The sequence below is a fragment of the Tasmannia lanceolata genome, unplaced genomic scaffold, assembly GCF_043159265.1.
Source record: "Tasmannia lanceolata isolate RefF3 unplaced genomic scaffold, GAP_Taslan_0.1 ptg000006l, whole genome shotgun sequence".
Lineage (NCBI taxonomy): Eukaryota > Viridiplantae > Streptophyta > Magnoliopsida > Canellales > Winteraceae > Tasmannia > Tasmannia lanceolata.
The window spans coordinates 7,877,988-7,948,057 of record NW_027518683.1 but is presented as its reverse complement, the minus strand read 5'-3'; the positions used below and the strand labels follow the sequence as shown (position 1 = coordinate 7,948,057).

At 38.5% G+C, this 70,070-nt stretch overlaps 6 protein-coding genes across 9 annotated transcripts; 4 read left to right on the top strand and 2 right to left on the bottom strand.

Moving 5' to 3' along the window:
* The first annotated feature begins 16 nt into the window (after window positions 1-16).
* Window positions 17-6,995, top strand: LOC143879521 (Calcineurin-like metallo-phosphoesterase superfamily protein). 3 transcript variants are annotated; one of them, XM_077381952.1, is made up of 8 exons: window positions 17-544; window positions 1,468-1,551; window positions 1,700-1,734; window positions 1,914-2,025; window positions 3,738-3,826; window positions 6,177-6,283; window positions 6,394-6,528; window positions 6,668-6,995. In XM_077381952.1, exons 1-7 carry the CDS (start codon window positions 341-343, stop codon window positions 6,480-6,482), a joined length of 720 nt encoding a protein of 239 aa, XP_077238067.1. In that variant the 5' UTR covers window positions 17-340; the 3' UTR covers window positions 6,483-6,528; window positions 6,668-6,995. The 3 variants fall into 3 exon arrangements, with proteins under 3 accessions (XP_077238067.1, XP_077238066.1, XP_077238065.1); XM_077381950.1 differs by having other exon boundaries at window positions 23-544; window positions 6,177-6,288; XM_077381951.1 differs by lacking the exon at window positions 1,468-1,551 and having other exon boundaries at window positions 18-544; window positions 6,177-6,288.
* A 4,179-nt stretch (window positions 6,996-11,174) lies between these two features.
* LOC143879518 (temperature-induced lipocalin-1-like) lies at window positions 11,175-12,924 on the bottom strand. The gene is made up of 2 exons (XM_077381949.1): window positions 12,487-12,924; window positions 11,175-11,599 (listed from the first exon to the last, which is right to left on the bottom strand). The coding sequence occupies exons 1-2, from the start codon at window positions 12,856-12,858 to the stop codon at window positions 11,417-11,419; spliced, it is 555 nt and encodes a 184-aa protein (XP_077238064.1). The 5' UTR covers window positions 12,859-12,924; the 3' UTR covers window positions 11,175-11,416.
* Window positions 12,925-20,862: 7,938 nt separating this feature from the next.
* On the top strand, window positions 20,863-27,366 carry LOC143879517 (alpha/beta-Hydrolases superfamily protein). Its single transcript, XM_077381948.1, has 10 exons — window positions 20,863-21,297; window positions 21,450-21,630; window positions 22,578-22,711; window positions 22,866-22,978; window positions 24,862-24,985; window positions 25,628-25,783; window positions 26,025-26,177; window positions 26,619-26,698; window positions 26,837-26,886; window positions 27,014-27,366. The coding sequence occupies exons 1-10, from the start codon at window positions 20,923-20,925 to the stop codon at window positions 27,136-27,138; spliced, it is 1,491 nt and encodes a 496-aa protein (XP_077238063.1). The 5' UTR covers window positions 20,863-20,922; the 3' UTR covers window positions 27,139-27,366.
* A 1,782-nt stretch (window positions 27,367-29,148) lies between these two features.
* LOC143879516 (uncharacterized) lies at window positions 29,149-34,894 on the top strand. 2 transcript variants are annotated; one of them, XM_077381946.1, is made up of 3 exons: window positions 29,159-29,658; window positions 31,507-31,530; window positions 34,290-34,894. In XM_077381946.1, exons 1-3 carry the CDS (start codon window positions 29,463-29,465, stop codon window positions 34,589-34,591), a joined length of 522 nt encoding a protein of 173 aa, XP_077238061.1. In that variant the 5' UTR covers window positions 29,159-29,462; the 3' UTR covers window positions 34,592-34,894. The 2 variants fall into 2 exon arrangements, with proteins under 2 accessions (XP_077238062.1, XP_077238061.1); XM_077381947.1 differs by lacking the exon at window positions 31,507-31,530 and having other exon boundaries at window positions 29,149-29,658.
* Window positions 34,895-37,057: 2,163 nt separating this feature from the next.
* On the top strand, window positions 37,058-46,752 carry LOC143879515 (calmodulin-binding protein 60 E-like). Its single transcript, XM_077381945.1, has 7 exons — window positions 37,058-37,461; window positions 40,369-40,444; window positions 42,366-42,424; window positions 44,085-44,578; window positions 44,792-44,952; window positions 45,074-45,277; window positions 45,682-46,752. The coding sequence occupies exons 1-7, from the start codon at window positions 37,346-37,348 to the stop codon at window positions 46,405-46,407; spliced, it is 1,836 nt and encodes a 611-aa protein (XP_077238060.1). The 5' UTR covers window positions 37,058-37,345; the 3' UTR covers window positions 46,408-46,752.
* A 1,995-nt stretch (window positions 46,753-48,747) lies between these two features.
* LOC143879514 (two-component response regulator ARR12-like) lies at window positions 48,748-54,360 on the bottom strand. The gene is made up of 6 exons (XM_077381944.1): window positions 53,736-54,360; window positions 53,256-53,408; window positions 51,870-52,259; window positions 51,649-51,725; window positions 50,243-51,541; window positions 48,748-49,061 (listed from the first exon to the last, which is right to left on the bottom strand). The coding sequence occupies exons 1-5, from the start codon at window positions 53,839-53,841 to the stop codon at window positions 50,246-50,248; spliced, it is 2,022 nt and encodes a 673-aa protein (XP_077238059.1). The 5' UTR covers window positions 53,842-54,360; the 3' UTR covers window positions 48,748-49,061; window positions 50,243-50,245.
* Between the last annotated feature and the right edge of the window lie 15,710 nt (window positions 54,361-70,070).

The window sequence follows — 70,070 nt, the reverse complement described above, 5'->3', positions numbered from 1 at the left end:
CCAAAAAATTCTTAAAAAATACAGTAAAAAAGTACATCACCTACCCCCAACCAAACAACGTCCGGGAGATTTGCTGACAATCTCTCTTGACTGATTTCCTTTTGATTTCCTTTTGATTTCACTTTGACTTCTTCTTCTCAAAATCATCCACCCCACCCCACCCCCGCCCCGGCAACATCTACCAGCATCCAAACAGATAGAGTTTTCTTCTCTCTCTCTCTCTCTCTCTCTCTCTCTCTCTCTGACTTTAAGCTCACTAGGTTATGTTCCCACCTTCCCCCACGAATTTTCTGTTGACATGTAGAATGTAGGAAGGAACAAAGAAAGCAATACAAATCTGATGATGGGTAATGGGCGTGATCGCCCTTCATGGGCTTTTACGTTGTTAATCCAAGTTTCTCTTTGTATTGCTCTCTACATAGCCTTCTACTTAGGCAGTCCTCAGAGATCAGGCAACGGCACACGTAGAGCCCTTGATTTGTACTTTCTCAGCGTTAGAGTAGGGCATAGACCTTCTAACCAACAGACCCAACTTCTCAAACAGGTAACATTTCCTCTTCTTTAAATTACCTTTTGCTCTTTTTTATGCCTTGCAGTTTGTGTTTCTGATTTGTGCTCATTCTGTCCTCTCTTTTTTTCTGTTGGTTTTCTCGTATGAGAATTGTAATTCGTTTCTAGGTTGGGTCCTTTATCTTTATGTGTTACTTCATACAAGGAATTTGTTTTGTTTTTTGTTTGTTTGTGGATTTGGTTCTCGTTTTCTGCATCAATCACCCTACCCAGGTGTAATTATTTCATGTTTTATTTCTTGCTTCCATGATTCCATTTCCTTTTTCTTATTCTATCCTTTTGTGGGTTAGGTTTATTGGAGCCTTTTCTGTTATGTTTTACAAGAATTTCTTTTTTCCTGTTTGGGGACATATACCAACAACCAAAATGCTCACGGAGCCTTTGAATTAAGCACTAACCTAATAGCAAGAGAGCTTTTTGTTTCAATCTGTATCTTCCTAACGTAACAGCATTAATATTTATATCAGTTGTGAGGTAGAAGCCTCTGTCTAGTTACCCTCTTGAATAACACAAAGTAAAATAATCTTGTGATTTAAGAAACCACCTTCTTTATCTCGTGGAATGAAGGGAACCTTGAGTACTAAAAAAAGGAGAGATTGTTAATTCCATCTCATTCACATAATTCAGGTTTTCAGTATTTTTTGTTTTGTTTTGTTTTGTAGGTATGGTATTCCAAATTACATTGTACTTCAAGTGTTTTTTTTGTAGGTTTGGTGTTTTTTCCGAATTGCATTGTTCTTCTGTTTTCTGTTTGTGGGTTTGGTTTTGATTATGTAAATCATTATCTCCAACGTTATGATGGAATAAGGAATTTGATTCCTAATTACCCTCATTTCTTGGTTTTGTTTTTCTTGCGTTCTGAGTTCATGGGTAATGAAATTCTTATTCTTGATGAAGATGGAGAAGGTAGCAAAGATTCACAAGGTGAAGTTTGTGGTGAACGTCAGTGAATTTGGCAAGGATGATCCACTTTTGCTCAATGTAAGGTCGAGAATAAGAAAACTGGAAAATATATCATATCTCTGATGTTTATTCAAACTTCTCACCTTGAGGTCAATGCTGTATTTGGTCAGTTAAATGATATAGATTGCATCAATTAAGTGTAAGAGACTAACATATCTCTTTGCAGGGTACGTTGCATTTCCCATCATTGAAGATTCCCTGGTACTTCACCATTTCATAGAAAATTTCATGATTTGGGTATATTTGCATTGCATGGGTTCTTTTTTGTTTACTGAAATTTCTTGTTACAAGCTATTCATCATGCTTATATTGAGGAACTCATCCAAAATGCCCGATTTCTTCTGAAATACAATTAAGTATGAGTATTAATTCTTGTGTAGGTATACTACTAGAGCCTCAGAAGGACAAGAAATAGGATACTTCCTGAAGCAGATTACACTTCCACATGAGCAAATGTTGGACATCATTGGTATAGATACAGGATCACTTCATGTATGATTTTTCCCCTCATTCAGGCCCTTTAATTTTGTTACATCTTTATATCTGAATATTTCTTCGATTTTCTGAAAGCAAAATCCTTCTAACTTGGTGTCAGATGAAATAATTGAGTTTGTGGAATTTCCTTTTAATTGGTTTAAGAACCTCAACCATCTTTTAAAGGGATTTGAAAACTTCACTAAAGTCAGATTTCTGTCACAAGGAAAAAAAAATTCAAGTAAACTGAGTAAATTCATTAACAAAAATGATATAGATTAACCTTTAAGAAACAAAAACAGATCAAAGTATATCAGGAAAAAGGTAGGCAAAATTTTATATTTACATGAACAACAAAAACAGTACATGAAGAATAAAAACAGCAAAGTGTGTTGCCAACTTGCAGCTCGAACAACAGCATTTGCAGAATCCTTACTTGGTAACATGCTTGCAAGATTACTGAAATTAATCATATCAAGAAGCCTATCAAATGTCATTACCTATTGATGCAAAATCCTCCAAAGAGAGTTTATTCCATCTAAGAAATAAGGAAAGATGTAGTAGATGTCGGATCTCCTTCAAAATTCAAATAAAAATATTTTAGATATTTAACTTCAACTTTTAGGCCTGTCCTATTAACTTTTAGATCAATATATCAAACATCCTTCTTTAGAAGAGAGTTTGAGACATTTAACTTCAAATGATTTCAAAACATTTCATAGCTAGAGTACTGACATGAAAGCATTTCAAAACAATTTCTTTGTGAATGAATACAAGCTTTTCAAGGTATTTTTTTGTGAAAGAAACTCTCAAAGTTTCTCCTGTTATTGTATTATATTTGTATATTCTATATCATTCTGAATATAATGTGTTTGTTTGCATTTTCCTCTTTTGAAATCTTTCTGTCAGTCTACTAGATACCAGAACTATGTATGTCATATTCATTTTCTGCCAAATGTAATACTGGTGGAACTCTGTTTGGAAACAAGAACTTATAGAGAAAGACGGATTTCACAACACCGGAAAATCCTCTTCTCAAATAGTGAAACCAAAGTTTACACTAGCCCAAGATCAACAACCAAAGTAGAAGAAGAACAATGCCCAAAAGAGATGTGCTTTAATATATGAAAGAAAAAACAACACTACAAGACAAAGAACAGTAAAAAGAAGAAGGCTTCAAGAAGAAAGCTTCAATACATAGAGAAAATAAGGGCAAGTTAGCCTTTCCTTCAAATCTCAAGCTTGCACACAAGAGAGCTTCAATGGAGCTTCAATGGAGGTCTACAATGGAGGTCTTCAAAAGAGAGCTTAAATGGAGGTTTTGCTAGTGGAGGAGCTCTACAAAAATGAAGTAAATGAGAATAGCCTTAGTCAAAAGGAAAGTACAGAAGTAATGACTTTGGTAAGTGGTAGTGGGTATGTGAAAGTGGAGACTTTAATGCTTAGGATAGTGGTGGGTTTAGAGTTTCAAGTAGGGTTTGAATTTGAAATAGGAGGTAGTGGGAAAAGATGGAGCAAACATGTGTGGCTCACACATGTGCAAGCTAGGCAAAATGACCAACATGCCCATGGACACAAAAGTACAATTTTGTCCTCACTACATCTCTCAAAATAAAAATAAAATAAAAAGTAACCCAAAAAATACACTTTAAAATTTAACAGAACTCTGTTTGAAATATAACAAGACTCATTAGTAATTCTTATCAAATGATTTAAATTTCACTTTGCAGGGCTCCTTACATATGAAACAACCAAGTGACACTGGTAGTGATCAGTTGCATTGGCTGATGAAGACATTAGCAGCGACTGACAGTAAATGGTTTGTTATATGTTATGCCTTCCACTATCCGTTTTACTTGTGAATCAGTTCCTAGAAAAGGAAACTACTATCTAATTGGATGCTTTATTCATTACTAATCTGCACACCAATCAGACTTGATTTTCTTGATTCTTTAGTTGCATTTGAAATTTATCTGCATTGAAAGTTTTTCCTTGTCATTGACCTTATTTATTACGCACATCTGATCTTCGTTATTTTCAGTTACTTTTGTCTACTCGACTTATGCTATCCAAACTTTTATTGCAAAAGCTCACAATTACAAGTGATATAACCAGTCATCATTAACCTTGACATCATTGCTGTCATGATTTGATGTAGGAAACGTTCTAATTTTATGTAGAGTTCTTAGCAAGTTAGAATTTCTAATTCTAGATAAGCTAGAATCCTTGTTAGATTAGGATAGTTGCTATTTTAGTTTAGAGAAATTAGGAAACATGAAGTCTTTAAATATTGGACATTTGTGTATGTAAAAGATCAGATCTGGATGGAATAAAATTTCAGTTTCTTTTTATCTTTGCCTTGTGGGTTCAAGGATTCTTATCTTCTTCCTTGTAGATTCAAGGAATTTTCTCAAAGAAGACGGTGTTCTTCTTCTACCGGGTTGAAGACGGTGTTCTTCGCCTTTTCCGCACACTTCCGCCCGCGTCATGATTAAACCAGGATTTATAGTAATGAGTTTTATATGTTCCCTCATAGTGATGCCAGGTCATATGATCCCCATGCATACTATTTTTTATTTTCGGTTCAACTTTTTTGAATTACGATTTACTTTTATTTTACTTTTTTGTTAGGGATAATTACATTTACACCCCCTCTAGTTCCTTACACATCCACTTCCACCCCTATAGTTTAAAACATGACAAATACACCCCTGTAGTTTCAATCTGTTTAAGGTTTGCCCCCTCAGCTGAAGGTTCGTCCATAGATTGAAGGGTTAGGATGATCCGATGGAGCTGATTTTTTGGGCACACCCTATCTATGTCAGGACCCATCAAATGAACGCTTTGGATCATCCAAATAATGTGGGCCCATACCCGAATCCAAACACTACCAAAAAATCATCCAAATAAGGTGGGCCCACATTGTTTGGATGATCCAAAGCGTTCATTTGATGGGTCCTGACATAGATAGGGTGTGCCCAAAAAATCAGCTCCATCGGATCATCCTAACCCTTCAATCTATGGACGAACCTTCAGCTGAGGGGGCCTACGTTAAACAAATTGAAACTACAAGGGTGTATTTGTCACGTTTTAAACTATGGGGGTGGAAGTGGATGTGTCAGAAACTAGAGGGGGTGTAAATGTAATTATCCCTTTTTGTTATTGCAAAGCAAAAGGATAGATAGAAAACAGCAGGCCAAACAAGGCACTCTCACTTTATCAGAGAAGGTGACCCCACGGTAATATTGTTCCCCACCCGTGAGGTTCCATGTGAATGGATGACATCTGGAAAAAGTTTCCAGTTACAAAGGCCAAACAAGGCACTCTCACTTTATCAGACAAGGTGACCCCACGGTAATATTGTTCCCCACCCATGAGGTTCCATGTGAATGAATGACATCTGGAAAAAGTTTCCAGTTACAAAGGGCATCAAAGATCATCAAGAAAATCTCCACGACCCTGATGAAACATGTTCTTATACATATATGGCTAGTGCTAGAAAGAAATTTCAAGATTTAGCCATATATTTGCAGCAATGTTGGTACATGCTATTAAATAGCTATGTTTACATGAATAATGTCATTAATAGGTGTAATCCACTGCATTTAGATCGCCTTAAGCTAAATATTGACAAATATGGGTTAGAGAACCATGGAGAAGTGTTGTTGAGGCATTACTAGAGACCAAATGGCTGAAGTTAGATTGGTGTTCTCCCGTCAAATTGGAGTCAAGGTTTCTAGTGAAGCAGAGGTCTTAGCATTGAGGCGAGGATCAAGGGCCTTTTTTAGTTGAAGGAGATCCTTAAATCTTACTAATTTGGTTTTGGAAAGTAATTGGTTGATGAGGGAGTTGGAAGGAGGGAGCTAGTCCTAGACATTCACTTTTCCATATTTTGTAGTTTTATTTTGCACTTCCTATTAACGTTTGGCCATCTCAGTCAATGTTTTGTTATGCTCTCTTTTTTTAATAAAACGAATGCTGTTACTGTTCAAAGAGAGAAAAGGTGATTAATCCCTTGACAGCTCATCCTAGACATATTCAGACCCCAGGGCCAACCATCATCAGCTACGGCCTTATGTTTTGCACATCGGGCAATTTTTTCTAATGGAAAATTTGGACTTAAGGTGTTGTGAAATTTTAGTCTTGAACCAAATTTCTCTTCAAACCAGGCGCATAGTTGTTGGATATCATCCTCTGGTAGTTTGTGAAGAGCGAAAGCATGCAATGGAAGCAACAAAGATTTACGATCCCCTACATCATATTTTCCTAAAATATGGTGTGGTAAGATGATTATTGCATTTAACTAGTCCAAGTGAAATTTTCTGGGAGTTCCTTAAAGATGCTAATCTTAAATAAATTTCTTATGTTCATGTATATTTTCTTCAGAATGCTTACTTGAGCAAGCAGGGTTGCACTGGTCATTATACTCTCAACGAAGGTATTGCATACATTGGAAATCCTGGCAATACAGATGAAAACCAAAATGGATTCCTTCTGCATAGAGTCACCCCCCTAGAGATTGTGGGTATCTGTTCTTTGACAAGCTAATGCTTTTTATATTGGAGATTTTTTTTTGCAAGGTCTTTTATCTTATATTGGAGATTTATCTTACAAATAATACTCTCTAATCTCTAACCGATACAATTTTCTTTCTTTGCAGGTATCATACTATATTAATTCAGCTAATGAAGTAGTGTTCAAATCTAAGCTTCATCAACGGGGAAGAGAAGCCATGTGAATTCTCTCTTAGATCAATCATATTTCACTTATTGTTTGCATCTTCTCTCGTTTATTCAGTATTTACATAATTCCTTCATTTTTTGTAAAAAATCAATTGCATCACTGGACTTCATTTTATGCGAGTATTGTATATTAAGTTGGTAGTATCATTTTTGAGATAATCTTTCAAGTCGATTACTTAAATCGCTTGCGAGTGACTGTAGGATTCAATACAGCATTATTCTAATAAATAGAAAATGTGTAACCAATTCTTCCTTCTTGAAGCAATTCTAAGACCCAAGGCTTGATTGCATTTTCATCTCAAATGCCGCAGATGTTCAATCCCCATTTGCCATCTTACCCATGGAAAACTTTGATTGGAACATAACAGTGACTTGGGATGAATTCTTTAAACCAGAAAGCATGTAAGAGTTGTGTTCTGTTCTACAGCATGCACACACTTAGGTTTCCAAAGACAACTCTTTTTCTCCACAGAAGTTCTGGAAAGCTGTTGATAGAAGCTATCCAACATATTCACTTTGTTTTAAGCTTTTCTGATTGGCTCCTGGGAGCTTTTTGGGAATTATGTAGCCTCTCTTACAGTTGGTTAAAAAAAGTAAAGAAATTAGTGCCATTATCAATTTAATGATGCACTGAAAATAGTCAGTACTCAATAATGGGGTTTTCTCAGCTGAAGAATACAAGTTTCGTTTTTGTTGGAATATTATCACTTCAATGGTGAATAAAATATATCAATGGGGAGTTCTTTTGAGGAAGTTTAAATGTTTAATTAAAATTTATGGGGTTCTTATTTTGGATTAGTAATACACATATTTTCTTATTCATGTCCTATATTAAATGACCAAAATATATTTTCATTCAGGGAAATGTTATCAGCACTACTGTATTTTGATGAGGGCACTCCTCACTTTATTAAAAGTGTGGTGTGGACTGCACCATAGGATGATCCAAACCGTCCATTAGATGGGCCACAGCCTAAATAGGTTCTGCCCCAAAAATTATTTCCATAGGTTGATCCTAACCCTCAGATCTGAATGTTAGAGGGTTGATCCTTACCCTCTATAGATCCGAGGGTTAGGATCAACCTATGGAAATGATCTTTGGGCCACAATCTATTTAGGCTGTGGCCCCATCTATTGGACGGTTTGGATCATCCTATGGTGAGGTGCATAATGTACTTTTAATAAAGTGAGGAGTGCCCTCATCAAAATACAGTAGTGCTGATAACATTTCCCTTTCATTTATTGCCCCTTCAATAATTGCTATTGACTATCTCATAAGTATTGCATGACAAGACATTTAACTCTTGGTTTATTGCATCTTCAATAATTGCTATTAAGTATCTTATTTGTATTACATGACAAGGGACTTAGGTGTTATAAAATCTTATGAGGATTAATGGATGAGAAAAGTGTACCTACACATACGTGTAGCTAACTTAGCTACACCAACGGCTTAAAATACAGTGGGCTCCACATTGTTTGGGTGATGCAAACCATTTATTTGATGGGCCATCATATAGATAGGGTGTGCCCAAAAAATCAGCTCTATATGATCATCCCAACCCTACGATTTGTGGAGGCAAAAATGGACGCGTAAAAACCTTCACAAATTTGTTCATTTTTGCCTCCACAGTTTGAAGGGTGGGGATGATCCAATGGAGCTGATTTTTTGGGCACACCCTATCAATGTGAGGGTCTATCAAATGAATGGTTTGGATCACCCAAACAATGTGGGCCTACTGTATTTTAAGCCGTTGGTGTAGCTAAGTTAGCTACACGTATGTGTAGCTTCACTTAACTCTTATTGGATATTAAATACATTAAAAAATTATTGAAAACCGGGTCTCTCTCTCTTCATTATATGTAATACAATGTGCCGCGTCTGCTGGGCACAGTGGGTCTCACCTTTGATTGATTCAAAGTGTTAATTTGATAGCTCTTGCATTGGATCTCCACTAGCCCAAAATTAATACCAACTATGCAATAATGTGTAGTTATTTTTGTTGAATATGGGTGGTTAGAAATTACATATAGGCATGGTTCACAATCAACCACACAATCTGCATTATTGGATGTTATAGTGGCATGATTGGACTGAATTTTCAGTCATGGGAGATCCAAAGCAAGGACTATCAAATTCAGTGGTTTGGATCAATCAAAGATTGGACCCACTATGCCGTAGTAGTGCTCACATTGTATGCTGTCGCACCTATTAAGGCCATATTTTGCAACTATAGATAGGGTTGTTAGGGACGTTCCTCACGTGGGTGTGCCGTGTGCCTCAATCAAGGTTGTAAATTTCGGTTTCGGTACCAATTTCGGACCCCACCGAAATCAGAAATTTCTGCAAAATCCAAAATTTCGTATTTTAGTTCGAAATTTCATACTGAATTGAATTTCTGAAATTTCGGACGAAATTTTGTAACAAAATTTTTTTTTAAAAAAAAAATGACATTAAATCGGCGGAATTTCGGACCGAAATTTGGTAAAGGGCGAAATCCAAAATTTCGCCAAATTTCGGTTTCAGTCCCCACCGAAATCCGGCCGAAATCTAAAACTATGGCCTCCATAGAAGCTCTCTAAACAAATAATGAGAATAGAATATATATATATATATATATATATATATATATATATATATATATATATATATATATATATATATATATAATCATTTTCTAAATTCATGTAATTAAAATGATTTACCTTGTAATTTATGGGATTTGCTAGGCAATTTCGCGGAAAGCCATTTCGCGATGCCTTTTGCATGATAGAAACAGCCACCTCACTTGAATTAATTCAATAAGACAAAATATGCCAAAAAGTTAACGTGTGTGGCAGTTCTCATATACAAAAGCCAGCTGCGAAATGGCTTTTCGCAAAATTGCCTAGTAAATCCCTTTATAAAAAATATATAAATTTAGGGAATTGATATCAGCGCTCCATTGCTTTGATATTGATGCTCAAGTTTCTTGTCGTTTAGCAATTAAAGGGCTTGTGAGAGCTTTTTTGGAACTGTAATAACCTTTTCACAGTCCTTTAAATAATAAAAGACAAGAAACTTGAGCGTGAATATAAAAACATTGGAGTGCTGATATCATTTCCTTATATTTATGGTTTTTTCTTGAAATGAAATATTTATACAAGTTCTTGGGTACTTCATGAATAACTATACAGAATTACCAACTACCAAAGCACGACACCGTAAAAACTAGTTCGGAACTAAACTTTTCTCAAGCTACAAATGTGTTTAAGTCATCTAAATTACTCCCGGGATTAAGGATTTGTATTCTTTGCATGCATCATATTTCAATACATCTCTCCCAGGGTAGTTCTTGCTTTCTTATTCACGGATGGAGGTGAATGATACTATTGTAAGTAGGGCCAGCCTGTATGGACTAGGTGGGACCCGGCCTACTATGGGACAGGTTTAAAGGGCTTAATGTAACACGTTCTATTACTACCTAACCAATAAGCTAAAAGCTCCGAAGCCTAGATTAATCCCTTTAAAACTGTCCCTACCAAGTTAGTTCATACCTAATCTCATACCTACACATGAGCCACTTAGGATCGTAACAGTAAAATGAAACTTATCGATGGATAGTCAATAAAACAATTTCCTTTCTTTTGCCCAAAAACCCTAATAAATAGGCCGATAAATATCATCTTAGGATTCAGTAATTGAGATTAAAACAGCTCAATTTATGTGCAATAGTGGGTTCCACCCTTGATTGATCCGGTTCTCAATGGCGATATCTTTGATATCCGTTTACCCAATAACCATGAAATTCAATCTTAGAACGCGAACGGCCCCACATTCAAATATCAAAAATGCATTTATCCAAAACTTTTGGGCCATTGGGCATACTACATACGCCTATCAAGTGATTCTGATCAATCAAAGGTGGGACCCATTTCGTAATAGTGGGCTCCATTTTATAATGGCAATAATGCCCCCTAGAAATCCACACTTTCCAGTTCTTAGGAAATTAAAAAAAGTGTTCGAAACCCTAAGAAGAAAATGGAGACTATAAATAAGGTTTAAGGGGAGTCTTTTGAGCCTCACTCATTAGTTTAAGTATGAGGCTCTCACAGAGCGGAGGTTCCTAAGGGTGGTTGCCCCTCTCTGTAACAGAGCCGATGATTTCCATTTTATAAATCAACAACCCTTTTCTCTTTCTCTTTCTCTTTCTCTTTCTCTATGTATAGAGGCTATGATGATCACATTTGGTTTTTTGCTTTTGATTCTCAGACATGCTTCTTCATCTCATGGCTAGGCAACTTGGAAGGCCTCAGGCAACCGTTGCAGCCATGCTGAGAAGCACCAAATGTCTGAAAAAAGGCGAATCTGAGCCTCATAGTATTATTATTTTTATCCTTTTTTTTTCGATTTCCATGGATACTGAATATGTTTATTGAAACAACTTTAGAAACAGAACAATCCATTAACATAACTAGAGGTAAAATACAAATATGCAAGCAGATAAGAAAAATACAATCCGAGATTTTGATTTTTACATGCACACGCTTCTCTAAAACAGAACCCACTAAGTAAGGTTTTCAGACTAGGGTTTTGTGAGGGTCTCTACCAAGACAAGACTCTTGTACAGCGGAAATGGAGAAGATGGGGAAGTGGGTTTTCCTTTATTTTAGGTTTGGGTATGTATTTATTTGCCTAGGATGGATTTGAACCACCAGATGCCTGTGGTGTCTTGGGGTCCTTCTCCCTCAGGAGGAGGGTCTGTCAGTTCTGTTTTGTGGAGTTTCTTCACATCATATCCTTCTTCTTTGGCCTTCTCAAGGAGTTCATTGTAGATCTCTTCATCTAGAAGGGTCTGCCTACATAAGATCTGCACAAAACATAAAAAAATCATTCAATTTTAGCAAGATTTGATCATTGAATAGGAAGCTCAGCAATAATGGATATGGACATAGAGAAATGAGCTATCTAAACCAGCGTATAAATCATACAGCTAAGGTCCAGTGTATTATTTGTGGCCCAATTGAATGCCTTAGGCCCCAAAAATCGGATAACATCAAATGAGCCCAATCCGATCAAGATAGGATATGTTATCTTATGACTTGACAGCTTGTTGATTATCTTGTTTGGATGTTAAAAAAGAGTTATACAAAGAGAGGCTGTCAATATCAAACCAAGGGAGTGCGGCTACCATCTCCCTACAAAAATATGACGAGAAATAACTAGAAATATAAAGTGTACACCATTTCAGCAGATGCACAAACAGAACACTATCTCAGAGATATCTTTAGAACTGGATGGTGGATGGGACAGTTTATTCAAAATAAAAAGGGGTGAATTATACCAAAACAATGGAGTGTAAATAACAGCTACCAGAACTTATTATTTCCTTAAATAAACGGATATGATATCAGCACAACCATGTTTTGATATTTGCACCAAGTCATCTTGACTTTTATTATTAAAGAGCTGTCAAAGGTTATTATAGTTCCCAAAAAGTTCTCACAAGCCAATTAATAAAGAAAAGACAAGCTGTGTTTGTGCAATTATTAAAACATGGTCATGCGGATATCATTTCCCAAATCAAAATGCAAAGAAAGGGAAAGAAAGCTGCAGTCTTACACAGGGCAAAACCCCGTTGCTAAAATCAAATCTACATAAAAAAAATCATTTAAAACACATCAAATCATATCCAAATCAATCAAAACCAATCCAAAAAATGGAAAAACAAAGAGTCTGAAAAAACCCACAACATACCCAAAGATATTTCCTGCTGGGCTCGCCGATCAATGCATACTGATAATCTTCGTCTATAAACAAAACCCAGTAATCTCCAACCACAGGGATTATAGGTAAGAAAGGAGGAACATAGAATTTCACTTTGAGCTTGGCTTCATCGCTTGAAGGATCTGCCTTATAAGCAGACCCTTCTATGTAACCCCTTTTTCCATTTGTCCACGTCTCATTGAGAACATTAACAGTTCCATCCTCTTTAAGAGTATAAGTAGCTCTAGTGTTAATACCATTTTTGGGCTGAAACCTTGAGGGAAATGAAGCTATCTCATACCAACGACCCATATACTTTTGCAAATCCAATCCCTTTACAACTTCCATCTCTTTCCCAGGCATTTTCTTTCAAGGCAAAAGAGCTTTGTTTGAGAGATTAGATAGATGAGATATTTATAGAATTGAAGTGGGTTTTTGTTTTTTTTATATCTAGTTCATTGCTTTGGGGAGAAGATAAGTTGTGAGGCTGGCAGAGAACGCTGATTTGCTGCCGTTGATTTTATCAGGATACGTGTAGGATTTGACAATTTGTAGCGAATGAAAGAGAGAGTTGGGTCATATTGATGTAGGGGGTTCTAGAGCTTTCTATCCAACGGTGTTATCTGTACAAGGAAAATTGGCAAATAAGGATAGTGGGGACCACCTTTTCATGGATCCATCTACAACAATACAAATATCTCTACAAATTGGACGGATAAAACTGTATGATGAACACCAAATGGAGGACCCTACTCGTACTTTTGTCGAGATTTTTCCATCCAAGATTACACGCGGTTTCCTTTGGACTGTCGGCAGAAATTAGGAATTGAAATTGGCATCCTATTCTGAATTTCTTGTAGAAGGAATGGGATTTTTTTTTAAACAAAATTAATTAAAAACTAGTAAAAGTTTCATTCCAACCGAGGTGGAATCAGAACACCACATCTTGGGGTGGGAATCAAATAGGATGCCGACTTCAGTCATTACACCGAGGATTGCCATCCTCTGCAATCCTCTAGGACAGCTTATCAAAGTCAGAAAAAAGAATAGAGGCCCATCAGAGTGCAACTAATTCTGAGGATCCTACTCAACCCGAGGTGGGACCTGTTCTTGATCATCAAAGTGTAATTCCAAGTGTGAATCCTTCCCAGGCTATCCCCAATAGAAACAAATTCTCGATTCTGGATCAGATTGATTCTTCCCAAAAGTAGCAGATATCCAGCTCTTGATAGCGTCTAGACCTGGCAAACGGGTGGGTCGGGTCGGGTCGGGTTGTGGGTAGGGGTGGTTATTCGGTTTAAACCGAACCGAAATAATTTCGGTTACCAAATTTCGGTAACCGAAACCGAACTGAAACTGAACCGAATAAAAATTCAGTTATTCGGATATAACCGAATAACCGAATTGTGGGAGAAAAAGAGGGAAAAATCAAAATCTCGGTTTGGATCGGAGGGCTAGGATCATCCGATCGAAACGATTTTTTGAGCACAACCTAATTAAGTTGTGATCAATCAAATGGACGGTTTTGATCATCCTACGGAGTGCACATATAGCACTTTTTTTTGGAAAAAAAAAGGTTTTCAACCATAATTTCAGTTTTTTTTTTTTAGAACCAATTTTGTTCGGTTCGGTTATTCGGTTTTAACCGAATAATGCTCAGCCCAAGTTGCAGGTCAAAATGACCCGCATTCCTACGGGTCAGCAACCAGGTGACCCGTACGCAGTGCGGGTGGGTCGGGTCGACCCGCAGGTTACCCGCATGTTTTTCCTAAACATAGTTTTTATTGGGCGGTGATAAATTCACCCCCTTCTATATATGAATTCACCCCCTAATTTTCAAAATGGATGGTACAGCTTACACCATAGGATGATCCAAACCGTCCATTTGATGGGCCACAACGTAAATAGATCGTGCCCCAAAAATCGTTGCCATAGGATGATCTCAACCGTTCGATCTATAGAAGTTTCCATATTGTCAGTCCCTCTAGATCGGAGGGTTAGAATCATCCTATGCTAATGATTTTTTGGGCACAACCTATTTACATTATGGCCCATCAAATGCACGGTTTGGATCATCCTATGGTGTGGGGTGTACCTTCCAATCATCCATTTTGAAAAATTGGGAGTGTATTCATGCATAGTAAATTAGTAATGCTTATGAGCTGCTAAATTAGTAATGCTCATGAGCTGTTGAAAGTTGGGAGTCCTCAAAAAGTGAGATGTTGTTAGAAGGGCTGATTTTCAAACACAAGTGCACTATTCCAGCTCAAAAAGTGAGATGCTCTTAGCCTTTGATCTCATTTTCTATTTTAAAATAAAGAATGTTAAAAACAATCCAAAAAATCGCGGGTGCCCGCCGGTTGACCCGACCCGACCCGACCCTTTTTTGCTGGTTGGGTCACCCACGGATCGGTTTTAGAGGTCACTAAAACCCCGACCCGTGCCCGCAAGTTTGCGGGTGGGTTGGGTCGACCCACGGGCACGGGTCGCGTTTGCCAGGTCTAATCGCGTCAATCGAGTTCCGAATCAGACGCCTGTGAAGCATCAAGAGAAATCCAAGGAATCCGCCTGTTCGCCAGTCACTCATGTGGAAGACTCATCGCAAACAGTCCAAAGGAAGAAAGGAAAGCACCCATCTCTGCTTCGGCCATCCCCTTCCTATGTGCTCTCTTCTCTCTCAGAGTCTTCACTTGAGAGGATAGGATAATTCTTGGGGGTTCAGTGTCTTTTGTTTCCTTTTGTGTTCTTTATTTTGGTGTTTGGCTGTTGGCTTTTAGTTTCCTTTGTTGTTAGCTCTTGTCTCCTTGAGCCACTTTGTTTTGTTGTTTCCCCTCCCTGTTTGGGTGGGGTTGTTTCCTTCTCTTCATGCTGTACCCGTTTTCTTTATTAATGCATCTGGTAGGGGGCCTAACCTCAGCTTACCCATAGAAAAAAAATAAAAAAATTAGTAATCCAAGCAGATCCTATGACAATAATAAAAAATTTAGGGTGATTGTGTTCTTACCGTTGGGTGCGTACTTAAGTAATCGAACCTCCACCTCTACCCTATCAAGTAAAATATACAAGAAGCCATTCGGACATCCTCCTCCTTACTCAAGTGTTTGGTTGCCTACATTATGTCTACCCATACTGAATCTCCTCATAAATTTTCTCCTTGTATCGAACAATGTATTTTAATGGACATTTCTATGGTTAGACAAGTTACAATGTATATGATTTAGAATCACACACTACCCAGGGATTTTGTTTTTAATGAAACAATATCCCCATGGCATGCGGTCTCCGACCTTTCTTCATCCATTGTCTTACCACTACCCATCCAAGACTCACGTGAGACGTCACCTCCCCTCCACATCAACACCTACTACCCAACCCTAATCACCACCACAACCTACTTGTTCAATGTACATCCACCACAATACCTTCAATCATATCATAGTGGGATGTCCATCCAACCTATTTCCAATTAGATCCCTCAAAATCTTGCTCAACATCGAGAGAAATGAGTTTTCAAGCTTACTAAATCATTGTATGAATTAAAACAGGCTCCACGCTAATGGTTTGCTATGTTTCGGCTTCTCTTGTTGATGTTGGTTATCTCCGATCTATGGCCGACTTGTCATTGTTTGCTCGGATTTCAGGTTCGACAATGTTTTAGATCTTGAGTTAAATTGCCCGTTCTAAGAAAAGCATATTCCCCACCCCCATCCTGCCTTAATGTTTTCAGACAACAAGGATGGCTTTCACATTGTTGCAAACCTAGTCTTTCACGAATGCTGCAAACATATTGAAATTGACTATCATGTCATTTGTGAAAAGATAAAAAAAGGGTTACGCTGGGATGATGGCCACATGGCCTCATCCGGAGATCAAAGGACCAACCCACGTCGGGTTGTCCAACTCCAACCGAAACAGCTGCGGAGGTGGTGCAGCTGAACCTAAATTGAAGGAATTTGGGTTGTCCAACTCCAACCGAAACAGCATAAAAAGGGAGACCCGGTGCATGAGGCTCATGCCATTGCGGAGTCTGGGGAGGGCTAGATGTACACAGCCTTATCCCTGCTTTGTAAGGAGGCTATTTCCGTGATTTGAACCCGAAACAACATATAAGATGGAAATCTAATTCGATACTTATGAGAAAGATCGGACAAATCTTGGCTCGCCTCCATATTACTATAGTTCGTTGTCTTCTTTATCCTCCCAAATCAATTCCATTACCTTGCACCGTTCACATCTCTACAACTAATCAGCCTGCTATCATATTTACCGGGCGCTTTGGTGCTTCTCCCTTCATTATCTCCTTTGTAAGTTGGGTGTTGTCGATGTTCACACTCCAACTTCGGGGGGTCTTAAGGAAGATTGCTAGTTGTTTTTCCGCTTGTTGTAGCAAACTAGGAATTACCTTCTCTTTTTTTTTTCCATTTATTTGGCAGATATTCCCTTCAATTAGAATCTAAGGTTGTGAGAGAGATCTTTTGGTAATTCTATATATACACACTTCATCGTAGAAAACGAGTAAAAACAATTTCCCACAATCTCAACTTTTATTACTATATGCTCTTGGTGGATACCACCAAAGACAGTGCAAGAGCATACAAAACTAGCAAATATTAGTTAACCAAAGAAATCCACCAAAGATAAATCGGGTTACCAACAATGACAGTGCAGGAGCATACAAAAATAGTAAATAGAAGTGAAGCAAAGAACTCCACCAGAATTGTGCAACCAAGTAACACAGTGAAAGAGCAGAGGAGGCGTTACAGAATTTTCACTGGAGAAATGATATTTCCACTCTCGAGTCTTTACCTCTATTTGTTGTGAAAATTCTAAGAAAAGGGGTGGAAATATCACTTTCCTTCCATTATTAGAAAGATTCCCAGTCTGTGAATCAGCCAACGTTATATTTTCTTAATATGGGATTCGTTTGACAGATAAAAAGCGAATTGCCCGGGGAATCTCGCTGTGTGTTTGTCTAGTTGTGGGGAGAGAGAGAGAGAGTGGGTCTGTTTATTTTAAATTTTAGAACCGATTGTAAGTCCAAAACTGATTATTGGACTCAAAATAAGACGAAAATTTGAGTCCAACAAAAATCAGTTATGGACTCAGAATCGGTTACCAAAATGCAAAACAAAGGAGGTGGCCGAGATAAGGACGTGACCTCCTCAGTCAGCCAGTCACCTTAGCTCAAGATTCTCATCCACCAAATAATATCTCAATTATTGAGTTCCACAGAATGTGAATATAAAATAAAGATCCCAATAAAGATGAGGGAGACTACTTTGTTTTTTCAGGAAAATTTAAGCAAATGGGAGCGGAAGTGAAGTCATTTTCTAGAATAGAAGTGATACTTTTGCCACTTTTTCTTCCTTGGCCACCCCCTTTTAGTAGAAGGGTATTCATAAATCATAAATACACTAGATGGAGCTGGCCAGGGGAAAAAAGGGGGCGAATATATAATTAGAACGGCAATTATGTCATTTCCTAAATTGGTCAATCGTTATAGTCATATCTACAAAACAGTGTGAATTTTATGGGTTATGGGACTCATTGTTCTTATTCCTGAGTACAAAAAGAGATAAATAAAAGAGGAACAATCAACAAGCAAGATGCGGGCCCCATTTTGACTGAAAATCACACTTTCTGTCACCGTCTGATCTTGATCCACTGCTCATTAGAACCACAATGCTAACTTTTCAGTACGGTGGGGCCCGCTTGACCCCATGTGGCACTTTTAATCATGTAGTTAAGTGTTGCCGGTGTTTACTTTTAGTAAAAGTGTTTATATCAGATCAATATACTAGACGATAAATTCACGCCATTTTAACGTTTTCCTTTGCCTTTAAAACTTAACGAATAAAGTTAAAAGTGGGGATTTTATCCAACCCCCTTACACTACACACCATACATACGAATCAAATGTGTGACAACACTATATGACTCTGTAACATCATTTTCTAACCACACTAAATCTCGCAGAAAATGTGAATCGCACCCTTTTAAGTTGATGTAGTAAAACATTCCTGCATTCAATTAAATGATCAAAATAAGAGAAATGAACAAGAAACAAAAAAGGGAAATGATAAACACCCCCCTTTGAAATTTGGGTGGTAGAAGAATTAATTTTAATCAATATAAAAGCTCAAAAGTACACAACTTGTATACACTCAAATGCACTCAAAAGTTTCTCACCTACAATCACTTTGCTCACGTCACACACTCAATTACTCATTTGCACTCTTCTTAATGTGAAGAGAAGCTTTGAACTCTACATATGCCCAAATGGAAGGGGATGCCTCCTTTTTATACTTGCTAGAGATGCTTCCCCATTATTCTAGAATGGTGGCTATACTCTTCTAGCATTAGATATTTCTAGAAAGAATCATCTAGAACAAAATTTTAAAAGAAGGAAAAAGGAAGAGTGGAGAAATCTCTAGAAAGAGGATTGTCTAGAAAGAGGAAGAAGAGAATTCTAGAGAGAGGATTCTAGAAATCTAGAGAGAAATCTAGAGAGAGAGAGTCAGTGCTCTCTTAACACTCCCCCTCAATGACAACTCTCTCTTATCGGATTGTCTTCTGAACTAGTGACCATGCCGAGTTGTCTTCTGAACTCCTCAAACTTTGTGCCACTTAGTCCTTTAGTAAATATGTCTGCAACTTGGCCTCCAATCTTGATGTGCTTCATTTTAACTTCACCTTGTAGCATCTTCTCTCGAATAAAGTGATAGTGCACTTCCACGTGTTTAGTCCTTGCGTGAAAGACTGGGTTCTCTGTCAGCCTTATGGCTGATTGATTGTCGCAATGGATCTCCACCGAGTAGTCAATTGGTTGATGTAGGTCTCTCGTCAGTTGCATTAGCCATGTGCTTTCCTGAGTTGCCATCACTGCTGCTCTATACTCAGCTTCTATAGTTGACAGACACTGTTGATTGTCTCTTGCTACACCATGACATTGCTCCTGATCCAAGGTGGAATACATATCCAGTAGTTGAACATCGTGTGTCATGGTCTCCAGCGTAGTCAGCATTGCAATATCCTTTGACTTCACAGTCTACTCCTTTCTTATAGAAAATTCCAAGGTCAAAGCTCCCTTTTACATACCTTAGTATGCGTCGAACTGCTTCTAAGTGAGGCTTTCTCTGTTGCTCCATGAATCGACTAGCCACTCCAATTACGAAAGCGATGTCAGGCCGTGTGAGCGTTAGGTAGATTAGACTACCCACCAATTGTCTATACATTGTTGAATCTTCCAATCTTTGGCCTTCTTCTGCACATAGCCTTGCATTGGGCTCAATTGGTGTAGATATTGGCTTGCAGTCAAGCATCCCGAATCGTTGTAAGAGGTCTTTTACGTATTTTTGTTGCCCTAGAAATACTCCTTCCTTGGTTCATTCAACCTCAAGGCCAAGGAAGTGTTTCAGTTCTCCAAGTTCCTTCATCTAGAAGTGCACTGAAAGATTAGCTCTAATTTGTTGGATCTCTTATTCTTCATCTCCTGCGATGATCAAATCGTCCACATAGATCAGCATAACTGTAAGCTTTTCTCCTCCGTCTTTCACGAACAAGCTAGAATCTGACGGTGCTAGAGAATAACCACTTTGTACTAGGAACTCTCCAATTTTACCATACCAAGCTCTTGGTGCCTGCTTCAATCCATATAACGCTTTCTTTAGCTTACATACGTAGCTTGGATATCTCTTGCTCTGATGCCACTTGTTGAAATTTGAGTGGTAGAAGAACTAATTTTATTCAATATAAAAGCTCAAAAGTACACAACTTATATACACTCAAATGCACTCAAAAGTTTCTCAACCACAATCACTTGCTCACGTCACACACTCAATTACTCATTTGCACTCTTCTTAATGTGAAGAGAAGCTTCGAACTCTACATATGCCCAAATGGAAGGGGATGCCTCCTTTTTATACTTGCTAGAGATGCTTCCCCATTATTCTAGAATGGTGGCTACACTCTTCTAGCATTAGATATTTCTAGAAAGAAACATCTAGAACAATGTTTTAAAATAAGGAAAAAAGAAGAGTGGAGAAATCTCTAGAAAGAGGATTGTCTAAAAAGAAAAAGAAGAGAATTCTAGAGAGAGGATTCTAGAAATCTAGAGAGAGAGAGAGTCGGTGCTCTCTTAACACTCCCCCCCCCGCCCTAAAACGTTATTCGTTAGATTTTAAAGGCAAAGAAAAACGTTAAAGGGAGTGAATTTATTCTCAAGCAGTGAACCCCTCTCACAGAAACCGTTAAAGGGGGGGATTTTATCCGTTTAGTGGGGGGAAATATCAGCGCCCAACAAAAATTCAATTAATGGGTATATATTCAATTAGAAAAGGCATGCCAACTACTTGTTCTTTAGATCTTTCTTCCTCCTCCTTTTATCTTCAGAAAGAGAGAGAGAGAGAGAGAGAGAGAGAGAGAGAAATGGCTCTATCTCTTATCTTTCTCCTCTTCTTCATCTTCACAACTACAATACCAACAACACTATCCAACCCCATCTTCTTTACAACAAAAACCTATCAATCTCTCATTCAAACCAAAAGCCCAACCCCCAAAATCACATACAAGACCCAGTTCTTCCCTCAGCACCTAGATCACTTTACTTTCCAGCCTAAGAGCTCCAACATCTTCTACCAAAAATACCTCATAAACTCACAGTATTGGGATGAAGGCCCTCAACACAGAGCTCCCATCTTTGTCTACACCGGCAACGAAGGCGACATCGAGTGGTTCGCCAGTAATACTGGTTTCATGCTTGATGTTGCTCCCAAGTTTCAAGCCTTGCTTGTATTCATTGAGGTAATAAGAAAACAGAATACTAAAATGACAACTACATTGTAGAACTGGCTCTTTAAGTACTACTCACTCTAGATGAAGTGTAATAGATATTGCTGTTATTCATGGTGGGATTTGATTGCTGATTACTAGGTTGTTTCTGTTTTTTTTTTCAGCATAGGTTTTATGGAGAATCATTACCATTTGGGAAGGATTCTTCCAAGTCGGCAGAGACATTGGGGTATCTAAATTCTCAACAGGCATTGGCTGATTTTGCTGTTCTTATCAGAAGCTTGAAGCATAACTTATCTGCTGAAGCATCCCCTGTTGTGGTTCTTGGTGGATCTTACGGAGGAAGTAAGTTTTTTTTTATCATTTCTTATCTTTTTTAAGGAATCTTTGCAATTTAGGATGAACCTTTTGGTGGGTCTTCATTATTATAAAAATCGATGGTGAGTCTGACTGAGAAAGCAAAAGTTCAGTTACTTTTCTTTCTTTCTTTCTTTTTTCTCATTTTTTTTTATAGGTAAGCTGGGGTTAGGCAGGACCCCTACTAGTGTTTTAATATAAAAGAATTATTACAATCAAGATTCAAGAGCACAAAGCACCATCCCTATCCCTATCCCTAGAGACCATAACTAAAAGTAGCAGGCGATCCAAATTTTTCGAACTAACCTAGAGACAACAACTTGGGAAATAGGGAAAATAATGGGATCCCAATGATCCAATATAAGTTGCCGATGCAGCTCAACAATCATTGGATGAGTGAGTGCTGAGTTTACATAATGGGTTTTTTTTCTCCATATTTAAACCAATTGATGCGAGGTGTTGGATGAGTGCTGAGTTTACATAATGGGTTTTTTTTCTCCATATTTAAACCAATTGATGCGAGGTGTTGGATGAGTGCTGAGTTTACATAATGGGTTTTTTTTCTCCATATTTAAACCAATTGATGCGAGGTGGGACTGAATAATTTATGGGTCTTGCAGAGGAAGAAAACTAAAATTAGATCATGGGTTTTCTTCTTCACTTCTTATTTTGTACTAGAGAAGAACCTGTGAAATCCTCATACATGGCATCTCCTTTTGTTTTTTTTGTTTTGCCATGGACTATGGGAATCAGCTAGAAATAAATGCACTTCTTCAGTTCTACTTTGGTTGTTACAATTCACTAATGATTGCAATGTATAGTTAGCTATTAATGCTGACCTACCTTTTCCTTTTGCTTTCGTTGACATTTGAATAGTTTTCCCTAGTGAAATACCCCGTGTCTAAGTCTTTTTTTACTTCCTTTTTTTTTCTCAGTGCTCGCTGCCTGGTTTAGACTAAAATACCCCCATATTGCCGTTGGAGCCTTGGCATCTTCAGCACCTATTCTGCAGTTCGATGACATAACTCCATGGACAAGCTTCTATGATGCTGTATCTAAGGATTTCAAGGTCTGTGAAAAGTTTTTTAATCTAAGAATGCTATTGGGTTTTTAGTCCTTTTTGTGGGTCTGAATGGATTTTGTCTTTGAGGAGTTTGCTTTATTGTGTTGGGTGGAATTTGAAGGGGTTATGGGTTTTTTTTTTTTTTTTTTCTTGTTGGCAGGATGCAAGCTTGAATTGTTTCAATGTAATAAAAGGGAGTTGGGATGAGCTACAAGCAGTGCCTACTCAGAAAGAAGGCTTGTTGGAACTTGGCAGGACTTTTAGGGCTTGCAAGTAAGGATTTGAGGTTTGCCTAAATTTCATTCACATGGTATGTTCTTGTTTTATCTGCACAAAAAGAGTCAAAAGGCCAACTTTGCCCTTGTTCTTCAGCAAAGGTGGGGAATTGATATTTCTACGCCTGTTGTTTGATTTTCTTAAAGATAGCTGCATTTCCACCGCTTTTTGTTTGTCTTTTCTTCAATTGCTGAAAAAGACAAACAAAATGGGTTGGAAATATCATCTCCCATTAAAGATGGAGGGATGGTATGAGAAATTATATGGTGGACACGCTTGTATCTCCGAAGAAATTGACACACAGAAAAAGTTCAGTAGAGCCCACTTGTTTGGATGATCTAAATCATTCATTTGTCGAAGGGTTAGGATCATCCTATGGAAAAGATTTTCCAGGCATGACAATCTACAGCGAGGACCAACAAATGAATGTTTTAGACCGTCCAATAATGTGGGCCCACAGTATTAAGATTTCTTTCTATCAAAGAATTCCAACGAGTTGTGATTGGCCGATGAAGTCAGCATGATCTAGGCCATTCATCTTGTGGGATCCATCATGGAGATATCAAACCCTAATATTATCACTCTGATTTGATACTCCTAGCCATTCGATTGGGCGTTAAAAGAGGAATTGAGCAACGGTTCAGATTCAGTTAGCAAAAATCATAACCAAATGTCTACAATCGTCACATACATGGTAGTCATATTTGAGATCTTACAAAGTACTGACTTAAAATAATAATAATATTAAGAGGAATGATAAAATAAAGGACGCCGTTGGAAAAAACCCAGGTAGAAGGGCACCCAATTGGGTCCATGTCAGCCAATCGTATTTATAAGAGCAGCGATAAAAATCAAAGGAATCATAAATGCACTTGGGTGAAAGGCAAGTTCACAAATTAATGAAAGGCATTTAGTAGTGTTTATTAGAAATATAGAAGTTTACTTGTATAAGAAAATTATTAGCTTTGAAGAAATTTGCATTCATAAGCTATTTGGTAATTGAAATTTCACAATGAGGTTTCAAATAACTTTTGGGGGCTACACAAGTTGTCCCACTACGTATGGTATCCATAAGAAATTTAATAACAATTAAAGATATTTTAGGTTATAGTAATTTGATATTAGAAGTCCTTACTAAGAAGTAAGTTAGCATGAGTTATAGTTTAACCAGAGTTTATCCTAATCTTAGTTGAATTAGAGATATTGGAATTAAGTAAGTCAGCATGAGTTACAGTTCGAGTTTATCCTAATCTTTTAATATCAAATAATGATGAACTAAAATATCTACTAATTCTAGTGGGACCCAAAGCAAGGAAACCCTCCTACATCACCTTGCATCTGCTATGACCCCGGTAGTAGACTCATGTGAGAAGCAATCTCATTGGTTGCTTCAAAGGAGTAAGAGGAGCCCATTAGAAAATGGATTAGTAGACTCCTTTGAGTCCTTTGAACCAACCAATGCACTCTTGTGAATTCTTCATAGAAACCCATAAGATTGCCTCTCTCAGTGTTTCTTGTAGCATCACTTCCTTCAATTTAATAAGCTGAAAAACATCGAAATCATGTTCTGCATTTACACCCCCACCAAATTTGAAGTCCATACTATAAAAGTTAAACAAGATCCTATTCTTCTGGTTAATTAATTTAGTTTATGTGGTTGAAGTATTTCCCTGTGATGTCTGGTTCTTGTCACTTAATTGTTTAGTCCTTCTTAACCATATTTCTTTTCAATGCATTCCTAATAACAATATTTCAGTTGTAATTTTTTTGAATGGCGATATCTATTAATAGAAACAATGTTTCAGTTGTAATAGTATTACCCATTGAAAAATATTGATAATATTCTCGGTAGACATTGCTAAAATATTTCCTCATTGTAGGGATCTCCAATCTATCTATTCAGTGCGGGACTGGTTATGGTCAGCATTTGTTTATACTGCAATGGTTAATTACCCAACGCAAGCCAATTTCATGATGCCCTTGCCTGCCTATCCGGTTGAAGAGGTACATTCTATATATGAATACATACAAAAAGAAATACATATATACCGCCATAAGTTTTCTTGGTGAATCAATCTCAAGGCCTTTGTTGTTAGCACATGAGATGATGAGAATTACAACATCCAGGGGCATTAGTCCTGTATCAACTAATATATACTATCTATATCTGTGCAACAACCAATAACTCCAGAAGCTTAAGCTATTGGAGAAAGGCATTTTTAATCTTTTATACATTAACACTCCCCCTCAGGTGTGGCCCATCTTTCTTGGGTTGGCCTACACGTGGCACATATGGCCCCTTTATTTGGGTTTGGCCATTGCGTGTGGAATTCTGCTATCCGGGAGGTTTGAACTCAGGATCTTTGCTCTGATACCATGTGACTCCCAAAGCTTAAGATATTGGAGAACAGCATTTTTAATCTTTTATACTTTTAACAGTATCTAATCTTTTTCATTAAAAATTTGTGTTTACAATTATAATATCAAAGAGTTATTAAGTTGATTAGAGGTTTAGTCATCTTTTAACCATGTAATTCAAAAGTTCCCTTAACCTTGAATAGTTTTTCATATTTTATGTGGGAAAGGCGTACTGACTTTTTTGCATGTTGATGTATTTATGCCTTTCTTTGCACTTTTTGTTTGAAGATGTGCAAGATAATCGACGGATTCCCTCAAGAGGCTAACAAGCTTACAAAGGTGTTTTCAGCTGCGAGCTTGTATTACAACTATTCTAGTACAGAAAAATGCTTCGATATAGAGAATGGAACAAGTGCTCATGGCCTTAATGGTTGGGATTGGCAGGTAAAAATCTGATGAACTGAATAGGAGCTTTAATAAGAACATAAAATGGGTGTTTAACTTTTGAAATAATTTCTTCCACTTTTCTTTGGAAAATGATTTTGAGGACATTGCCCATAAATTCCATATTGGGTACTTAATATGGACCAAAACCATCCAAAACACTACATAAAATGTTTGTTTGTAGTTTGTTCCTATATATCATCTGATCGGTGTAGCTGGGTTGCCATGGATGTTTTGTTAGGCGTGTACAGAGATGGTTATGCCCATGAGTTGCTCTAATGAAGGCATGTTCCCCCCTTCAACCTTCAACTATAAAGACTTCAGTGATCAGTGCATAAAAAAGTATGGCGTGACACCTAGACCCCATTGGATCACAACTGAATTCGGCGGTGATGTGAGTTTTTTTTCCTTATTCTTGTACATAATCCCTGATAATATATGGTTAGACCTAGTGGTGGAAAGACACATTCAAGGAGAGAAGGATCCTAACAATGGATGGAATAGTGTGAGACTTTTTGCTCACATTATTCACCATGAACAGTGCAAGCTCTGAATGTAAAAGTACAGTAACACAGAGTGAAGGCCCGCAAGGCTTAATTCATCTGTCCAGTTAGTAAACAACAGTTCATTTAAGCTTTGTATTCTGTCTTACAAGTAATTTCAAACTGTAAGACTACTTTTTTCTTGCTTTGATAAGTTGCAATCTGACCAGGTTGGTGAGGGACTGTTGATGTCATTGGTTAAATAAGCCCCCAAAATTCATGTTAGATTTTCCATTTATTTAATCATTCATTCATTTGTTTGAGATGTTTCTTAATGGTTTTTGTGTTTATAGAGAATTGAGCAAGTGCTGGAGAGATTTGGGAGCAACATCATCTTCTCAAGTGGAATGAAAGACCCTTGGAGTAGAGGGAGGTCAGAAAGCAATGTTGGCTTATTTGAATTGTTATATAATGAGAATACATTTATGGATACATCTTAAGTTTTAAAATTGAAAGATGTCTCAAAGTTACTACTATTTCTAACTGCTACTAATAATGAATTAAAATGCAGCGTTCTAAAAAATATATCAGCTAGTGTCGTAGCGCTCGTCACCCAAAGAGGTTGGTTATGTATCAGGAATTATTGATTCATTTCTATTTTTTCAGTAGTAGTGATACTAATAAGAGGTTTCTATCATTCATCTACCAATTCATTTCTAACTAATCTTTTTTTTTTTGTCTCTCTCAGGAGCTCACCATCTAGATTTGAGGTTTGCTACAAAAGAAGACCCCGATTGGCTCATAGAGCAAAGGAGACAAGAGGTAGAGATCATTCAGAGGTGGATCGATGAGTACCATTCAGGTTATAAATAGAGATAATTAATGTGTGGAAGTATAATAATGTGTTCCCACATCTCATCAATTTAATGTCCTTCTGACGTGAAGTACATCAGCCCTTCTGTTCAATCTACAACCAGCCAGCTTAATGGGATCTCCTCTTCTCTGCAATTTTAATTACCCACAAATGTCTATACTTCTGTAAATATATGCCCATGTATTTAAACACCACCTTTGTTAATGATTTTGCAAGCATTTAAGGTTCCTGCTCTGTTAACACGAAGATCAAGCTCGACTCAAGATGCAACATCTTTCAACATAGGAGAAGATATGTGAGAAGCACTAGATTCAGTGTCTAATCATATTTATGCCTTCTTTTCTAGAAGATCTTCAACAATTTTTTTACTTTAGACCAAAGAATATATTCTACTATATGTTTTACACTGCTAAATGGCATTGAAATGGGGTGCATTTCACAAAAAAAATGGTATAAGTAGGGTGTCAAATCTTCAATCAAACAATTACGTGGTATAATAGTTAAAATTGTCAATTTTTTAAGTTAAAAATTATAGCAATGTTGTTACCTAATGATAGGAGTGTCAATAAGCCAGACTCAATCACAGATTTGGCCAGAAAAAAATATGAGTAGCTTGAATCTGGCTCTAGTCTGATTACAGGGTAAGTTTAGCCTATTAGCCAAGCTCATTGACGCCCCAACCTAATTTGAACATTTTAGTGACATGTGATAAGAATGGATTTGCTAGGCTATTTTGTGGAAAGCCATTTCGCGGCAGCTGACTTTTGCAGGAGAGAAACAGCCACATCAGATGAATTAAATGAATAAAGACTAAATCTCCTAAAATGTGAGCCTATGTGGCTGTTCTCTCGTGCAAAAGTCAGGAGCAAAATTGCCTAAAAAGTGAGCCTATGTGGCTGTTCTCTGGTGCAAAAGTCAGTAGCAAAATTGCCTAGCAAGTCCTGTGATATAAATACTTTTACAAAGGTTGTAAATTTTGAATTCAGGGCATGGGTATTGAAAAAATAGATGAGATAAATATTTAAATTGGGCTGAAACATTTGCAACTTAATGGCAAAGAACACATCACAATTGCTTAGTCGTTCATTAAGCAATTGGAACATATGGCCAAGAAACATTAGTTGTCCCAAGGTGGAGTTCTATTTTTATGTCTCCTTTGCCTATCTGTACTTATATAGCAAGTTTAGAAGCTGATAAAGAAAAGAGCATTTTGAAAATGTCTGATCTTAATGCTCAGTCATTTTCTTTATATGTCAGCTCAGTCAAATATTTTCCCACTAAATGGTGTAAAAATATGAGTGAATGTGCAATCTATGGAAGATGACAGTTTGGAAGGGTGTTGAAAAATATGCAAGACAAGGGATGAATACGTTGTGGGAATGAATGGTTCAAATCCAAAAATGAGGTGAATTAGACACCTAAATTGTCTAGACCAATGATCTAGACCATCCCTGCATTGGGTGTGACACTGGATATGCTAAAATCCAGAAATTTAATCAATTGGATTGTCATGACCCCTGTTCAACCAATGATGCCTTGCAAGCAACCAATTTGATTCTGGGCGCTATCTAATTAGAGTTATAATTGGGCCATAAAACCCAAGATGGGACCCTTCAGATGGATGGCCCAGATCACTTCCATTGATTAATTATAATGCTCCCTCATCTTATATTTTAAGATCAATTGATTCTCTTAGACTAAAATTGTTGATTATAATACTGTTGTGGGCAATTCAGAATCAAAATGAGCATCTTGCCACATGGGTGGGAGACATTTTCTAGTTTGAAAGAAGGACAAGGAACTAGGTGTTTTTTAACTTCTTCCATGGGATTTGCTAGGGACTTTCGCAGAAAGTCATTTCATAGCTAGCTGTTGCATGAGAGAACAACCACACAGGTTCACTTTTCAGCAGATCTTGTCTTATTCATTTAATTCATGTGAGGAATTTTGTATTAGATCCCCAGCAAATCCCATCTTACATGTTTTGCATTTGATATTCTTTGACAACTCACTTCAGTAACAAGTTGAGCTTCTATGAAACCACGCTAATAAAGTCAAGTTAAATAAATGAACTAAAACATACAGCCTATGAAACCAATTCTAACCCCCTTTTTAAATTCATGGAATGTTGTGCATCAAATGATAAAGAAATTGGGTCTTGGCTTGAATCTACCAGAATCAAATAAATTGCAATCCTTGACTAATATAGGGTTTGTTATGGCTGAAACAATGAGGGTATTAATGCTTCACAGAAGACAATATGTCTGAGTTGGATGGAGGGTTTGTGTTGTTAGAGGAATCGGATCTAGGGTTTGTCTGAGAGATGTCTTCTAGTCAGTTAGGGTTTTTTGTGAGGTGCTGTTTGGTAATTCTTGCTGTGGGTTCTGCTCTCTACGTATCAGGGCCTGCTTTGAGTTGGAGATTTAAGAAGGGAATTAGGTTGGGTGGAAATGCTCAAGCTTGTGGACCTTGTGTCTGTGATTGTCCTCCTCCTTTGTCTCTTCTTAATATAGCTCCAGGTATTTATTTTTTCCTATATTTTCCTCTGTTGGATTTGCTTCTTGTTGTTTTCTTTTCTTTTTATGTTTGTTTGATTATAAATCTGATTTTTGAGTTATTAAAGGGGAACCCGTTTCATTTTTTGGTTTAATTTGGTATTTATGTTCTTGCATTTGGTGCTTTTTTATTAGATCTTGTATTTTGTTTTGGGGTTTTCAGTTTTGATCTGTGTTTGTTTTTTTAGGGATTGAATGAGATTTGAAGGGGCCTAGTTAATTTTGGGGTTTTTTTTATTAGGGGCTTGTGTTCCTTTCTCTTATTTTTTTATATTTTGGTTGTCTGATTTATGTAAATCTTTTATGGTGATAGAATGAAATTTAGAGTTGTCCAATACATTTTGGGGTTTATTTGGTGCTTTTTCTTGGAAGCCCTTCCCTGTTTTACTTTGTGAACTAATAGGACAAATGTATATGTAAGTTTCTCAGTATGATCTTTCTTTTTTTATCTTCTCTATAGATAGGGAAACTTGACTTTTTCGTAATGGTTGTTTTATAATTTATATAATCTTCAAATGAGCAATTACAGTTAAGATGATGTTGTTAGAGATTTTGCAAAGTGATGTTGAGAAAATTAAAAGAATTTTTCTTAAGTTTTATTTAAATTATAAAAACAATTTTAAGACAAGGCCGGTCAACCGGGGTATCCCGGTCGACTGCGGATTTGTATCTGAAATTGTGAGCAATTCACAGAAAGGTGTGGGCGGGCGACCGTGGGAAGCCGGTCGACCGCGGTTCTTTGGATCGTAGAAAATAAAATGGACAGAAGTATGTCGGCGGGTGACCGCGATAGCCTAGTCGACCGCGACTGTTCGAAAAACTATCCGTTGGGAAGAAACGGACATGGCTTTTCACTTCCATTTTCCAACTTTTCTTCATGTCTTTTGGTTTACTCGAATGTGATTCTCTAGCCCCTATGAATGGCATTTTCTTAAACATATTTAAAAAAATAAAATAAAAAATGAGAGCCGGAGGTGGCCGGAGGCCGTGAAAAGCCGTGGGTTGCTGGATCCGGAGTCCTGGAAGGCCAGATTAGCAATAGGGTTGATGGGTTTGGCTGTAGGAGGCTGTGGTCTCCGGAATCAAGATCATGGGTGTTGGCCTGAGGACGGGCGTGGTGGCCAGTGGCAATGGTGGTTGCCGGATCTTGATGACAGTGGTGGTGGCTGAGACTCCCCGGCGGAGATGTTTTCTATGGAGGAAACAGATGTGGGACTGGAGGTGGTGACCACAGTGATTGGTGGTGGTTCGAGATGGAGGTTGTCGGAGATCCGATGTTGTTCGGTGGTTGGCTATCGTGCACGGAGACGGCATACGATAGCTCTGGGCTTTTGAGTGGAATTTTTGAAAATCGAATTCGGGATGTGGTGAAGTCGGTTTGACGTGGCAGGTCACGATTTTGACATGGGGGCCCCACAATATGGCATTTTTGTTGGATTCGATACAATTAAGGCTATTGGGTATTGTAAGGGGTAATGGGTTTTCTTTTGGGCCAAGGAGAATGCTCCTGGGCAATTCATACTATGTAAATCTGGTGGGACTACTGGTCCCCATTGTAAAATTTGCTGGTATGAATATATTTGTCAATTTAAAAAAAAAAAAAATGAGATCCTGAAACTACCTTTCATAGAAGGGTTTTTCTTTGTAATAAGTATGGGCTATAATGCTTGCAGATTGCAATTTTTATCTTGTTTCTGTTCTTATTTGCCTTCATCCCATAATGAATATACAACTTTAAGTATGAATTCTTTTGAACTGCATTTGGTTTCTCGATTAGTTCATTGATGTTTTCCTTTTGTTGGCCATTCTCAGGGTCGATCAACCTTTCCGTTACAGGTGAGAACTCATCTTAGAAATTTACTCTCTTACCTAGTGAAGAACTTCAGTTGTCGTGCTTAAGTTTCATTATAATCATTTTCTCTTTTGAAATAATGAGGAAATTTGATCCATATGAATAAAATTCTGGTACTCCATCCTTTCTTTTTCTTATCTTGTGGTCCTCATACACTCTTCAAGCCTAATCGCTGTATGATATGTATCAAATATCTGGCAAGAAAAGAAAGATATGAGCACGTCTGCTTCTGACAACCAACTATATTCTCGCTCTCCATCATTCGTCTGGCTCTAGAATGCACTGGTAACTTTGGAAGAGAATGAAAGCTCTGTTGAAGTATAAATGTGTTAAACTTACCAACTTTTCCAGAAGCTTAAGCTGTTGGAGAAAGGCGTTCTTTATCTTTTATACTTTAACACTCCCCCGCACGTGTGGCCCACTTGGCAAACACGTGGCACATGTGGTCCCACTTTGGGCCGACCATCACATTTGGATTTTTGCTATCTGGGAGGTTTGAACTCGAGACCTTTGGCTTTGATACCATGTTAAACTTACCAACTTCTCCAAAAGCTTAAGCTGTTGGAGATATCTATCTTTTATACTTAAATAAAATGATTAAATAACAACTCTAACAGCTTAAGCTTGTGGACAAATTGATTGTTTCACATGGTATCTTCACATGGTATCAGAGCCATTGCCTCACGGCAGGTCCTGGGTTCAAAACCCAACAACTCTTTGATATTAAAAATCCACGTGTACCACTAACCTCAAAAAAAGGGGCCACACGCGAAGGGGAGTGTTGAAGTATAAATGATTAAATAACACAACTCTAACAGCTTAAGCTTTTGGAGTAATTGGTTGTTTCACAGGCTCTTGTTCATGAGAGCCTTAAGTGGTGATCACCTGGCTTGCCTGATTTAGAAAGTTCGAATAAGTTGCCAAAAGATACTATGCCATTTTGAAAAATATTTACTAAAGAACTTTTGAGTGGACAGAGACTTACTAGCTGTATTTGATCGTTCCCCCTTGAGGGCTCTTCTGCTGCTTTGTTTCGTTCTCTTTTAGTTTTTTGCTTTCTCTTGTATATGGCCTTTGGCCAGCTTAGTCGAGGCCCTTGGATTTTGGTTCCTCAATAAATTTATTCATCACTCAGAAAAAAAGAACACAGAGTGGAATTCTGATTGATAATGTGATCTTTACTAGAAATGCTACACAAATGGGTTGTGGAATACACATTGTAGGCTTAGGATAGACTATATGCTGTATGCATACATATAGCTTTAACCATATATTTTTATACATCATGTATTATTGATGAACATTTATGGATATACATTTAATAGATAGGTAGATAGGTAATTTTGGACATGCACACATACATACATACATATTTGATATATGTGTGTCGTCAGACCGTCACACACAAGTATTGTAATGATTTTTTGAATAATTAAATAATGTAATTAATTATCGTAAAAGAGACATGTACTATTTCCTTATAACTTTTATAATATGCAATGTAATTTGTCATATTTGCACTCTGCCAAGTTGCATAGGGCATGTTTGGCAACCAGGAAATATTTTTTCCTGAAATTTTTTCCTTGTGAAATGATTTTTCCAACATTTAATAATGCCCTTCTTGGGTAAAAAAATATTTCAGGTAAAGCTTTTCCAGCTAAAAACTTAGAAATATTTAACTGAAATAAATTTTACTGAGGAAGGGGTCGACAAACCTTAGAAAAATCGCTTTTCATGGAGAAGAGTTTCAGGGAAAAAAATCATTATTGCCAAACATGTTCATAGCAGCATTTAGATTCCTTATTTATTACTGAGCCCCTTGACCTAACCACCCAAATCTGTTGAGTGCTGATGTGCTAATCTGGTAAGAACTAGATTTTAAGATTTAAAAACCCAAAAAAGCCGCTAAGACTAAGAGTCGTCTCAAGTCAGGGTAGTCATTGTTCGCAGTCCATATCTTGAGTAAGGCATGCATTAATTGTGAGTAAGATACACTTTACTCTCCTTGGCACACTCCTTGAAGATGCATCTTGATGAATATATTTGTGCTGAAGTCCTATTATTGATTTTTATTCTTTATTTGTGAGTTTGCATATTTCTTTCCCCTATTTTGTATTATTGTTTCTTCATTTTATAATGAGTTAATGCACATTAGCATCTAGACTGTTGTTATAGCCTTATATGGTTGCGTCAGGGTGGTCTCAAGCAACCAGAATCCACCATTGAAGATATGGCAATGGCACATGTGGTGGCAAACCCCACCAATCACCATGGATAATCCATGTTGAAAAATCTAACTGGTTGGATGCTAAAAACTGACAGGTGAAATAGAGACCTAATAACAATGGGTGTTTTGGGTGGCATTCTTTTGAAGAGTCACTTCTTGTGAGGAAGAATTTGTTTTATTCAAGAAAATTAGAACTATACTCGTAATTCTGAATTTGAGAAAGTATTTGACAAGCTGATTGACTTAAAATGACCCAAAGGGCTTCTGATGCGGGTATGTACTCATCTAGGAATTGTAATTTGTCCCTTCTTCTTCCCCTCTCCTGTTTGTGGAACGAACTGTTCCACCTTGGCAGCATCTAAGTGTCTCTAGTCATTTCAACTCATGGATCTTCAGAAAATGATGTATCCAATTTCATCATACCATTATGTGACACCTGTTTTTTCTGAGTTAATCACCATGCATCCTGAGTTCTTACATTGATTTCCATGTTTCATGGATCATGACATGACATAGATTGCGGGAAGCATGATCCAGACCTCAACAAGGAGATGGGGAAACAGTTTGTGGATCTCCTCACAGAGGAGTTGAAGTTACTGGAGAGTGTTGCAGAAGAACATACCCATCACATGAACCTCACATTCCTAGAAGCGAGGAGGCTCGCTTCTCAGTATCAGAAAGAGGCTGAGAAATGCAACACCGCGACCGAGACCTGCGAAGATGCCAGAGAACGATCAGAGGCGGCCTTAACAAAGGAGAAGAAGTTGACGGCTTTATGGGAGCGACAGGCCCGCCAGTTTGGGTGGGAAGGGGAGTGAATCTATCAATCACATGGCTGTGCTAAATCAGCATTTTCACCATCTGGGTACTATCCTCTATGTACTGAAATCAGCATTTTATTATTATGTGGAGCCTTTTTTCATCTTGTTGTAGAAGTAGATTATCTCTTTATGGGTAACCCCAAAATTTATTAAATTCAGTTATTTCAGTTATTAAAAACATTCAGTGAGTGTCCCAGACCTTAAACAAGGTGCTTGTGACAGAGAGGAATACGGTCCTAGAATGATTTGATTCAAAAACAATAATTGGCAATATTCATCTTTCCTTATTTTTGCTCTGTATGTTTGTGCACTGCATTCTTAGAGGGTTAGAAGAATATCTTGGTGATTATTTATGAGAATTAGGGGACAAGCAACACATGCCTCTGTCTCCTTCAAGAGCCTCCCCCCTTGTTCTGATATGTTATTTAATAACGTTCCATAGGAAATTTGTTTTCTTTTTTCTTTTTCCTTAGTTGTGTAGTTCCATGGGAAATTTGTTTTCTTTTTTATTTTTCCTTAGTTGTGTATCATTTTTTCCTTATATTATTGGGTGTAGAGTTGTTTTTATGACTTGCAGCTTTCTCTCAATTTTTAGGGAGAAGAAATGAATATCAAAGTCCAGACAACGATACAGATCATGAAAACTCTCATGAAACATGTTGTTTGAAATCCGAGATGGGTTTTTTTTATTTTCATCGAGAAAATGGATTGTTTTTATCACCTCTGAGTAAAATCTAAGATGTGATTTTATTTTTCTTGAAAAAGCATTCTAGTTTCTTTTTTACTTGCTAAAATCTCCTCCTAGTCGTGAAAAAGTAGGCATTTTTTTGAATCAAACTCTAGATCCCACAAACTCTACTTCCCACCTCTGCCCTCTTAATTCTCTCCCTCTCCTCGGCTCCCCTTTTATAATTGGCCCGACAATTTTTGGGCATGGACTCTATGGCGGGGGACCAAAAATTGGATGGCTTAGATCATCCTTTCATGTGGGCCCTGCTGTACTAGTTGGACTGCAAATGATCAGCAAGTTTTTATACAGGGAAATGTTATCAGCACTACTGTATTTTGATGATCACACTCCTCACTATATTAAAAGCACGGTATGGCCCGTACCATAGGATGATCCAAACCATCCATTAGATGGACCACACGCTAAATAGGCTGTACCCCAAAAATCATTTCCATAGGTTGATCCTAACCCTCCGATCTGTAGAGGACACTCTTAATAGAGTGAGGAGTGCGATCATGAAAACACAGTAGTGCTATTGACATTTCCCTTTATATAGTATGTATATTCGTTTATTCGTGAGAGAGAGAGAGAGAGAGAAAGAGAGAGAGACAAAACTTTGATGCATCAAGCTTGGACAATGTGGGTCCAACTGGCATAGGAGATTTCTTCAGAGATTATCAGTTGACCAAATGGAGCATTCTCCGACCCCATCGGGATTGCAAATTCTAATGAGGCGGAGCTGAGATCTGTTTTGCAAGTTATTAGGATTACCGGTGACATGGATTTAAGTAAGTTGATTGTAGAGGGTGATTCACTCAATGTCATCTAATAGATGGATGGTAGTCATCCTCACCCTCGTTGGAGATTAGTTGATAAGGTAAAGGTGATCTAGGAGAGAGTGGTAGACCACCATGTGCTACTGCAACTTGTGAAGAAGGCATCGAATAGTGATGGAGATAGATTGGCTTGGCTAAGTGTTGGCAGAGAGGATCTAGAGATCTTTGATTTCCTTCCCCCTAAGAACCTCAGTCTTTTTTTCAACTCTTTTTCCTGATCTCTGTGTTCAATTTTGTTCTTTTCCTCTTTCCTGGCCGTCTCAGCCGTGGCTCCATGTATCTTTTCATTCCCTTTTAACACAATTCTTTTATCACCGTCCTAAAATGGGGGCCACAAATCAAAGGGTTAAGATCATCCGACGATAAGGTCCATAAGGATTGCCATTATCAAAACAGAGTTTTTATATGGTGTAAGGCCTTACAACAATACGGTAGGGGTGCCACCCTTGATATTTGATCCAACAGCAGCTCACCATATAATTTCTCATAAAAACAAGGTAGGTGGATAACATTTCTCTACGAGTAATGTTTGTAATAAAATTATAAAATTAAAGAATGACTTTCAACGTTCTTCATGGGCAAACTTCATTTGGCTTCTACACAAATGACATTTTCAGTCAAACCCACTACTACTGTATACGCTATGACCAAAACGCGGTTCCGAAAGACCCTCCTTTTCAAGTAATGACCCCGTGATTTTTTTTTGGGAGATGATTTTTTCGCCCACCAATCTAGGATAATGCGCCCCAACTTGAACGTGAATTGCGGGCAGACTTTAACTCTTTTTTGACGTCAAATCACGTTACAAAAGGGCGCGCATTATCCTACAGGGGGTGAAAAATTATCGGTCCTTTTTGTGTCTATATATTATATAATAAAACAGACGGGTACGATCTCTTTACATGGCGGGCTCCCAACAAGATCAATACAGAATCCCTTCTTCTTTCTTCTTACATACTCTCCGTTATCTCTTCTTTATTTGGAGCCAAAAATCCGAATCAGATCTCTCTATTCTCCAAAACCTCAGACTAAGATCCGTTTCTCGTTTTCTGAAAAACCCTTACTTAGAAAAATAGGGATCCTCTGTTTCTGAGGAATCTTAATCTAATTGGGAAAAAAACGGATCTTTTTTTTTTTTGGGTGGTTAGGGTTTCTTTTTTTGGATAGGGATAACTGTTTATATTTATGGAAATGGAAATACCGAGGAACGGTAGAAAGGATAAGAGAGGATGGGAGCAGGACGGGGATGGAGAAGAGACCGTGACGCAGGCCAAGAAACCTAAGGTTCCGGCTCTCGCTAGGTTTGTTGTTGTTTTTTTTTCCTCTTCTTCTTCTTGTATTCTCTGTAGTGTAATTCATAGATCTAGGTTTCTTGGATTTTGTGTGTTATTTATAGTGGTTGTTGTTTTAATTGCTGTGAATTGCTTTTCTTTGATGAAATGTTAGGGTTATAAGACGAGTTGTTGTTTTTTTTTTTTTTTTTTTTTTTTATAGAGCTGATAAATCACACTCCCTACTTCGTGGATTTTTTAGAAATATTCTCTGTTGTGAAGTTTATAAATTGAAAAAGGGGTTTTGATATTAGGAAAAAACAAAGGATGTGCCTTGTGTCAATTCCCTGTGCTTAATTTGTTGTTTGTTTGTTTCCCTTGTTTTGGTTTAGACGTTGGGTGTGCTGAGGAGATCTTTGAGTGTGATTATTTGTTCAAGGAGATTTGACCTTATTATGCAAATTTTTAACTTAAAATTGAAGGAGAGAATGTGGGGGACTGACCCATTTTGTAAAAATTGTCTATTGATATCCTTATCCTGCAAATTTTAAACTTAATATGGAAGGAGAAGATGTGGGGGACTGACCCATTTTGTGAAAATTGTCTATTCATATCCTTATCCTGCAAATTTTTAACTTAATATGGAAGGAGAGGATGTGGGGAACTGACCCATTTTGTGGAAATTGTCTATTCATATCCATCACTATTTTTACCTTTCCAGAAAACAAGTTACCCTGTGAATTTTGAAAATTCAATTTTGCCACCTTTGTTCTCTTCTGCCGTAGTGCCATCTATGATGATTAATCAATAAATGTTAACACAGATATGACTTGGTGATAGTGAAAAGACGAGAAATTATATGGTGAATGCACATGTAGATCGGTGTAGGCGGTACCGCCCTTGATATTTGATCCAGCAGCAGCACATGTGTAGGTGGTACCACCCTTGATATTTGATCCAACAGCGGGGCAATTGGTAAGGTGCTGCTGCTGGATCAAATATCAAGGGCGGTACTTCTGTAGTACCGATCTACATGCGCATTCACCATGTAAATCTCGTTAAAAGACATGGTTGTTGTAAAGGTATTTATGATTTATAATTTCATAATCGTGGTAACTGTATTAATCTATTAGCTATTTGCATGTTATTTGGGTAGGATATACTCATAGTTTGGGAACAGGGTACTCCAAGCTTAGAGCATGAGCACGCTCTTGCACCACAATTATTAAAGGAATAGGAGATGCTAATTGTGTCGTGTCTCTTATTTAAAAACTTTATAAACCTTCAGCAACTTGAAGACAGATACATATGTCTGGGTCTGAGGGTTTCAGAACAAGAGTACCCACCCACCCAAAAGTCAGAACAAGGACCCTGTGTTTATATGTAAATAGTAGCCAGGGCAATTTGTTATACAATGTTTGAATTTTGGCAAGCATGTAATGCCAAAATTTGACATAAAAGTTTCTCTTAAATTGTGGCTATATAACTTAAGAAAAGGCCATGATTGTTGGTTTGAGACATGGACAAATGACATAGCGATTCTGGAGGGCCGGTGCCCTGCACATATATCTATCTATATATATAAAGCTGGATGTGGTACGCTGAGGGTGTGCCACGTGGCACCCCCTCTGCATACCACATTCAGCCTTTTTTTTAAAAATTAACTTCAGCCCTTTTTTTAACGCATTTCTAACCGTTTTATTCTCTCTCTCTCTCTCTCTCATCAAACCCTATGAAGGATCACAACCCTTCCATCCATAATTTCTAAATACCCACCCATACGTTATGTCTTTTCAGAAATGCCTCCTAAACTCCACCTATTTAAATATAGTTTCCTTGCCTCTACCCTTCATCCATCCCATTTATGCAATTTTCCCTATATCTTCTGCTCAAAATCCACCATTATATCAGACACCAGGTACTCTTTTTTATTGTGCTATGTCTTATTCCTTAAAGAAAAGGCATTTTTTTGCAATTAATTTATATATTGGTTTATGCTTCTACGACTTTATAAATGCATCTTTATTTAAAACAGTTTTAAAGCATTTTTTTTTCTCGCCCTGTGCATCGCACGGGTCTGCAATTGGTTTGTACAATTTCTGGATATGATTGGAAAACGTATCATGGTATAAGTAGTTCATAACTTTATATATGTATAAAATATAGAAATTAAGAAATGTGTCTAGGTTTTGGATAAAAAGAAATAAAGTTCTATCATGAGCAGTCAAGCCATGGTGCACAATGACTTGCAGTCTGCATCATCTCCAATGTACAAGTGGTACACGTTTACAGTCATCAAGATTGTTGGTCAGGTATGCCACAAAGTGTATGTGTTGTAGCCCAAATTTCATGGAGATCGGACGAAAGCTGGCCAGTTGGTGGCTTGCAAATGAATGGTTAGGATAAGAGAGCCAAAGATTTGTCACATTTGCGTTCAATGAGACAAAATTGCACAAACTGCACCATTTTTTAGCAATGAGATTTTCGGCTTCGATTCATCCATGTGGCGATCCACCGTAGCGGTGATGTAAATCACCATATATGTACACTGGGTATGAGTCATGGTGCACCCTGACTTTCTGAAGTAGAGTAGCATTTCACAGTAGAAATATCAAATAAGTTAAAAGCTAACGTTTCATCAACCATAGTGATAGTGGCAGTCACCATATTTGTTTAATGGGTATCAACCATGTTGCATTCTGACTTGCATGAATCTTAGTAGCTCCTCCCAATGGAAAGACACAATGTATCTAAAGATGAAATGTGAGGCTGGGCATTCACCAAGTCTTCTCAGACTCTAGACATTGAGGCATATGCTTCAAGTCACAAGCTTGGGTATATGGGCAGTCCATTGTGTCATTTAATCTGTTGCATGCAAGTGCTTGGCAAGGAATTGTTGCTATTACACATGTTTAATATGTGAAGTTTTATTTTCAGTGTCATTGTGGAAGCTTTGAAGTTGGATAGTTTGCAAAGGCTTTGCTCATCTTTGGAGCCTCTTCTTCGCAGGATTGTAAGTTATACTTTATTGTCTCATTAACGTTAGATTATCATGTGTAGGGAATCTTGATTTCAATTTGTTTCTATCATGTTTTAAGTAAAATGTTAAGGTTTTCAATATGCACGATTCTTGTAAGGGAATGGATGTTTCATTCTATGAAACTGAAGCTCGTCAAATAATATCTATCCTACAAATAAGTAATTTTCCATTTGAATATATTATGAAAATCATGGTACTCCATTTTATACGCAAAGAAGATAAATTTTTCTATGCTTTTAAGATTGTAGGTGACAAAAATAGTGCATCATGTTTACTTTTCTAACCTTTAGGTTTTCTTGATGAGCCAACCCAAGATTTGGTTGCATCTTCATGACTTAATTGGGACTTGAAGCAAATCACTTTGTGGAATTTTGTTCTATCTAATATATATTTTTCAATGGCAATGATATATATATATATTAATACAAAATAAAAAAGAAAAAACAGGTGAATGCCTTGGGACCGAGATATATCCCGCTTCACAGCCTAGATTGTTGGCAAAAAGAGTGTTCCACCTCGCTAAGATGGATTCCCATCAACATCAACTTATTGAAGTTGGTGCACGGACTAGTAATCACCTTCAAGTTTTTAATCTTGCTTTCCTCAGCAATACTGAAAACTGGTGTCATTTGCATACTGATTTGAAGCTTGAAAAGGCCTGTAATTTTGGTCGTTCTAAGTCTCTCCACTTTAGTTGTGATTTCCATTCCATTCCCATTGAAGCTTCCAGAACATTCTGTTTTGGAGTGGGTTTTGAACACAAATGCATTCGAAACATTCCGTCTGGAATTCAGAGTTTTCGAAACATTTCGTTCTACAATACATTCTCAATGCAAATGCATTCTGAACACCCCGTTCTGGTTGGATTTGATGAAAAAACATAGGGAGAAAACCATTTGCAACATTTTTTTTGTTTTTCTTTCATTTTTATTCCTCAATGAGAATTTTTTATAACTGTTGATGGGTTTTTTTTATGTAATATACACTTCCCAATTAAATGGTAGGGTTAAAAACATAAAAAACTCCCCCTTAATTCTGTATCTTTGCTTATGTGTCTTTTTTCTTCTTTGGTTTGGTCCTATGTATATTGACCATTTCGGTCGTCTATCAATACATTGGCTATCATTTAAAAATAAAAAAATAAAATAAAAAATAAAAAACTCCTCTTTTGCATACATTTTTTATTTTCTAAAATTTCTAAAATCCTAGCCAGAGGTTGAAGATGATGATTTCTCACCTAGTTTTCATGCAAACTCTCCTACATCTAGCTTTCCATATTACCCTTCCCAGCTGAATGGGGGCACCATTTTTTGTTTGAATATTTTTCAATTTTTCATAGAAGAATCAAATTAAAGAATTATTGTAAATCTTGTACCATCTACTCCGGGACAGAACACCGGAACATTCCAATCTATCTAGGACCTTGAAGAACATAACGGAGTTGACAACTAAGCTCTCCACTAATCAGTTTTGCTCTTTTCTCCTCCCAACTATCCTTTTTCCTATAGCCAGTTCTATCAAGAAACATCCAAACGATTGAGCAATTTGGCATGAGTGCTTACTGCTTAGTTAAGCTTAAGCACCAATATAAATAGATATTGTGAGACCATTAAAAATATAATTAAATAAATAGATATTGTTAGAAATTGTTTAAAATTTGCTTAGGTCTTGAATTGTGGTTATGTTAAGTATGAGAAATTTTCTTCATATATTCAGGGTTTCTACCCTTTATATGTAAGTATTATTTACCTTGTTAAAATACTTTAATTTTATGCTAATATATATGTATTCACAATGCTGGTTGTCAAACGTCCTATACACATATTTGCAAAGTATGTAGTTGGAAACTTTTTCTTATCTTTCCACTCTTCCAATTTTTTTTATGAATGAACAGGTTAGTGAAGAAGTGGAGCGTGCTTTAGCAAAGTTGGGACATGCTAAGCTGGGTGGAAGGTGTGGTGTTACTAATAGCATAAATATTTAGCCTTTGATGCACACAAATAGTATTCGAGGGTGGGAATTTGTTTCATGGATTTTATGATGTTGATTGTGTCTTAAGTCATTGGTTCATACCAGCTGTGAGACACATCAACCGATTTTCGAACAAGTTTGTGTAGGACTTTTTGGTACCCATTTCTGTGATTTATAAGGGAATTGGCAGAGTCCTGGCTTTGAAATGCTCTTTTGTTTCAAGAGAGGAAACCTGGGATGCATGCCACCTCTTTTAGGAAACTATAAAAGGAATGAGTTCTATTAACTCTTATGCATGTTTTATATTAATGCGAGGAAAACGCTTCCAAAATGGGATCGCGTTTGGAAAATAAAGACAAAACTGGAATTGACAGACGATTTGGTCAATTGCACAGATTTTTTTATTTTGCATTTCGTATGGATATGAGCTCACTTCCTTGTCTCTTGCGCATGTATCACAACCTGGGATTTTGTCTTTATCTTCCAAACGAAATCCCGTTTTGCTATCAGCCCTCTTAATGTAATGTGCAATCTTATTGCCAGACATATCTCACGATTCAAATCTTTCTTTTAATTCTTTAAAACACATTGAATTTTTTAATCGTGTTGTTTCATCTTGGTTTATGTTTTTATGTATCTTATGATTGAATACACTTATAATTTTTTCGGACTTGTTTAACCTTTCTTCAAATGTTTATGCTCATTTTCTATGCATATAATCTTCACAATACATCTTCACGGCATAATATATGATACTCGGATACTTCTCCCATGATCACGATGTGATGCCAAGATCAAACCCTTGGATAGAACGCCTCTGGGAGGGTACTGGTGTGATTCCCTATTGATATCTTAATTACTAGCTCTTAATCTTTGTCTACCGTAGATATTTGAATTTCGGACTGATCCAACGGTCAGTTTTGAAACCATGTGAAGATCATACCTGTAAATCCTTGGCTTTTGCAGATTTCTGTCCTTACCCAGATCAGAGATCGGACAATCAGTTCATGCTGACATTTGGATATCGTTTTTCCTCTTAACCTATCCTAATAATCGCCTAATATATGAGGAGATCCCACGGTTGGATTGGGACTTGCAGTTGATTTTAGATCTGAAATTTGAAATCATAGAAAACCCACCTAGATTGGAGTTTTTATAATGTAATTGATGTCAAAATTTTATATTGTCACCCAAAATTGTTTTCCTACGACATACTAACTTTTCATTTTGATCCAACGGGCAGATTGCAGCCGATCTGTTGGGCCAGTTTATAACCATTTTTTTTTTTTCATGTTTCTGAAATTTCCTAATGCCCAGCTGATTTTTCCTTATCTCATATAGATCACCCCTAGAAATCAGTTCATCTCTCTTTCCAACCCTCTGAGTTCAATCCTTTATAGAAACATCCTGCCTTAGTGGGCCTAATGGAAGATGATGCAACTATGCGACGGCGGTTCCAGATTACTTAAAATTTTACCTGCAATGCATTATCTGCCCGTAGACCTATAAATATTAAGATTGAGATGTTTTAATGATGAAAAAATGTAAATGGAAATAGGTCCTGCTAATGCTTTTGGGTTTCGACTGAAGCATCTTTTATACCATTTTGAACTAATTGATCACTTTGTTATCAACTCCTTAGGTCCCCTCCGCCAAAAATAGAAGGTCCTGAAGGAAGGAAGCTGCAACTTCATTTCAAGTCAAGGTTGCCTCCTCATCTATTTACAGGTGCAAAGGTAGAAGGAGAGCAGGGTGCGGCCATTCATGTTGTGTTGCTGGATGCAAACACCGACCTTGTCGTACTGTCAGGACCTGAGTCAGCGGCTAAACTAAATATTGTTGTGCTGGAAGGCGACTTTAATGATGAAAGTGACGATGATTGGTCCAAAGAACACTTTGAAAGCTATGAAGTGAAAGAGCGTGAGGGAAAGAGACCACTTCTGACTGGAGATTTACAGGTGACCCTCAAGGAAGGAGTTGCCACTCTGGGAGAACTTACCTTCACTGACAACTCTAGCTGGATTCGGAGCAGAAAATTTAGACTCGGTGTGAAATTTGCTGATGGTTTCTGTGAAGACATCCGTGTTCGTGAGGCTAAGACCGAGGCTTTTGCTGTTAAAGATCATAGGGGAGAATGTGTGTTTGCTTTTGCCCTTATTGTTTTACTTTGTTTTTTTATTTGCTTTGGTAGGTGAAAAGCAATGCTTGAAAAATGTTGCATTATTTGAAATTCGGGTATGCCCAGCCAAGTTTTCGTCCCCTGGTGCATAAATTTTCATATAATGTTATCAAATATTATATATTGTTTCTCGAGGCACTGAAAACAATACTTTTTCTGACATATTGCAGTGTACAAGAAACATTACCCACCTGCTTTACGTGATGAGGTATGGAGGTTGGATAGAATAGCGAAGGATGGAGCACTACACAAGAAGTTAATTAATGCTGAAATTCTAACTGTTGAAGATTTCCTCCGGCTTCTGGTCCGGGACTCCCAGAGATTACGACATGTGAGGACTACTTTCTTTCTTTTGTGTTGACTTGTCTGTCTTAATCCTTTTTTTTTTGCCCTGTAATATTGTTTCTTAAGGTACTCAATGTCATAGTGATGGTTCTTATGATGTTTACTAGATCCTTGGGAGCGGTATGTCGAATAGGATGTGGGAAAATACAGTTGAGCATGCCAAGACTTGTGTCTTGGGCGGGAAGCTTTATGTATACTACACCGATGAAACTCGGAGCACCGGTGTTGTTTTCAATCATATCTATGAGCTTAGAGGCCTTATTTCCAATGGGCAGTTTATCTCTGCGGAATCAATCTCCAGTGGTCAAAAGGTGAGGCTCTCTTTCTATCCATGGTAAATGATCAAAGTAATCCATAACTTTTTAAGTGGACAATAAGCAATTATTATTATTCATGTTGTTATTATTCTTTTTGTTATCATTATTTTGCAAATAAACATTGCACTAATTCTCTGTTTGCTGCTTACTCCTCCAATCTTCATTTGAAATCATTAAGTATGATTTTATGGCCCTTCGCTTTTTCTTCATATTTTTACCTGCTTAAGCTCAATTATAGTTTGCATTAGCTTTGGTCAGTTTTTAAATAAAATTGTGTTTTACCTAGTAAAATCCTGTATTTTCTCCCGTTTTTAAAAAATCATGCATTTTTTTACTCTCTTAGTTATCCCTAGAGCTACACCTAGAAGCTAATCCACAATACACAACAATGTAAACAGGGTTTAGTGGATTCATTGGTGAAGAGAGCATATGAGAATTGGGAATACGTTATAGAATATGATGGGAAAGCTTTGCTGAAATCCATAAACAGTAGGAAGGCACAAGCCCCTTCTATATCGACAACTGATTACAACTTAATCACGGATCAGTACATAATGCCCCCCACCTCACAACATAACTTCATTTCTGAGCCATCAACACATTACCAAACTGAGGCCACACACTTTTCAAGCCATGCCAATTTGCCTATTGAATCTCCATTTGCAAGAACCGACCCCATGGTTGGACTGGCCCTTGCAACCCCTCAACCACCCATCACTGGGACCATGGATTTCCGTTCTGTTGGCACATCAAATCTTGGTGGAAATTATCTTTCAAGTGATTGGTCTCGTTCACGTGATGGCCGAGGGTTTGATGATTTCTTTTCTGAGGAAGAACTCCGGATGAGGAGTTCGGAGATGCTAGAGAACGATGACATGCAGCGGTTATTGAGGACATTCACTGTGGGTGCAACCTTTAGCCAGTCAGATGAGCCTTCCTATTCCTATTCTATTGCTAATGAGCCGCAGGGCGAGTGTGTATTTGGGCAAGAGCGTGGCCGCAGTTCTGGGAAAGCCGTTGTTGGGTGGCTTAAGCTTAAAGCGGCTCTGAGGTGGGGGATCTTTGTAAGGAAAAAAGCGGCAGAGAGGAGAGAGAGGAGAGCTCAGCTTGTGGAGTTGGATTGAAAAGGGACCTGAGCTTCAGATATTTTCAGACTGCTGTGGGAAGATCCCTATCAATGCGCGCTGCTGTTATCTTGAATTCATGTTAGTAATATTTGAATGGAAGACTTATTGAGAGTTATCTTTCTGTTCTATATCTTTGGTTTGGAGGCCATCTCTGTCTATTCTTCTTGTTTGGAAGGATCAAGTTTTTCTACAGTCCATGCAGGAATTCAGTTATTTCACTGCGTTATTTTTTTGTAATGCTGGTAAATATAGTTGGAGAAGCTCTTTGTAAGGCATGAGAAGGTTTTAACTGGGTGTTCTACTTTTATAAACCTTTTTTGGGGAGCTAAGAAGCCCCGTGTAGATCTAGGTATTATAAAATTTTGTATTTGGCGTGAGAACGGATCTCGGCTGTACAGCTTGCGACTGGCCCCACCAAATCAATGGTTTTGATCACCTCACCCTTCAATTGGGTTTTCTGGTACTTTAGTTTCTACGAACAGCATGACTAAATTACCTATTTTTCTAGACTTTTGTTTTTATAAAGTTGGAAGTTTTCTAGATTTGTCATTTGTAAGAAGTTAAGAGACTCTCACTTTGTCATGGATTTGGAAGATTTTCATTCTTGAACTTGGAGACTGGCACACATGCAAGGCGCTGAGGAATTGGGAGTGTTTAAATGAATTAAAAGGGCGTACTAGTAAGTAGTAACGAGAAGAATTAAAAAAATCTCCCCATATTTATTGATCTAGGTCTTGACGCAGAGGTTTTTCCCTCAGGAGTGGGAATTTCCTTTGTTGCTTTACTTACATGTCTTATCATTTGGTATTTGAGCATTCATCCTAGATGAACAAAGCCCTACACTGTTTTCAATGGTATGAAAGAATTAGAGAACAAAGCCCGACAATGGTTTCCATGGTACAGAAGAATTAGAGGATGAGAAATGAATTTGTGCATTCCTAGTGAGCAACGTTTTAGTCCAATGGATCAAATTGGGCGCCCACCCTTGAGGCTGAATTTTTGCAAGGGCCGTTCAGCTTAGCATTCCTCTTATAAGATTTAAAATAACCTCATTTCGTAAATATTAAGCAAGGTTTCAAATTTCGGTTTCGAAAAGCGTTTTGGTCGTCACCGAAACCAAAATTTCAATATATCTGACGAAATCTACAAAATCATATTTTATTTCATAGAAATTTTGGCCGAAACTACGGAAATTTTGGCAGAAATTTTAAAAATCCATTTTTTTTCCTTAAATTTCGGCGGAAATTTCAATCAAAAATTTGAAATTTTGGTCTATGTTAGATCATTTCGGGTATACCCAATTTCGCTTTCGGTCTCGACCGAAATTTTTAATCCCAACGGTCGTCAAGACATCCATGGGGCCCTAGTATAAATTGCGATTCAAATCATCATATACACATAACAAAAGAGCAAAATTAACCAATTAATTCAAAGCTAATGAAAGCAATATAAGCTAATAAAAGTACAGTCCTTCAAAAAGGGAGCTGAAAATTTTTAGTGATGAGGAATGTATCATCCCACCTAGGAGAATCCAAGAATACGGTAAGAACAGGAACATATTCTTCCGGGAAAAAGGAAAATTCCCACTATCATTTATACTAATCTGGATTATGAAATGCAGGGGGGGGGGGGGGGGATGATACTGAGCGCCTATTGTACAGATCATTTTGATAACTTACATATACGGTGCTAAATCAAAGCCTGAAAAAGCAAAATGGCACAGCAGAAGTCAGAAATCCTCCCTTTTCAGTCCGGGTTAGGGGTGCAACTCAGGTCAGGTTGGGTCGGGTTAACCCCACCAAATCCGACCCGTGGAACCCTTTTTCCAACCTGAACCCGACCCGAGGAACCCTTTTCCCGAACCCGACCCGACCCGAGTTCAACCCGACCCAACCTGAGCTTTTAAGCTTAAAAAATAAAAAAATTCATAAAAATGTTGGGTTTCACTCGGGTCGGGTTGCCCAAACCCGACCCGAACCCGAACTCGACCCGACTATTTTTCAGGTTGAATCCGACCCGAGTTGTACCCCTAGTCGGGGATATCAGTAATAATTTCTTACATCAATAGTCAATTTACCATTGATGATGACATTATGACAAAACACACAGCACCAGCAAGATCAGAACTATTCCATTTTTACAGCAGCAATCCAACTCTTAATACTATCAGCCCCAAATTGCAATTTTGAGGACAATAGGTAGAGAAACAAAATTAAAAAAAGTTGATCAATCTCCTAGCTTGGGTCAGGAATCAGATTATTGTATGCAAAATACCCTTTGTTATTTTTCTGAAAAACAAATGAACACAGGTGTTTGCACCCTGAAAAAATCATGAAGTCAAGTGAAGGACATAAAAAAAATAAGAACCAACAATCTTTACAAGGTTGTAGATTTTCAAGACATTGCTCAATCTGGAGAAAGGTTTAGAGGTGCTCACAAAACAAGCAAGCAACATCAATGGGAAAATAGAAATTGACATACAGGAATGTGGATACAAATAGATAAACAGAGAGAATACATGATGGTACAAACTCAAGGAAGAGTTCATCCCAGCAGCAGAAAATAATTATGCAAATTCCTCACATAGGTGTTCCAAGCGGATAAACATCACACCCAATATCCCCATCCACAAGTGCAGCTTCGTCTCGCTCCTGTATAACAAAAATCATGTCATTAGATAACTCAAAATGATATACTAGAATACAGATTGTTATAGTGAATAACAAATCTTTGGAAAATTATTGAGATCATAATTGGCCTATCAGGCTGAATAGCTTATGCAAGAAGACAGGAACTGCAGAAAATCCCTTTCACAAATACAACTTTCACACTGTTAAAGAGATTAGGGGGGTTTTGGGTACCCCTAAAAGTTATTTGGATATAGTCTTATGCACATATAGTTTTATTTGTATGTAATTTTATATGCAAATAGTGGTTATAGATAGTTTTATATAAATCGAAGTTAATCACTTCCAAAGCGGTCTTAATGTCTTATTTGCAAATAAGATTGGCTTAAAATAATCTTCTTTGCATATAAGTACCAATTTTGGCGGTATCCAAAAAGGCCCTTTAATTTTCATGCTAGAATACAATATGATCTCAGTACTAAAGAACATGAGCCGCTAGTATTTTTTGAGGTAGCAACTTGTATAGCGTTTTCTGAGGAAACAACCTCTATAGTATCGTCAAACTTACAGACAGAATCTTGAAACATTAGACAGCTTCTTTCAAGCCATTCAGGTGTAACAGAAAATACTCATTAGCCTTAAAAATAATATTTAAGCTTTAGGAAGACAGATTTTATGGCTTGGGATTTTTAACCTGCCAAATCATTGCATGAGCTCCTTACCTAATTGCAAGTTTCTGAATTACAAATTTTACTCCTTGACCAACTTTAAATCTGCCCTCCTACAATGAGTATGCCAGGAACAAATTGGACATACATAGTATGGCACAGAGGGAAAACAACCCAAGAAACAACTACCAACAACACAAAATTACTCTGCATCCAAAAACTAACAATTGGTACAAGAAGTAAGGAGATCTTCCCAAGGATAATTGGAACTCTTAACAAACCGAAATTAGACTATAGAGTAACATTAAAAACTCAATGTTGAACCACAAATTACCCATTGATTTGGCTGAGATTTTGATAATTTAAAAACCCATAAGTAATCTGTGCCCAGTTAAATCCAAAACCAAGTCAACTTGGCTAAGGTCCAAGTTGACCGAGAAAATTTCTTGAACATTGTTATAGAGAGAAAAATCAAAGAACGTATCTTCAAATAGAAACATGCAAAAAAAAGAAAAAAGGAGAAGAGCGGGACTTTACCCTTTAGATCATCGCACTCATTAGATCATCAAAAGAACTAGCATTAGTAGGATTGAAACCTCCCTGCAATTTAGCATTCTCAAAAGGGTACTCTTCCTTCAAATTCATCAGACTGTCAGTAGTTGACTTCTCATGCTCGAATTGCTGCATCCGAAATGGAGCACCACCATTTGATTGTCCTATGAAAGTCATATGCATCTTTCTATTACCGACTCCATTGTTTTGTCCCAAAGTCTGGCCCATGGAGCTCATAATAGCATGATTAGATAATCCCGAGTTTAAAGGAGGATTTAAGGTGTTATTTGGGTTCTGGATAAAGTCCTGTTTGTGGTAATCGAACTTCTGCTTTGGTGCGTAGTTCATATTCTGCCGAACACCATGGCCCATGCTTCCAAAGTTGGAGAACTTTGAGTTCACATCCATATCTCCTGATCCAACCTGCCTATTGACACTAACTGAGCCAGCTTGGGACTGTGGATCTCTTACTGTTGGTGAGTCATGTAGAGCTGATGTTATTTCACTTCTGGGAGAAACATCAAAAGGATTCATCTCAATATGTGTTGCTATTGACGAAATATTGTCTCTCAAGTTACCTTGAGACAAATCATCAAGATTAAAAGGGGCACCAATAGGCAAATGAGTGGCTGAATATCCAGTTGAAGGAACAGCACTTTGCCAGGTATCATTAGAAGATTGATTGCCCAATCCCCCACTTATTGTCCGTTGCTGATTCCCTTGTACCAACATGTTGTTTGGAACATTGAGAAAGGAGTTGTTGCAGCTTCCACTAGACAGTCCGGAATCACGGAAACCACCAATCCGTTGCACTTGTGGTTGCACAACTGAGAAGGCCCTTGAAGCATCAAGTGAGGAAGATAATTCTATTTGGTGAGAATTGGAGTTGACTTGTTGCAATTGGTCAAGTTCCAATGAATGTGGCATTCCCTGAAGTGGATTCCCATGTTGGTTTCCTTGTAGGGTGGCCCGCCGCAACTTCCCCAGCTCATTGATAGAATTGCTTGAGTTTTGGGCGTGACTGAGTTGACTCATTCCAGATGAAGAAAGCCCACCCAAGCCCAACCCGGTGGGGCTGTTTAGTCTACCAAGCATCCCACCTGTTTGGAAAGATGCGAAAGGAGTTCTTGGTAGCTGACCTGATCCAGCTAAGCCATGAAAATCTCCAAGCCCATCGAATGCCCCCATAGGCAAATAGGGGATTTCTTTACCTCCCAAAGCAGCAGCAATATTAGCCTGTTGACTTGCCACACTACTGATCCTTTTTAGATAGAGCCTATATTTCTGCAACCCAAATTGCGACTGTAAGCAACCAGTCCCGTGGTGTAAAAAAAAGAAAAAAAAAAAGAGAGGTTCAGATTATGAAAATAAGAACTGAGAGTGGGTCCTGCCTGAAGATGGCTTGCAACATTTTCTCTCGTAAGCTTTTCAACATTCATAAGATCGAGAATCCTTTTAGGAACAGCCTCTGCATCAAAAACCCAAAAAGAGATATAAAAAAAGAAGGAAATGGATTTAAGGCATGAATAGCTTAAGAAAACATTAACATAAAGAACCTGCAACCCAAACATATGAACAACCAAGCTTTATAGGTGGCAGGAGAAGAACTTACTATCAATGCCTAATTGATTAACTGCAGCAACAAATTTGCGATGCAGATCCATAGACCAAACAACCCTGGGCTTTTTCTGGGATGTGGAGTCTTCATTGTCATTCCCATTTTCCTCAAATTCATCATCATCCTCTTCATTTTGATCCTTCCTTTTCCTGCTAAGTTTTCCATTCAGATCAGCAACTCCTGTTGTAACAGCACCTTTCCCACCTTCACCATCATCTCCATGGCCAGCATTATTGTGATCTTTGGGTTCGACCTTCCTCCTCCTTATTACATGTTGCCAGATGTTCTTGAGCTCCTCAATGCGAACAGGCTTTAGCAAATAGTCACAAGCACCATGAGTTATCCCCTTCATCACGGTTTCGGTGTCGCCATATGCAGATATCACTGCATTGCATAGATAATGTTGTAGTCAGATGAACATCCAACTGGGTGATCTCATTCTCCAGAGACCAATCAAATCCTTGAATTTTGGGAGGACATTTACTAAAGAGTCAAATTGAAACAGGGCTACTGTGGTACATAAGTTTATCAGTCAGTAAAAAAACTATCAACAATGAAGAAAACAAAGTGGATGGTCAGTCTTTTAAAGTGAAGTCACGGACGAAACCTCAACGTTGAAGCTACATTGGCAAAATGATGGACAGACCAAAGTACAGAATGTTCTCTTAGCACATGTTTCTCTTCTTTTTCTTTCTATCCATAACAGTAATTTACTATGCAAAATACAAATCTGAAACAAAGCAAGCAACAAATAACAGCAAAAGTAGTAAAACAAATATGTCTAAGTAATAAATCTGCCCAAATTGACGGTGTCAGAGATTAAAGAACCCCTCCTTAATTACAGAGTCAGCTTCCTGATACTCTCTTTCAATTATATAACTTCAAAAAGCATGAGAAAAAAACCTCCTTTATAATAGATGAAGAACTGATATGGTTTTCAGGTGTGGGAGCTTGTGGAATGTGAAATTCACGTATGCACCCGTGATATGTAGTGACAAGTCAACATCTGCTCAATTGTGTCTACACAAGCCAACCAATTCCTCAGCCTTGAAAATATAGTACCAATGAACCAAATTGACACAACTATACAGTTTGGTTCGGTAAACAAATTGTGAAGAAGATGAAGAGAAGGAGAAAGATCAGATTTTTATACCAAACTTAGACTGAAAGAAGTGAAAATGAGGAAATCTTGTAATTGAAACTGATCTGTTTATAATCTGTGCACAGATACATAATGTTCATTTTCTACATTTTCTCTTTCAATTAGATGAATTTATAAACATGGGAATCATTAAATCGTAAAAAAAATTAATATACAGATAGTAAAAAATTCCATCGAAAACAGATAATCGAAAACCCCACAAGCATTACACGACTTACTTATGACAGGTAGATCCATTTCAAGACCCACAAGCTCTAGAAGCTTAAAACCATCCATATCTGGCATGTGTACATCGCTAATAACCAGATCAAATTTGTCTTTGTTCTCTCTCAACAGCTCCAACGCCCTTATCGCTTGATTTGTCGTTGTAACTGTAAACACATCGCCCCAAGTCAGATCATGTAAAAAATCCACCCTCTTTACTTTACCAAAATCAAATCCAATATTAACCCATGAAACTTTTGTTTTTCAAAGATAACTAAAAAGGAAAAAAACATGATACTATGCCTCTACAAAAGATGTGAAATACCCCAAGAAGAAAATGAGATAAAAAAACCACTCAAAAATTCCAAATAATTTGTAAAATAAATAATTAGGATCACACAACATATAAAAATCCCTTCTACAAGACAAATACATGAAAAAAAGACATGATTAATAGCCAAAAAAATGCATTAAAAATGAATATGGAAACAAACCGTGATAATCACAACAGTGTAGGAGGCTCTCCAATACTTTCAGGCACGTGGGATCATCATCCACAGCAAGAACACGCATACCAAAAGGAAACCTATCTACTGTCATTTTTGCACAAATATCTACCACCAAAAAACCCAAAAAAAATCCTCACTAAAGATTCTACAGGGCTCTTTAGCCACTGTAGAACAAAACCCAAAACCCAAAACCCAAAACCCTCTTCTCCCCTAAAAACAACCCATCTCCTTAAAACCCATAAACAGTCCCAGCAAAAAAAAAAAACAGAGAGAACCTAGAAAAGGGACAAAGACTTATAAAGAATAAGTGCAAAATCGGAAGGTAATTATTGTGCGATGAGAAAGGAATGTGTGATGGAGACGAAATTAAAAGAGAAAATTTTCCTTTTTCTTCATTTGTGTTGTGATGCAGAGTAGGAATTTTTTTTGTTTTTGAAAGATTGGAAAAGCTGGAATCTAGGAAGCTACATGAGCTAAAAAGAGAAGACCCTTTTGTTTTTAGCAGGTATTAATTAATAAAAGGCAGGTAATTATTATTATTCATTTGCTTATCTATAAACGCTAATAAAATGTCTTTAATGTGTATCTTTTTTTTTTAATGGGGATTCTTTGAACAGGCTTTCTTAAAATGACAGCAATTTCTTGAAGAAGTTGGGAGCATGCCTTCTACTTTAAAAACTGTAATATTCAAAGTTACCTGGGACATGATATTTCCACCCCTACCGAGCAAAACAAAATGATATTTCCACCCCTTTTCTATGTCTTCTTCTGAAAATGAAGAAAATGACATACAAAAGGAGGGGTAAATGCTCCCTTTTTTAGGAAAGACAAACAAGAAAGGTGAAAATGCTAGAAAAGGAGGTGAAAATATTAAAATTAAATTCCCAATTTGAATTGATAAAAGGAGAGTAATATATTTTGTTGCCCATTTCTCTATAGCTCTATACCTCTATGTGACAAGGGCATGTGACTACTCTATATTGATTGGTGGTTAAATGAAAAAAAAAAAATTTGAAAAAAGGGAAATGATATTGCCACCCTTTCTCAGGAAATGATTTTTCCCACCTTTTCATGAAAAAGCAAACAAAAGGCAATGAAAACACAACCATTTCTACTAAAGAACAGATAAAAAGATGTGGAGATATCATTTCCCTCTTGTTTGGATTGCAAGATAAAAAATTCTTGAGAAAAAATTTTCTTTCAACAATCTAGAGGAAAATGATTCGATTATAGTTAGTTTAGAGGGATATCATCATAAATTAAAGGTACCTCTAAAAACATTGAATAGAGTTGGTTCAAGTTACCTTTCTTTCTTGTGTAAAAAAAAGTTAGGAACTTTTAGACATTTTTCTTTCCGAAAATTTCCACAAAATTCCTGCAATACAAACATGACCTTATTGCACTGTTTCTTTGGACATAAGTCGGGCGTAAAACAAATTTTACACCCATTTTTAGGTGAAAAAAATGAGTGTAAAATTTGATGTACGCCCATTTATATTGAATGAAACTAAAGGAATAAATCACAACAATTTAGAATGAACCCACATAAATTGCACTGGAAAACACTTCCAAAATGGGATTTCGTTTGGCAAAATAAAGACAAAGGTGGAATTGACAAGCGATTTGGTCAATTCCACCGATTTTTTTGGCATTTCGTGCGTATAGGAGCTCTCTTCCTCAGTTGCATCAGTCAGGATGTAATAAAAATGGCTGCGGGTAACATCCGATATAGGCATTGTGGGCCATAACGATTGATGTTAGAAGATGTACCGTGGAGATTGTGGGGACAACCAATTCTGAGTAAATAAGGCTCAAAGTACGTGATATTTTAGGGTTGGTTTTGCATGTTTTTGGACCTCGGAAGGTCTCTATCAAGATTTTCCAATCTCTCTCTCATTGCCATGCAAAAGAATGTCGCATTCACTAGTAAGGTCCTAATCAATTTGAGTACCACTAAAGAGACACCAGCTAGCCGTACAGGAACCGTTGATCTGATGGACCACCACCAGATGGCTTCATTGGATTACTTCTCATGTTGAATAGATATCTCATCCATAAGATGAGAAATTAATGATAAATAGTAATTGGAATAATTCAAAGACTACTGCAGATCAACGACCTAAGATAACCTAATCATGGCGGGACTGATCCCATTGGACCTGACCCATGTTTCTAAAGCAGATAAATGGCTCTGATCACCTGCCGAAATTTATGCCCAAATTACAATTTGGATGTAGACCTAAATTGCAATTTGGGCCTCTTTAGACCAAAGGTCTGAAGACCAATATTTTTAGGGGAATGATATTCCCCTTCCCCCCCTCTCGACGGATAAATCCCCCCTTTGACGTTTTCCGTGAGAATGGTTCACTACTTGAGGATAAATTCACCCCCTTAATATTTTTCCTTACCTGGGAAAGTTGACATATAACATTAAGGGGGGGGAGAAGGAATATCATTGCCCATAGTTTTATTGGGACCGGTTAGAACTCATCCTTAAAAGCTAGCCCTTGATGGGAGGGTACCCAAGTCCTTTTATAAGCCCTTCCACGTCCATTCACTTTTCCCATGTGGGATCTTAGCTTTTTGCGTGAAACCTCCGATAATCTCCAAGTCCTTTTATAAGCCATTCCACATCCACTAACTTTCCCCATGTGATCCTTGCTTTTTGCTTGAAACCTCCGATAATCTCCAAGTCCTTTTATAAGCCCTTCCATATCCATTCTCTTTTTCCATGTGGGATCTTTGCTTTTTGAGTGAAGCCTCCGATGATATCCCCTTCACACCGGGATCTTTGTTTTAGGGTGGAACCCCCAACACAATATGGAGGGGTGCCAATACCAATATATATTTAAAACCATGCTTTCAACAGATAGATCCATGATAACCGTCTCAGATTTTTCATAGTTTTATACATCTCATTCTCAGTGTCTCAAATTTTTCATTGTTTCACTTTCATCCATCCCATCTTCTGTGCCAAGTAAACCCTAGCATCATTGGGCAAATGATATTAGCATCCTTCACTCCTTTTACTATTATTCTTGGCCTTGTTACATTCTCCCCAACTATTTATATTAAGCTACTTTCATTTGCAATTACAATTCTAACAAGCAATCAAGAACCAATTAGAGAAGTCAAAAATAAGGAAAGGGTGAGAATATCAAAAACATGGCGGTGCAACTAGAAGCCTTCTAAGCGAAAAATGATAGAACATATGTGCCACATAATTTAAAGGGGTAGGTATAGACAGGCTGTCTTGATGTTTGAATCAACGACAAATTCCATGCATATTATTAAATGTAATGCTGATCGTTATTCCTGTTGTAACGGCACTTTCCCCACCTTCACCATCATGTCCATGACGAGAATTATTGTGCTCTTTGGGTTGGACCTTCCTCATTCTGATTACATGTTGCCAGATGTTCTTGACCTCCTCCATGCGAGCAGGCTTTAGCAAATAGTCACAAGCACCATGAGTTATCCATTTCATCACGACTTCGGTGCTGTTATCGGCAGATATCACTGCATTGCATAGATACATGTTGTAGTAAGATGAACACTAATCACATTCTCCGAAGACCAATCAAATCCTTACATTTTGAGGGGAGCATTTACCAAAGAGCCAAATTGATACAGTGCTCCTGTGGTAAGTTTTCAGTAACTAAATAAACCATCCAAAATGAAGAAAACAGAGAGGTTGGTCAGACTTTTAAAGTGAAGACAGAGACAATTAGGGGTGCAACTCGGGTCGATTTTTGGGAATTCGGGTTGAGCTTTTACCTTAAAATCTGGTCAGGGTTGGGTTGATCCCAGTTCATTTTTTAAGTAAAAGCTCAACCCGACCCGATTCAAGTTGCACCCCTACAGACATTAATCCTCAACATTGAAGCTACATTGGCTCCTCAACATTGAAGCTACATTGGCATAATGTTCGACAGAACAAAGTACAGAATATGTTCTCTTAGCACGTCTTTCTCTTCTTTTTCTTTGAAATATGACATAGACGGTGCGCTTTATTTCTGATTGGATGCATCGGATGGCACCGTACAGATAAAAAGACCCTTTTACCCTCATGTGTATATGTAATCGAACGCTCATTTTCTTCTTCTTCGTCTTCTACAAATGGACAAATGAGGGTTTTTGCCGGCAACCACAAGAAAGCGACGCTCCAACTCAGAAGAAGAGGAGGAAGAAAAAGAAAAGTGGAAGATGAAGAAAAACCATGAGCACCATGTTAATGTAAAATAAGTGATGGTGGAAAATGCAAATCACTTTAATCCAAGGCGTGATACTTAGTCGCCTTCCTTAAGATAATATTCGACCAGCTCACTAGTTGATATTATGTACAAAGGGGATCCTCTAGCTTGCCTCCAGGATACAATGAAGCCTAGTACAGTTTTTCTACTGATGTTTGATGTTGCTATACGCAAACGGAATCAATACTTGAAATACCTTTGGAGTTTTTTGTTACGTGCCTAGATGGGTCCCATTAGAGTGGAGTAAATTAGTTTGAATTTTAGAATATATCATTAAAATAGAATATTTAGGAATAATTAGGTTGGAAAAAATTTCCTATCATGTGAGTTACTTTGAGATTCGAAATACAAACATGGGAATCAAATCATTGAAATATTTGTGGTCTCAACCTGACAGTATCCATATAAACCAATTATACAATCATTCTTTCTACTTTCTGGGCTATCTTTTGCGTGCCATGAGCGCTTTAGGGCGTCCCCAAGATATGTTTTCAGATACCGCTATGCAATTACAACCCATCTTTGTTCAATGGGTAATGAGATCCGAACGACACATTGTAGACACCCCATTTTGTTTTGTTTTAATCAACAAAGAAATTAGTGTGTTAAATCCATGTGAGAACCCCCTCTATCATTGATTTATATGTTTTAGGTCATTAATATCTTGATCTGACATTACGGATCATCAATCGGGACAAAATAAGCTAGGGTCACTTCATAGCCCGGACCCTGATTCCATTCCGAGACCCGATTTCCGTAAATCGTTAGATCAATGGCAGATCTTGACCTGGGTCTAACCATCCAAAACCACCTAACCTCTCCTCTCATCCTAACCATCCAAACCTCACCTAACCTCACCTAACCTCTCCTCTCATCCTAACCATTCAAACCTCACCTAACCTCACCTAAGCTCACCTAACCTTACCTAACCTCACCTAACCTCACCTAACCTCCTATCCCATTCTCCTATAAATACCCTCTCATCCCACCATCCAAAAAAAGAAGAAAAAGAACCCCTCTCTTAGAAAATTCATCCCTCTCCCTCATCTCTTCAAGGGTTCGGCCATCCTTGCCGGATCGGGTGATTTTATACGTTGGGTGATATATATCAAAAGCAGTCATTATCAAGCAAGGAATCATCTTCAAGGAATTACCATCAAAGAAAAATCAAACACAAAGTGGGTTTCCAAAGAGGTAGGCATTTATTTCAATTCTATGTAGGGTCTGTTTTCATGCATATCTTTTACTTTAAAAGAAAAACCATGTTAGGAAGCATGTAGGGTCTGTTTTCCCCCTGGTTAGCCTCTGGTTAGACCCTGGTTGCACCCAGGTTCGCTGCTGGTTGCACCCAGGTTCGATGCTGGTTGCACCCTGGTTCCCTACTGATTCGCACCCTGGTTCCTTGCTGGTTGCACCCTGGTTCCCTACTGGTTCGCACCCTGGTTCCCTACTGGTTCGCACCCTGCTTCCCTGCTGGTTGCACCCTGGTTCCCTACTGGTTCGCACCCTGGTTCGATATTGGTTCGCACCCTGGTTCCCTGCTGGTTCGCACTCTGGTTAGACCCTGGTTGCACCCAGGTTCGCTGCTGGTTGCACCCAGGTTCCCTGCTGGTTGCACCCTGGTTCCCTACTGGTTCGCACCCTGGTTCCCTACTGGTTCGCACCCTGCTTCCCTGCTGGTTGCACCCTGGTTCCCTACTGGTTCGCACCCTGGTTCGATATTGGTTCGCACCCTGGTTCCCTGCTGGTTCGCACTCTGGTTAGACCCTGGTTGCACCCAGGTTCGCTGCTGGTTGCACCCAGGTTCCCTGCTGGTTGCACCCTGGTTCCCCTGCTGGTTCGCACCCTGGTTCCCTGCTGGTTCGCACCCTGGTTCCCTGCTGGTTCGCACCCTGGTGCACCCTGGTTTGTACCCTGCTTCCTCCTAGTTAGACCATGGCTAGTCTCGGGTTTGCTCCTAACTTAGACCCGACTCACTTGACCCTAACCATTAACCCAATCCAACCAAGTCATATCCCAACACAATCCGAGTCGCATGTCTGAATCCATTTGGCCGAATCTCATAAGCCCGCCCACTTTGAATTCCAAAAATTCAAACCCTTGATGATTCCAATATGCTCAATTCTTTGATGCAAATTCCCAATTCCAAAATCCCATTGCTATATCAATGTTTTTGAATCTCAAGTCCAATGCTCAAATACAAACCCGATTCCTGATCCAAATACCAAACCTGTTTTCCAAAATCCAAGCAACCTCCCCAGCGGAACTACGTGTGGCTTGATCCCCATCGCGGGGTACGTAGGCAATTTGGCACTCCCAAGTTCAGTCGCACCTTTCTCTATCTTTCTTATTCCCTCACACTATTTCATCATCTCTTCCATCCCTTTTTTTCACTAACCTCAAGAACTGAAATCGATTCACCTCGTGTCTCTCGGAACCGTTGGATTACGGTTTCCGTCGTAAGGACCCTTAGAGCCCAATTTAGGAACACCGGTGTCGTGTCGTGTCCTAAGTTAAGGACCCTTAGAGCCCAATTTAGGAACACCGGTGTCGTGTCGTGTCCTAAGTTTTAGGGAGTCTTAGGTTTTAGGGAGTCCTAGAGTTAGGAGTCCAGCCTCATCACGGACGCTTGCTATGTATAGCAACCGTGCCATAGGTCAAGTTACACTAGTCATCCAGTTTTTTCCTAGGACAAGCCTAGTAAACTAGGATGTAGGCTAACCTGCATTAGTCTTAGGGACAACTTGCATTTAGATAGGATCATATAGCATCTTAGATGAAATCTTAAGATAATAAAATCCTCAACTTGAATTAAATAACTTCTCCTAAAACTGTTGAAACAGTCAATCCCGTCTAGGTCGGTGTCCTAGTTGAGTTAGGCATAAGTAGCTTAGCTTAGGTGCACCGAACTACGTCGACTCTGATCCCAGTGAGGCTTGGGTACGTAGGCAGCTTGGATGTCTGATGGCATACCACCCGCGAGTCGGCACCACAACAAATTGTGGTGTTTTGTATATTAATTCTCTTGTAAATGCTTAATCAAATCACTTAGGACTTTCCATGAAATTAGAATTTTAGGAGAACTTTCACTTAGATTGAATCCAGACAAATTAATAAATCAAGATACACATTTAGGATTCACATTGAAATTAGATGTTAGGATGCATGTCACTTAGTTCGCACTTTAACATAGAGTTGAATGAGCCATTTAAAATAAATTTAAAAGAGTTAGCTTTTGGAATCGAAGACCGATTATCGGGCAGGAATGGTGCATGTGGTGGATAACTCCCCATACCTTCCATTACCGATTATCGGGCAAGAATGGTGCATGTGGTGGATAACTCCCCATACCTTCCATTCTCGTAACCAGGTAGCGAGTCTAGATTTCTGGTTAATTACGGGTCCTAGATCCCACATCTAGGTGGCGACTCTGTCAGTCTCTTTCGTGTGGAATTCGGATTGCCTTAGTGATCCCAAGTTCACAGGAAAGATTAATTCAAATCAATAATAAAATGCACACGCCAATCGCGTGGATACGAGAGACCAAGAGAGAGAGAGCGGCGGCTCGCGCCCCACACCCCTCTCGCGGGATCAGGGTACCACAGTTTGGCGACTCTGCTGGGGATCACCTAACTTCATTAAAATTTCAAAAGATAATTCATTTGAATTTAATTTAACTGGCTCATAAAAACTCTATACTTGATAGATTACTTTGTCTTGTTTTATTTTCTCATCACATTTTACTTGAACTTAATCTAACAAAACCTGAAGGCATCGTAGATTGCGCAAACATATTGCATACACTTACATCACTTGCATCTAAACCCTTGCATCTCACGTGCACACACATCCTATTTTAGGAACCCGGAGTGTTATCTAGCATGGTTGACTGGGATTTCATCACCTGGTGCCTCTGTGCTAGAGAAGCATTCCACCCTTAGCCTAGTACCTTTATGGTACGTAAACGGATCTCTTGTTCACGTACTGATACGCCGGACACTGGTACAGTATATCGAACATGGATTCGCGCTAAGGGAACTCTTGGCCTTACCCCTAGATTAACCCACACATGCATGTAGTATACGAACACATGTGCATCACGTGTGTGAGCCTAGTTTAGGATATCCTACCTATTTGTGTCTAGATTAGGCCGTAGTCCATCTTCCAATGGCTACGATCGGTCCTTAGATACACGAACAAAGTCATGAGTCGAGATCCTCTCTCCACTCCGCTAGACTAGGATTAGGGTTGATTCCCTCAGGTAACACTGTTAAAATGTGTGAAGATTAAAAACTTTCCCTTTGGGGTTAGGATATAAATCCCATCATTTTCAAAGATCTCATAGGATTAGTCATTCATGATCTATCCGTTGAAAGCAATCTTATGCTATCTCATCTAATCTCTTGATCGTGCGTCTTTCATTCTTCTGTCATACAATTCGATCGTATCTTCATGCCATCCCCTAACTGGCAGGAGCAGAATCTCACAATCTTTCGATTATGCAATCTCATGATCTGATCATGCCTGGTCCAGATGATCCAATCTTACTTGTACCCTTAGTCCTTTCTTACTCTAAGGGCAACCTTTTTCAAGAATATTTTGCTAAGTCCTTCAGAGTTCACTATCATAATCCTTGAACTAGGGGCATTCCCCTATGCGAATCAGTCATCATGGTCAGTACAATTGTTGAGTCCGGTCTTACATTTCAAGGTCAATGCCTAGTCCAGGCAAATCATCTCTCTTTTTTATTTAGAGTTGTGAATCCTGAGCATGTTCAGGATAGGTCGTGTCCAATAATTCACTTGTGTTTGTTTCTTAAGTGTGCTTCTGATCTTAAAATAAGACTCCCTCCTCAAATGAGGACAAAATTGACGAAACTCCACTTGAGTCACAGCAATTACTTGAACAAGAGGAGGAGCGCCAATCCCAGCTTTTCAAAAATGAAATTGAAGTGGTAAACGCTGGCACTGAAACTTTGATTCAGTAAATGCCGATTGAAAATACATTACCCTCTGAAGAGTGTGAAGAATTGGTAAACCCGTTTTGAGGATAAAAAGATGGTCCCGTAAGCGTTACCATTAATGTCAAGAGAAAGACCCAGATAGAAGGTTCAAGAAAGAATGAAGTGAATATCATATGCTATGCAAGGGGCATAGAGTGGAAATAACTTTCATATTTCCAATCAATGACCTTGGTTCTCAAATTCATAACATGAAGCCAACAAATTCAAGATAAGAAGTTCAAGAGCAAGTATTGAAAAGTGGTTATCAGATATCAAGAGTTACAAATCCATAGATGGAGGATGTCAAGGAACAAGTTTCGCTCTATGAAAGCCGAAAGCACGCATTAGAATCTTGAAAGAAGAAAATCCATTATCTTACCTGGAAATGCCGTCAAACTCCGTGAAAAAAAAAAGAGAGAAAAAAAAAGAAATAAATAATCAGTACCAGACAGACTCTAGTAACCTAGATCGATTCCCAATCTGAACATCGAAAGGCCTCCTTTGGCCGATTAAATCCCAAAATCAAAACCCAATGTCAAAAGAATACCGATTTGCAAACCCTTCGAGCCTAAATGAAATTTTCTTGAAAACCCATCAAACTAGGGGCATTCGCCCCGAACTACGCGAGACCTGATCCCTACACTGGGGTACGTAGGCAGCTCGGTTAAACCGAGTTCGGTCGATTCAAAAGAAAAAGAAAAAGAAAAATCAATCGTTCCAAAAAAAAGAGGGACAAGTTCCAAAAGAAGAGAAGATAATTATTCCAGAAAGAAAAGAAAAAAAGAAAAATCAATTAACCTTCAAACAATTTATTTTCAAACTAGGGGCATTTGCCCTGAACTACACACGTCCTAATTCCTACATGGGGATATGGAGGCAACCTGTTCACAGGTTTGGTCGAAATCTTTGTTGAGCCTTAAGCCATTCTTTGTAAAGCCCTATCCTACCTATAAAGTCCCTCCGGTGTTCAGATTTAATGATCTAGGTCCCGAAACACAAAAAGAAAAAAAAGAACGGAGTTTGAAGATCTGCTAGACTGAAAACCTGAAAGGGCGGTCTAGGCAAAATTTAAGATCATTTCCCTGCTAAGTTGAAAACCCGAAAGGGCGGCTTAGGCAAAAGCTAAGGGGATAGCCTGCTGGATCGAAAACCTAGAAAGGTGGTTCAGGCAAAAGTTAAGGCTAGCGCGGTCCGCCAAGTTAAAAACCCTGAAGAGGTAACTTGGTCACGGTAAGAGAATCAGTATAAGAAGGCTACAGCCGGTATCAAGACTGAAGATCAACTGAAATTCAAGCAAATTCAAGTGATATCCTCAAAACTGGGGGCATTGAAGCTAAGCAATCTTAAGGGGCGTAATTAAATCCTTGAGGCATTACTGTTTCAAGGAAGAAGTCCCATGTGCACCAATTGAAAAAAAAACATTCCTTGAAAGGATAGACTTACCAAATAAAATATTAACTAAGTCAGAAGTATTACTGTGTCTGTCAGTGTAGTCAGTCAATCTTTGTCATTCTATGTTCACTCCTTCAGAGCTGCTCAATCTTTTGAGTAGTGCATTTTATCTAAGTTTTCTCTTTAGAAAGAGTCAATCGTCGTCCTGGTGTCCAAATGATGCAACTGTCTCGGTGAAGAAGGCCCAGCCTCGTCAGCTCCCTGCGATCGTATGAAGGAGTTCGAGAATCTAGTCAAACAGCTACATTTCAAAGAAGATCAACTCAGAAGAGTTCAGAAGTAGAAACATCAGAAAGCCCAACTTTCGTAAAAAGATCATACCCCAGGAAGGCACCTTAAGCTTGGAAGAGCCCCAGATGCAATGGTGGTTGAGCCAATTTCTCAGAAAGATGAACCATTAAAATTCGGAATCTCCTTCCAGTTGTTAAATACTATCCTGGTCAAGAAATGTTTATCTAAACACCTGTCAAGAGGCAAATCCCACTTTTCCATGATTATATCCAAGAGAGCCATTGTTCTAAATTACCAATCTCAACTGTCTTGTTCAAGGTTTCAGTTATCAAAATCCCCAGAAGACAAGACCAACAGTCTCATTGAGAAAAATCTTGTTGAAGTTTCATAAAAGTGTTCCTAATCCATTCTTGTTACTAATGGTTCTTCGTTCATAAGGTTGGTCGTCTCATCATTCGTCAAAGTCTTGGTTTCCAATATCTTTACTGGGCACGATCTATAATGTCCCCGATTTCATTGAGTTCAAAAAAAAAAAATCTAAAATTCATCAAATCCAATTCTACGTCAAATTCAAATTCATGAAAACCTCTAAATTCTTCGAGCCCATTTGTGAACGGTGCCTCTTTTCTCGAGGCCATTTGTGAATGGTCTCATCTTCTCCTTGAGCCCGTTTGCGGACGGTACCTCATTTTCCAAAAATAAATTTTTTTTATCAAATCCAAATCCTTAATTAAAAAAAAATCCAATTCTACGTCGAATTCAAATTCATGAAAACCTCTAAATTCTTTGAGCCCGTTTGTGAACGATGCCTCTTTTCTTGAGGCCATTTGTGAATGGTCTCGTCTTTTCCTTAAGCCCGTTTGCGGACGGTACCTCATTTCTCAAAAATAAAAAAAATTCATCAAATCCAATCCCCGATTCAAACAAATCCAATCTTACGTCAAATTCAAGTTCATGAAAAATCTCATGTCCTCTTTGAGCCCTTTTGTGAAAGGTGCATCATTTCTCGAGTCCATTTGTGAATGGTCTCGTCTTCTCCTTGAAACCGTTTGTGAACAGGTTTCTCATTCTCTGAGTCCATTTGTGAATGGTCTCATGTCCTCTTTGAGCCCGTTTGTGAACGGTGCCTCTTTTCTCGAGGCCATTTGTGAATGGTCTCATCTTCTCCTTGAGCCCATTTGCGGACGGTACCTCATTTTCCAAAAATAAAAAAAAATTATCAAATCCAAATCCTTAATTAAATAAAAAATAAAAAATCCAATCCTACGTCAAATTCAAGTTCATAAAAAATCTCTAAATTCTTCGAGCCCGTTTGTGAACGGGGCCGCCTCATTTCTCGAGTCCATTTGTGAATGGTCTCGTCTTCTTCTTGAACCCGTTTGTGAACGGTGTCTCATTTTTTTGAGTCCATTTGTGAATGGTCTCATGTCCTCCTTGAGCCCGTTTGTGAATGGTGCCTCATTTCTCTAGTCCATTGGTGAATGGTCTCGTCTTCTCCTTGAACCCGTTTGTGAACGGTGTCTCATTTTCTGAGTCCATTTGTGAATGGTCTCATGTCCTCTTTGAGCCCTCTTGTGAAAGGTGCCTCATTTCTCGAGTCCATTTGTGAATGGTCTCGTCTTCTCCTTGAACCCGTTTGTGAACGGTGCCTCATTTCTCGAATCCATTTGTGAATGGTCTCGTCTTCTCCTTGAGCCCGTTTGTGAACGGTGCCTCATTTCTCGAGTCCATTTGTGAATGGTCTCGTCTTCTCCTTGAGCCCGTTTGTGAATGGTGCCCCATTTCTCGAGTCCATTTGTGAATGGTCTTGTCTTATCCTTGAGTCCGTTTGTGAATGGTGCCTCTTTTCTCGAATCCATTTGTGAATGGTATCGTCCTCCTTGAGCCCGTTTGTGAACGGTGCCTCATTTCTCGAGTCCATTTGTGAATGGTCTTGTCTTCTCCTTGAGCCCGTTTGTGAACGGTGCCTCATTTCTCGAGTCCATTTGTGAATGGTCTTGTCTTCTCCTTGAGCCCGTTTGTGAACGGTGCCTCATTTCTCGAGTCCATCTGTGAATGGTTCTCTTATCCTCCTTGAGACCGTTTGTGAACGATACCTCATTGTCCGAATCCATTTGTGAATGGCCTCCTATCCTCTTTGAGCCCGTTTCTGAACGGTATCTCATTTTCTGAATCCATTTGTGAATGGTCTCATCTTCTCTCGTTGCCCGTTTGTGAGCGGCACCGCAGCGGGATTTTTTTTTTTTTGCATTCCAAATTTCAGGATTTCATCTAGGGTATTGCATTATGTGAAGGTTGCATTATGTTAAGGTACATTGTGTCTAGAGAGTTCTTTGTCGATTAAAGCTACGCAAAATGGTTTTGTCATTTTTTGCTTTGGTATTCAATGACTACGTCATCTCTACCAAAGAGGGGCATCTGTAGACACCCCATTTTGTTTTGTTTTAATCAACAAAGAAATTAGTGTGTTAAATCCATGTGAGAACCCCCTCTATCATTGATTTATATGTTTTAGGTCATTAATATCTTGATCTGACATTACGGATCATCAATCGGGACAAAATAAGCTAGGGTCACTTCATAGCCCGGACCCTGATTCCATTCCGAGACCCGATTTCCGTAAATCGTTAGATCAATGGCAGATCTTGACCTGGGTCTAACCATCCAAAACCACCTAACCTCTCCTCTCATCCTAACCATCCAAACCTCACCTAACCTCACCTAACCTCTCCTCTCATCCTAACCATTCAAACCTCACCTAACCTCACCTAAGCTCACCTAACCTTACCTAACCTCACCTAACCTCACCTAACCTCCTATCCCATTCTCCTATAAATACCCTCTCATCCCACCATCCAAAAAAAGAAGAAAAAGAACCCCTCTCTTAGAAAATTCATCCCTCTCCCTCATCTCTTCAAGGGTTCGGCCATCCTTGCCGGATCGGGTGATTTTATACGTTGGGTGATATATATCAAAAGCAGTCATTATCAAGCAAGGAATCATCTTCAAGGAATTACCATCAAAGAAAAATCAAACACAAAGTGGGTTTCCAAAGAGGTAGGCATTTATTTCAATTCTATGTAGGGTCTGTTTTCATGCATATCTTTTACTTTAAAAGAAAAACCATGTTAGGAAGCATGTAGGGTCTGTTTTCCCCCTGGTTAGCCTCTGGTTAGACCCTGGTTGCACCCAGGTTCGCTGCTGGTTGCACCCAGGTTCGATGCTGGTTGCACCCTGGTTCCCTACTGATTCGCACCCTGGTTCCTTGCTGGTTGCACCCTGGTTCCCTACTGGTTCGCACCCTGGTTCCCTACTGGTTCGCACCCTGGTTCCCTGCTGGTTGCACCCTGGTTCCCTACTGGTTCGCACCCTGGTTCGATATTGGTTCGCACCCTGGTTCCCTGCTGGTTCGCACTCTGGTTAGACCCTGGTTGCACCCAGGTTCGCTGCTGGTTGCACCCAGGTTCCCTGCTGGTTGCACCCTGGTTCCCTACTGGTTCGCACCCTGGTTCCCTACTGGTTCGCACCCTGCTTCCCTGCTGGTTGCACCCTGGTTCCCTACTGGTTCGCACCCTGGTTCGATATTGGTTCGCACCCTGGTTCCCTGCTGGTTCGCACTCTGGTTAGACCCTGGTTGCACCCAGGTTCGCTGCTGGTTGCACCCAGGTTCCCTGCTGGTTGCACCCTGGTTCCCCTGCTGGTTCGCACCCTGGTTCCCTGCTGGTTCGCACCCTGGTTCCCTGCTGGTTCGCACCCTGGTGCACCCTGGTTTGTACCCTGCTTCCTCCTAGTTAGACCATGGCTAGTCTCGGGTTTGCTCCTAACTTAGACCCGACTCACTTGACCCTAACCATTAACCCAATCCAACCAAGTCATATCCCAACACAATCCGAGTCGCATGTCTGAATCCATTTGGCCGAATCTCATAAGCCCGCCCACTTTGAATTCCAAAAATTCAAACCCTTGATGATTCCAATATGCTCAATTCTTTGATGCAAATTCCCAATTCCAAAATCCCATTGCTATATCAATGTTTTTGAATCTCAAGTCCAATGCTCAAATACAAACCCGATTCCTGATCCAAATACCAAACCTGTTTTCCAAAATCCAAGCAACCTCCCCAGCGGAACTACGTGTGGCTTGATCCCCATCGCGGGGTACGTAGGCAATTTGGCACTCCCAAGTTCAGTCGCACCTTTCTCTATCTTTCTTATTCCCTCACACTATTTCATCATCTCTTCCATCCCTTTTTTTCACTAACCTCAAGAACTGAAATCGATTCACCTCGTGTCTCTCGGAACCGTTGGATTACGGTTTCCGTCGTAAGGACCCTTAGAGCCCAATTTAGGAACACCGGTGTCGTGTCGTGTCCTAAGTTAAGGACCCTTAGAGCCCAATTTAGGAACACCGGTGTCGTGTCGTGTCCTAAGTTTTAGGGAGTCTTAGGTTTTAGGGAGTCCTAGAGTTAGGAGTCCAGCCTCATCACGGACGCTTGCTATGTATAGCAACCGTGCCATAGGTCAAGTTACACTAGTCATCCAGTTTTTTCCTAGGACAAGCCTAGTAAACTAGGATGTAGGCTAACCTGCATTAGTCTAAGGGACAACTTGCATTTAGATAGGATCATATAGCATCTTAGATGAAATCTTAAGATAATAAAATCCTCAACTTGAATTAAATAACTTCTCCTAAAACTGTTGAAACAGTCAATCCCGTCTAGGTCGGTGTCCTAGTTGAGTTAGGCATAAGTAGCTTAGCTTAGGTGCACCGAACTACGTCGACTCTGATCCCAGTGAGGCTTGGGTACGTAGGCAGCTTGGATGTCTGATGGCATACCACCCGCGAGTCGGCACCACAACAAATTGTGGTGTTTTGTATATTAATTCTCTTGTAAATGCTTAATCAAATCACTTAGGACTTTCCATGAAATTAGAATTTTAGGAGAACTTTCACTTAGATTGAATCCAGACAAATTAATAAATCAAGATACACATTTAGGATTCACATTGAAATTAGATGTTAGGATGCATGTCACTTAGTTCGCACTTTAACATAGAGTTGAATGAGCCATTTAAAATAAATTTAAAAGAGTTAGCTTTTGGAATCGAAGACCGATTATCGGGCAGGAATGGTGCATGTGGTGGATAACTCCCCATACCTTCCATTACCGATTATCGGGCAAGAATGGTGCATGTGGTGGATAACTCCCCATACCTTCCATTCTCGTAACCAGGTAGCGAGTCTAGATTTCTGGTTAATTACGGGTCCTAGATCCCACATCTAGGTGGCGACTCTGTCAGTCTCTTTCGTGTGGAATTCGGATTGCCTTAGTGATCCCAAGTTCACAGGAAAGATTAATTCAAATCAATAATAAAATGCACA

Bases quoted from the DNA above. Each gene is read 5' to 3' on its own strand.
- LOC143879521 (XM_077381950.1), top strand. From the start codon at position 341: ATGATGGGTAATGGGCGTGATCGCCCTTCATGGGCTTTTACGTTGTTA. The intron at 6,289-6,393 runs GTAAGATGATTA...TATTTTCTTCAG, and splicing joins TTTTCCTAAAATATGGTGTG to AATGCTTACTTGAGCAAGCA. The intron at 6,529-6,667 runs GTGGGTATCTGT...CTTTCTTTGCAG, and splicing joins GAGTCACCCCCCTAGAGATT to GTATCATACTATATTAATTC.
- LOC143879518 (XM_077381949.1), bottom strand. From the start codon at position 12,858: ATGCCTGGGAAAGAGATGGAAGTTGTAAAGGGATTGGATTTGCAAAAG. The intron at 11,600-12,486 runs GTATGTTGTGGG...TGTTTTGTGCAG, and splicing joins CCAGCAGGAAATATCTTTGG to ATCTTATGTAGGCAGACCCT.
- LOC143879517 (XM_077381948.1), top strand. From the start codon at position 20,923: ATGGCTCTATCTCTTATCTTTCTCCTCTTCTTCATCTTCACAACTACA. The intron at 21,631-22,577 runs GTAAGTTTTTTT...TTTTTTTCTCAG, and splicing joins TGGTGGATCTTACGGAGGAA to TGCTCGCTGCCTGGTTTAGA. The intron at 26,887-27,013 runs GTTGGTTATGTA...TGTCTCTCTCAG, and splicing joins AGCGCTCGTCACCCAAAGAG to GAGCTCACCATCTAGATTTG.
- LOC143879516 (XM_077381946.1), top strand. From the start codon at position 29,463: ATGTCTTCTAGTCAGTTAGGGTTTTTTGTGAGGTGCTGTTTGGTAATT. The intron at 29,659-31,506 runs GTATTTATTTTT...GGCCATTCTCAG, and splicing joins TCTTCTTAATATAGCTCCAG to GGTCGATCAACCTTTCCGTT. The intron at 31,531-34,289 runs GTGAGAACTCAT...GACATGACATAG, and splicing joins GATCAACCTTTCCGTTACAG to ATTGCGGGAAGCATGATCCA.
- LOC143879515 (XM_077381945.1), top strand. From the start codon at position 37,346: ATGGAAATGGAAATACCGAGGAACGGTAGAAAGGATAAGAGAGGATGG. The intron at 37,462-40,368 runs GTTTGTTGTTGT...TTTTATTTTCAG, and splicing joins AAGGTTCCGGCTCTCGCTAG to TGTCATTGTGGAAGCTTTGA. The intron at 45,278-45,681 runs GTGAGGCTCTCT...CAATGTAAACAG, and splicing joins CAATCTCCAGTGGTCAAAAG to GGTTTAGTGGATTCATTGGT.
- LOC143879514 (XM_077381944.1), bottom strand. From the start codon at position 53,841: ATGACAGTAGATAGGTTTCCTTTTGGTATGCGTGTTCTTGCTGTGGAT. The intron at 53,409-53,735 runs GTTTGTTTCCAT...ATGTGTTTACAG, and splicing joins ACACTGTTGTGATTATCACG to TTACAACGACAAATCAAGCG. The intron at 51,542-51,648 runs GCAGGACCCACT...TTTGGGTTGCAG, and splicing joins ATGTTGCAAGCCATCTTCAG to AAATATAGGCTCTATCTAAA.